Source organism: Euprymna scolopes, chromosome 33, assembly GCF_053919585.1.
Source record: "Euprymna scolopes isolate OS-2025 chromosome 33, ASM5391958v1, whole genome shotgun sequence".
NCBI classification, from domain to species: Eukaryota; Metazoa; Mollusca; class Cephalopoda; order Sepiida; family Sepiolidae; genus Euprymna; species Euprymna scolopes.
In genome coordinates this window covers 35,679,874-35,751,962 of record NC_136514.1, presented here as the reverse complement: position 1 = coordinate 35,751,962, position 72,089 = coordinate 35,679,874, and the positions used below count along the sequence as shown (strand labels likewise).

Genomic DNA, 72,089 nt, shown 5'->3' with positions numbered 1-72,089 from the left:
CGGATTTTCAGGACTATTCGGTACTTTCACCAAACAATGTAATAAAAAGATATCGTATTATTATTATTAGTAGTAATAGTAGTATTTTTATTATCATCATTATACTGCATGAAGATAACTTTAATTTGAACATCACACCATAGATGACAGTAACCACCACTGGATGACAGTATCCATCATTTGAAAACACGCAATTTACCTGCCAGTGCCCGCCTCTGTCAAGAAGTGACAGTAACCACAGTCGAGTTAATTTCAGAGCAGTCCAATGCAGCCCAAAAGACACCGCAAATCACCGACTCAATTTAATTTCGGATCCATCCAGCAGAGGCAGACACTGGTCATGGGTGGCAGAAACCAACAATAACAGTTGTAAGAGCAACCAAGATTAAACGCAAGCAATTGACTGTAATCGCAAGTAACCGCCTCAATGCAGCACTAACTGAAATTAACCATCAGTTACCACCATAGGCATTCACTGACAGTCAGTGGATGCCAGTGCCCGACAGTGCTCGACAGTTTAAGACATGATTTGAGTTAGGAGAATTCCAATGGTGGCCGACACTGAGTTTCAGTTATAAAGGCAACCAGTGCCCAACAGTAAAGGCCAGCATCCGCCAACACTCACAAGTAACCACCCGAAACCAGCGCTAATCTCCAGTAATCACCAGTGCTGACAATCATAGATATTGGTTTCTGCTAGCTGTCACTGCCAGACAATGCTTGACAGTGGAAGCCAGATGATTTCATTTTGGCCATAGCCGCCAGTGCCCAATATTTCCCAGAGCCGGCAGTGTCCCCCAGCTAACAACCGAAGTTTAATTTGATTTCAGGGGGAGGGGAGCAGGAATCCTTTACAGAATCTCTTTTGGTTTTGTGCCACACTTCCACCGGGCAACGCTGGTACACGGGTCCTGCTAGTATATATACTTATTATATATATACACATATGATAGTGTAAGGTGATATAATATATTCTGTATATATTTTCAACAGTGATAGTAGTAGTAGTAGTAGTAGTAGTAACATAAAAATATTTATAACAAGTAAGCTACACAGAAATTTCCATGTTTCATTCCCGCAGGAAATAATTTAGCTTGATTATTTCTTGTAGGAATGTAAGATGAAAGCCTCTGTGGAGCACACTTCCCGTTCACACACACACACACACACACACACACACACACACACACACACACACACACACACACACACACACACACACAATACAACACAACACAGCACAACACACACATCGTTGTTTGAGTGTGCGCGTGTCAATTAAGGGAAGTGCGTAAAAGAAATGCGATTTGATGCATCGTTATATTACGCGTTGCCCTCACAGATTTCTCACGGTAATGTAATTTATTTCCTTCTGCTCGATGCTAAATTAAATTACCAATATTAGTTTTTTGTCCTTCATCCAGCCATTCCAATGTTTGTGTCAGTTTTAAGGACTTTTCTTTTTCTTGTCACTTGCTTTTCTCCCAACGTTTAGCTTTAATATTTGAAATCCCATCTATCATTAATAGGACCAACGTTCATGTCCTTTCTCGATTAGTTAGAAAATAGGCATGTTCTCTTCTTCCCTCTATCTTCATACACACATTCACGCACGCGCACACACACTCACACACACACACACACATATATAGTTGTATACTTTTCTTTATTTGTACGAAGATTATTGGCTACATGTGTCCATACATGTTTCCGCTGTGATTGCTTTCAAAATCTAATCAGGCCACTATTTTCGACTGGTTTCATATCCGAAAACGGGGCATAAAAGGAAGGGGAAAATAATATATCTTTCTTTAGATAATCATAACACAGGATATTCACTTAGGATGAATGCAAAGGTTTATTTACAAAGGTTACAATACGAGAGTCTGTCTCGCTCGGTGTTTTCGAACTCTCTAATTCCAGAAGGAGTATTTCTACATTGCCGGTCCTGGATATGACCTTAAACTATACCCGATGGTGAGCCCCCAGCTTGCGGGCTTTGGGGAGTGTGGAGCCACCCTTTAATTGCCATTTCTCACAGGTCCACTCTGACCCAGAGTGGTAATACCTGTTAGGGTTCAACTATGGGTTAAATAGAAAACTCATGATTCACGCAGCAGCTGCCAATAGCGCAGTGGTTAGGATCCGTGACTGTCGTACAAACGGTCGGGTTTCAATCCTGATTTGAGGTAGTTGCCTATCTAACCGCACTGATGAGCTGTGAAACAGTATGTGGATGACTATATATATATATTGTCCAAAAAGTCACTAAAAGGTATAATTTTTTGTCATTTTACAAATAATGATTTTTGGACAACATCAGCCTTTGAGACTTTACACGACCGGTCGCCACAGTCGATTGAAAATTTCTTGGGGCGACTAAAAGTCGTAAATCACTCGCCCGTCAGTCGATAAAATTTCTTTAAATAAAGAAACGGGGAAAACTAATTTATTTACGACTCTCACATATGCGGTCACTTAAAATGGCATATGTCTCATCATTTGTGGATTCTTTCATCTCTAGCTATGAGACCGTTGGAATATCGTATTGAAAAAAGAGTGGTCACGCTAAAGGTCAACAAGAGGTCAAATTTACACACTCGGTGTGTAGTGAAAATGTCGCCTTCATTTAGCTCTCTTATTTTGAAATTCATTTGGAAAAAAATTCTTCGACGCTACAACTACATACACTTCATGCTTACAAAAGTAAAGACGAACATTTGAAAGAGGAATAACGCATCGTTCCGTCAAGCACGCACCGAAAATTAAATTATACAACAAGTAAGTAATCAGTTTTCGCTTCAGTTTTGTTTCTTCGTAAACAAACATTATTTATTCCAGGGACGATAGAAATGTATCAGGATATAAACAAATCTGGACATGAATTATAAAAATGTAAACACATAAAAATATCAAGACGGCTGATTATTAGTAACATGTTATACATGATATAGTATTTCGACTTGCATTGTAAAAAATAAAAATATAGAATATTTATTATTTATTTATTGTTTCATTAACAAAGCTATTTAATTACTAGGTTAATCATTAACAAAGCTATTTAATTACTAGGTTAATCTATATAAATTTCGCTGAAATGTTCAATGCTATATGATGCTAAATGCCCATTTTTATTATGATCTCGCTTCGAGTTTTGTTCAGTAATTATTGTAAGTAACTATTTCTGATTCTTTTGAGCTGCTGGGATGATTGTGTGTTTCAGAATATTTTTCAATTAGAGACTTCATATTGAAATGTTTTAATGAAAATCTGAATCTCTAATATTTGTTTTGCATTTTAAAATATATTTATTTCAAGAATGTGATTTTATATTATGTTTTCTTTGTGTATAAAGTTAGATATATTCGTTTTCTAACGGTACCAATAAACACAGTCTTGAATTATTTATATTTCAATTGTCATTTTGATACTACGTATAAGCATCCGAAGAAATGATTCTTATTTCTATGGAACAATAATATGAATGATGCTATATAAAGAAACTGGTGTTGTATTTTAACGTTTTGTTGAATATTTACTGAAATGTTTGTAGTAATAAAATAGTTGATTTACAAGAGTTAAACAAATATTTTCTTGTTATTTTATACACACGGTAATTTCTTGAATTGTTGTAAAATTATTTACTATTATTGACTGAAACAAAGACATAAAGTCGGACGAGTAAAATATTTTGGGGCGAGTAAATTTTCCCTCACACTCGACCGGTGGTTAAGTGACTTTTGTTTCAAATGTCAAAGACTGTATATATATATATATATATATATATATATATATATATATATATATATATATATATATATATATATATATATGATGAGAATAATGGAAATAGTATTCCGACAAAATAGAGAAATAAAAAGGAACATGTGTTATGTGTTCATCAACGTTCCGTCTTTATTTCGAGACTTCCTCTGGATGAATGAGATTAGGACCCCCCCCAAAAAAAACACCAGTACAAATATTTGAAAATGTTTCATGTGCAAAGTGTGACGCTGTTCTATTTCAGAAACGGAAAAGGACGTTGGAAATTCGAAAACAGAGGGCCGCTTGCGTTGTTAAAGAGAAGGAGATCTTTTAATAACGTAATATAAAAACATATTAACGAATGAAACGTTGATAAACATATGACACATTAATCTAGAGAGACTTCTCTTCACAGACAGTCGGATACATTTTCATTTTTTGTAATTTGAATAAAACTACGTTGCTGAGCAATAAGAAAACAATAATAAATAATGTTACACCCGTAAAAAGGAAAAAAAACAACATACTGGGAATATGATAATATAAGGTTAGTGAATTTATTAAAATAATTAAACTGTAAAACATATGAATCATTTATACTGATGATTCTGGATTATGTAGGTGACGTGTAGCATATAATGCTAGTGCCAGAAGCATTTACGGTAGGAAGGAGAAAGTTCCATGGAAATATCAAGTTCACAGATGGTTCCCAGTCGCATATATATCCCCGTCAAGATGGCGACGTTAGATTTTGGCAGTTCCTGTAGAGAGGTGTCGGCATTCTCTACACACAACACCTGGTATTCCCAAATGGTCACTCATCAGATACTGACTAGACTCAACGTTGCTTAACTTCGGTGATCTAACGAAAATATAATGCTAGGCTGCAAAGAAAAAAAAAATGTTCCAAAATGTGAATGCAAGAGATTGTCTGTGAGGAGGAGTATCTCTAGGTTTATGTGACCTTTTGTTATTTGAGTTTTATGCATATTAGTAGCACTGATGAGTGCCCTGCTGATATAAGAATAACAAAGATCATATATGTAGACAACTATATATATAGAAATATCAGTATGGGCCGAAACAATTGTATGCTTATATAGTAAATAAACTGAACTTCCTTGGGACGAGCATATAAATGATTATCTGTTCCCAGTGAAGCGATACAATACAAAAGCATATACACACGCGCACACACATATATAAAGATTTTTTGAAGTTCCATATCCCCCCCCCCCACCAAAAAAAAAAAAAAGGCACAGCGCCACTTTAATGGAAGGGGCTACTATCGGAGACATAAGTTGCAGGGATACTATAGAGTAGTAGGCTTTCTGACGTCTAGGGATTTCTACCGTGTAAGGGTGGGATTTTGCTGTTTGTCGGAGGTATTTACGTCGAGGGGGTACAAGGGCTTATAGTTCATCGGAGCATCCACCATTAAAATACTTGTAGAACAGGCAGAGATGCAACATTTCGTCGATAGGACAGAGGTCGAAGATTAGATGACAGTTCAGGACCTATGAGGTTGGCGACTTTCTTTTGAACCCTTTCCCGGGCGAGAGACTAGTAGCAGATGCACCAGCTCAAATAGGACAACAATACTCAGTACATGGACAAATAGTGGCCTTGTAGAGGTACAGGATCTTTACAAGCATAAGTAACTTTCTTGCATATATATATATATATATATATATATATATATATATATATATATATATATATATATATATATACTAGCAGGCCGCCCTGCATTGCCCAGGCGTAAACTACGCTTAAATATGTTGATTAATGCAAATTTCGTATTTATCATCATACTAGCCTGAGTGCCCGGCGTTGCCCGCGTATTTATAGGTATGTGTTGAGCAAAAAATAAAAAGTTGTAGTAGGCAGACAGGCTCGAACCCGTGACGCGAAGGCGGAAAATAAAAAAAAGAGGTGTGTGTAAGAGTGTTGGTTGAGCAAAAACAAAAAAAACAAAAAACAAAACAAAACAAAAAAAAAATGATAGTAGTAAGCAGGCTCCAAACCGTAACGCGCCAGAGGAAAAGCGGTGAAAAAAAAAAAAAAATTAAAAAAAACGGTCTTATTGATGCGGCTACCGCGGTTTTGACGCCACGAGCGATCAAAATAACGTGTTTTATGCGACGTCGTTGACTCGAGGTTTGAATGACTTGCAAAACTGTTGGCGAAAAAAACCGACCCCCCCCCCCAGTTGAGGGTGAAGAAATTAATGTTTTGGGCCAATTTTTTGATATTTGTGGTCCGAAGGGTCGCACTTCAAACAGATTCCGATGTCGTCTCAGTCGAAAGTTTTAGGCATGCATACATACATACATGATGATGATTGCAACATCTTGTCAGACGAGTGCCACTCCCTCAGACATTTAAAATCCATGAGCCCAAATGCCTGAGGGAGTATCTATACAAAGATGATGTTACAGAGTCTCAGCTTTGTACGACAGCTAAGTCTCTCTCTCGGTTCAAAATGCTGAGATCCAGCAACAAGCAAGAGCAAGATAGCCAGCAACAAATTAAACTGCAGACCAGCTTAATGCGGGTACTGGTCTCCCGCTTTATGGTTTTTAAAATCAGAGATTCGCTTCTCTTAGAAAGGTTGCCTTCACCACGGCTTACGGGAGCCCTCTCTACCCCAATACACATATACACACACACAAATATACACACATAAATACATACATACATTTAAACACATTTAAATATACAGTTGAGATTTATATAATGAACTAGCCTGGGTGCCCGGCGTTGCTCGAGTGTTTGGAGGTGTGTTTTGAGCAAAAAAAAAAAAGTGGTAGTAGGCAGGCAGGTTTGAACCTGTGACGCGAAGTGATAGAAAATCTGACGTTTTACCTCTACTCCATGACGCGACCGGAAGTTCGGAACGATAAAATTAGGTAAAGTCAATCTAACCGCTACGATGACTTGCAAAAATGGCTCGCAAAAATCGACCCCTCCTTGTAGAAAACTGCCCCGTTGAGGGTAAAGAAATTAATGTTTTTAGCCAATTTTTCGATATTTGTCGTCCGAAGAGTCGAGCTTTAAAAAAGATATCGATCCTGTGAAAATCCGTCGCTTCTGTCGAAAGCTTAAGGCAGTCATACAAACATACATATATACATTTCAACAAACAGGTGAGATTTATATTATCGATTATATTGAACCCAATATATAGTAATAATTTAAAAAGTAAAAAAAAAACCTTTGCGCCACCTTCGAGAATCGAAACCAAAATGTTTAGCTTACTATGTACTTTTTCCTTTGACATTAATGCCTGAGCTATGAAGACAGTTTGCTGCAAAACTAAAAATTTAAACATGAACTAATAGCTATTACGCATGCATATCCATAATGCCATCGTTCGAGCATCACGTGGCAAATTCCATTTTTTTAAATTTTCATACTTTTGCACCGATTTTCTTCTGCTAAAACCCAAATATAAAGTTTCGCACGGGTTCGAAATCCCTATATATTAAGTTTCATGTCTGTAGACAGAAGAGTTTTGATAGGCAAATGTGTTTAAACAAATATATACACGCATACATAAATATTAAAAGAGGTTTGTGCATACTATAACGTTTTTGCGCAAATATTACACAAGTATAGATCATCTGCAAGAATATAATTACATGTAGTAGTTAATTAAAAATTATCATCCCATAAGAAAACCGAAAATAAAAAAACTAATAGGGAATTAATTAAAATGAATGTTTAAAAGAATATGCAAATTAGCTAGATTTTTGAAGAGGAATGCAGTTTCACGACCCATATATAACACAGTTGTATTTTCTTTTTGAATAAATAGATAAAAGACCTTTTAATATTAATATCAATACACACACAAAAAAAAATCGCAAATTTATTGAAGTATAGAAGTTATATACACATTTCGAGGTGTGTATGTGGATATGCAGGATGTCATTTCCGCGTTGCTGTCTAATATTTTATATTATCGACAGGAAAAACAGATTAGTTTTTCCGTACACAGAATTTGCAATTCCTCGATTTACACGGATAGAAATGCGATTTCAGCAATGTACACTTTTTTAATGGAAGAACATCTTTGTGCCGAGAAAATATATTGAATTTTCTTTAAAGTCGGATTCATTTGTACACAGATCAATATTACTGTCAAATAAATCGATTAATCTTGATTTGTTCTTATGAAAGAGGATTTTAGAGGTAAATATATTTCCAGCTTGGCACTTTATTACGTCCGATCTATCTATCTATCTATCTATCTATCTATCTATTCATCTATCTATCTATCTATTTATCTATCTATTCATCTATTTATCTATCTATTTATCTATTTATCAATATATCTATCTATCTATCTATCTATCTATTCATCTATCTATCAATCTATTCATCTATCTATTCATCTATTTATCTATCTATTTATCTATTTATCAATATATCTATCTATCTATCTATCTATCTATTTATCTATTTATCTATCTATTTATCTATCTATATATTTATCTATCTATCTATCTATCTATTTATCTATCTATCTATCTATCTATCGATATCTATCTATCTATCGATATCTATCTATTTATCTATCTATCTATCTATCTATCTATCTATCTATGTCTTTTGATATTTCCACATGTTTATTTCATATTATTATATTATACTAGCGGGAGGGGGGTGACCTTGCCCGAGCGTAAAATACGCTGCAATATGGTATTTTAATTTGTCCAGGTTTCATATATATTATTATAGTCGTGATTTCAAAAGTAAAAAAAGTATTTGGGTGTCATCAGCTAGAATCGAAACCGAAAGCAAAACTGTAGCATTTAAAGCTGGTGACGTTACCACTGTACCAACGTGACACGTATATGATCTGATATAAAATAAACTAAAATGAATGTACAAAATGTATAACGGTCTTTTCAATTTTGTACCCCTTTTTGACTCCTTGAAAACTATTTTAACCGGCTAAAGACCATTAAAAAAACGGTTCATAAAAACATCCAATCATTTGAGGCCTCTAGCGCTGCTATGCGACTTTTAGTTTCGGTAGAGATAAAGTTTGAAAATTTGAAGACAGAGAGACAAAGTGAGTTTTATATATATTATGAACTAGCGGGGTGGGGGGAACTCGGCTTTGACTGGGAGTAAAATACGCTTAAATATGATATTTTAATTTGTCCAGACTTCGTCTATATTATTATAGATTCGTGATTTCAAAAGTAAAAAAAAAAAAAAAAAAAAAAAAAAAAAATGAGTGCTATCAGTTAAAATCGAAATCGAAGTATTAAAAGCTGGTTACGTTTACACTGTACTAATGTGACACGCAACCGACTAAAAATTATTACACATTAAACATAAACTGAGATGAATGTACAAAATGTATAACGATTTTTTTTCAATTTTGACCCTTTTTGACCCCTTAAAAACTATTTTAACCGGTTAAAGACCCATAAAAGAACGGTCCGTAAAAAAAAAAATCCAATCATTTGAAGCCCCCCAACGCGCCGCTCTGCGACTTTTAGTTTGGAAGGAGATCGAGTTTAAAAATATGAAGACAGACAGACAGACAGACATAGCCTTTTATATATTAGATTAGACTAGCTTTGTCTGAGCGTAAAATATGCTTAAATAATATATTTACATTTGTCCAGTTTTCGTATATATTTTTATAGAGTCGTGATTTCAAAAGTAAAAAAAAAAAAAAAATTTAGGTGCCATCAGCTAGAATCGAAACCGAAACTAGCATTCAAAGCTGGTGATCTTACCACAGCGTGTACGATGCGGATGAGAATAGTTTTTAGAAGACATACAAACCCAAACACACAAACAGGACCCCTTTGTGTAATAGACTAGCAGGGTGTACCCGACGTTGCTTGATCGTAATAAAAAGTTGTTACCTGGTTGTAAAAAAAAATTGTGACAGCAGGGGTGGGGCTTTGTCCAGTCTTAAAATCCATTTACATATGATAAGTTGTGATATCGGATGGAGGTGATAAAATGTTAGAACGGGGGCTAACGGAGGACGCCCGTCGTTGCCGGTTGTAAAAAAAATTACGAGAGCAGGTGTGTGTGTGGGGGAGGGCAATTTGGGCGTCATCAGCCAAAAGCTAAACCGAAAGAAAAATTTTGTAAAAGAAGAAGAAAAAAAAAGAAAAAAAACAAACAAAAAATAAATTAAAAAATGATGCCTGCCAGGTGCGAAATCGCATAATGTGAGTTAGCAACTAAAAGTATTTACAGATGTTGCCACGGTTAAGAAAATGCTACACCAGGTCGGAAATTCTTGTATTCAAACTAATTCAAAGAAAACTAGTTATGCACAGTTGCTGAAATAGTTTTGAAAGAGTCTATTTTAGGTGACTCCTGCTTGAAAAAAAAAAAAAACAAAAAAACTCGAATCCCCCCAAAAAAACAAAATCGACATTTCTACACGTAATAATTGATAATTTATTTTCCAATTTTTCGATATTATTTTCCGAGAAATCGGTTATTCTAACGATACCGAGTTGTTGCGTGTACGATGCGTATGAGAAAAGTTTTTGGCAGACTAACAAATACACACAGACATACAGATATTTCTCTTTTATATAATAAACTACTATGGATACCCGGTGTTGCCCTGGTGGACATGAAGTTCGGTTTGGACATAGCTGCTATACTAAGGATATTGAGCAACCCCCAGAAAAGAATGGAAGAAGTAGGTGACAACATACCAACCAGCCCGTGCGCTGACCTTCCCCTAAGAAAAATAAACGAATCAAAATAACCGCAAAAAAAAAAAAAATTGGCTACGGTAGACAGGCTCGAACCTAAAACGCGAAAGAGGGGAAAAAGGTAAAAAAACTTTATTGGCAAACGCTGTTGCCCACTGGACCACGACGACTTATGACGTCACGATCCTTCGAATTACCGTTTTTAAACATGCTTTCAGTTTGCTATGCGTGTGTGACTTGCAAAAATGGCACCGTGAAAAGTGCCCCCCTTGCTAAAAATGGTCCAGTTGACCAACACAGAATTAATCTTTTTTTTTTCTAATTTTTAGATATTATGTGTTCGAGATATCGTCTTCTAGATGGTACCGGATTCGACCTGATCCGATGCGACTGACGAAAGTTTTTAGCGGACATGCGAATACACAAACACACGAACAAACAAACAGGCGTATAGTAGACATATTATAGACTAGCATGGATACTCGGTGTTTCCCGAGTGGAGAGACATGGTATACTAAGGATACTGAGCAACCAAATCCCAAGAAAAAAATGTTTCAATCAAAACAGTAGCGAGTACCCGTGCGACCACAAAAAAAAGTCGTAGTAGTCAGGATCGAACCTGTAACGCGAAAGAAGAAAAGGAGGTAAAAACCAAACGTGCTAGCTGTCTTGGACACTGCGACTTATGACGCCAAGGACCTTCGAAACAACGTTTTATAAACATACGTTGAGATTGGTAGGCATATGACTTGTAAAAATGTCGACGCAAAAACTGATTCTCCGTGTAAAACACGATTCCAGTTGACCAGGACAGAATTAATCTTTTTGGCCAATTTTTTTTAGATATTTTTCAGCCGAGAGATCGATTTTTCTAACGATACCGATTTTGCTACGGTCCGATGCCTCCGTCAAAAGTTTTTGGCACACACACACACACACACACACACACACACACACACACACACACACACACACACACACACACACACACACACACACACACACACACACGTTCAGCTTTATATATATATATATATATATATATATATATATATATATATGAACACCAAAAGATGGTGGAAGTGAGGAAGCATGGCTTTGGAAGTCTTTAAAACTATAATGGAAAAGCATCTGAAGAAGTTGGTGGGGACAGGATATTTTTATAGTCACGTAAATCGTAAAATTGCATTCTCACTAACGGAACAGCTGCAATAGAAAAAAATCCAGGAAATAAACGGAGGTTATAAAAGAGAAAACGTGAGTCTTTGAATTTTCAACAAAATTTTGCACTATATATATATATATATATATATATATATATATATATATTAAATTAAAATTTACAATTAAATTTATTATTCGACAGAATACTCCCCAAACAATGTTCAAAGTCCTTATTCCGCTAAGTTTTAAAGCATGCTGTTCTTCCTATTCTTCTCATCAGTGGACAGAAAGAAATGATCAAATTATAATTGTAACTAGCTGAGGCATTCGATGAAACTACACACACACACAAGACCCCTTTTTTACTTTTGATATATTAGACTATCGGGGGCGCCCGGTGTTGCCCATTCGTAAAAAAATATAACAGCGGGGTGGGGGAGGGACGTAATAGCCGCTTAAATATGATAACTTGTGACAGTGAGGGAGGCAAAAATGTGACAACGGGACTGGAGGTGAGGCCACCCGGATTTGCCCGGTCGTATATACATTATGAGAGCCGGAGAGAGGCGCAAAAAAAAAAATCGTTTGCGAGAAGAGAAACCAAAAGCAAAATTCTGTAAGGAAAAAAAGAAAAAAAAAAAAAAATTGACGCGTGCCGGGCGCGAACTTGCATAACTTAAATTAAGATAGTATGACTTCGCAAATTATTGTTATTTCAAACGAAAGATGGTATCGACGATTAGTGTATGCATGGTTAATGTTATAAACTTCGTTTTATTAAAAATCATCGAAACATTTTACTCTGCAGTTCATCAGCTTTTTTTTAAAATTTTATTAATGTTGATTTAGCGTCTCAAATTGTCGTATAAATTAAAGAAGTTTTAAACTGTCAAAAGAATGAAAATTAAAGAAATTCCTTTTGTGTTAATTAAAGAATCATAATTGTTATTGGAATTTTTTTGTTTAAATCCAAAAACAAACAAACAAAAAAACAAAAAACAACGACCACCGATGGGCGTGCGCGAACCTCAAAACTGATGGTAATGAGACAACACTCTAAACACTGAACAAGACCGCTGACCACAGAGTGGCGTAAAAAATTCTTGAATTTACACTAATTCAGAAAACAATGCTTGATGCAGGCGCAGTTGTTGAAATCGTTTAGTAAGAGGCGATTTTAGGTGACACTTGCTTGAAATAAAACGCAATTTCTACACAAAATAATTGACGATTTTTTCTAATTTTCAGATATTATTTTTCCAAGAGATCGGTCTGTCTAACGATGCCGAGTTGGCGCGTGTACTATGTATGAAAAAAGTTTTTAGCAGACATACAAACACACAAAAAAACACAGATATATCTCCTTTATCTCATAGACTAGCGTGTGGCGCCCGGTGTCGCCCGGTCGTAAAAAAGTGTGATAGCAGGGCGGGGATGGGTTAAATTGTGACAACGGGGGCGGCGTTGCCAGGTCATAAAAAAAATTGAAGGTCGGGGAGTGCATAAAAAATGGGGTGTCATCAGCCAGAAGCAAAACCGCAAGCAAAAGAATTATGTTTGCCGGGCGCGAACTCGCATAACCGAAGTTAGTAACCAAACTCTTTTACCGATGCGGCCCCGATTAAGCAGTAGCTAGCACGTTGCAAATTATAGTCATTTGAAACGAAAGAAGGTATCACTTCATTAAGAAATCACCGAAACATTTCCCTCTGCAATTCGTCAGCTTCTTTTTTGTTATTTACGTTTTTTCCGTTGGGTTTAGCGTCCTAAAATGTTGTATATTAAAAAAAAAAAAAAATGAAATGAAAGAAAGTTTGTTTTTATTTTTGTTTAAACAAAAGAATCTAAATTGGATTGGAACTTGTTTCTTTTAAATAAAAATTTAACCTTCAGTTGAGTTAAACCGCTGATAAAAAATCGAAATAAGGAAATTGTTTTTTGTTTTAATATAATTAGCCGCTGATATTACAAAACAACCCTATTTAAATGCAAAGAAACGACCACTGCGCGAACCTCAAAACTAATGGCTATGAGACAACATCCTAAAACTCTGGGTCAAAACATTCATTACGAAATCACATAGAAAACTCTTGTATCTAAAGTAATTCAGAGAACAATAGTTGACGCATGCACAGTTGTTGAAATCGTTTAGAAAGAGACGATTTTAGGTGACCTCCGCTGGATATAAAACGCAAATTCTACAAGAAACAAATGACGATTTTTACATATTATTTTTCCGAGAGGTCGATCTTTCTAACAATGCCGAGTTGGTGCGTGTACGATGCGTATGAGCAAAAATTTTAGCAAACAGACAAACATCTCTTTTTTATATCATAGACTAGCGGGTGGGTGGCCGGCGTTTCCCGTGCGCTGGAAAAACTCATCCCCTCCAAAATAAATCAAAACAACTTTTCCTTCAATCAAAATGAACCGCGGTGGCCGGGTTAGAACGTGAAACGCGAAAGGGGTGAAGAAATAAAAAAACTGACGGAGCAAACCACATGCCTACACACGGCCATGAGTGCTTATGATCTCATAACGTTGCAAAATAAGCATTTTAAACATAAATTTTAGTTTAATACGCGTACACTATTATCGAAAAATGAGACGCGAAAAAAGAACCCCGATAAAAAGGCTAAATAAATGATACAAAGTACAACACAAAAATATTTAAAAAATCTTTTAACCTTGTTTAAATTCAAAAGAAAAAGCTGTAAGAAGAAATGATCATGAAAGAAAGTTTGTTTTTGTTTTAATTAAAGAATTATTGGATTGGAATTTTTCTTTCCTTTAAATAAATTTTGACCCTCAGTTGATTAAAACCTCTGATAAAAAAAAATCGCAATATGGAAATTGTTTTTTTGTTTTAATATAATTAGCCGCCGAAATTACAAAACAACATTGTTTAAATGCAAACAAGGAACACCGGTATGTGTACGCGAACCTCAAAACTAATAGTTATGAGACAATCTTCCACGTAGTAGTAATCAGCTGGAAAGCAGGTAAACGGAACAGAGTTCCACAAGCGTGCAGTTCTAAGAAAGAATCTTTATTCATAGACACTACGTTTTAGTTTAGGCACAGAAAAAAGGGTTTATATGCCGTAAAACAACCAACCAATCATATTATTTTATTATACGTATTATGTTAATTACGTTCTTTAATTCGTTTAGTTCTTCATGGATTAAGATGCACCAAATATTCATGATATTTGTTTTCTTTTCCCTTTTCAAAACTCGCTCATGTTCTGTAAAGCCCAAAAGAAACAATCAATCAAACAAATAAACAAACAAACAAAACAAACAAACTAACAAACAAAACAACACCCACTCACACACATGCACATCTACACACAAAACACTTTTCCTCTACAGCACAACCAAACTACAAATAAATATATGAGGATATGTAATGCTACAGTTACAAAGAAAAGAAATAAATAAAAATCCGGGTCGACATTTTTTTGTTTTTTAACAACAAAAGTTTTTAGTACCATTAATCACCTGTTTCGACGCCACTTAAAAAGTATCTCGTTTCTCCGACCGCATGCCGGCCACAGCCGGCCACAGTCGGATCATTCTCGCCCTCGACTTTACACGTCCATTTTTTTTCGACGTCGCACTTTGCTTCTTCCGACCACGTGGTATATTGTCTCTCTTTTTTTCTTGTTCTTCTCGCGCACACTTCCTAACTTGCATATGCGCGTTTTTTGGCGATTGCTGCTGCTAATTTCTTTGCAAGCCAGCCATCCCGATATTTTCCCACACACTCAAATGCACTAGGTTGCAGATATAAATAATTTGAGGCGTAAAAACATTTACTAAATTTACTGGATTCGGTATTAAGTGACCTGAAAAAAGTTAATAAAGCGTTAAAACAAAACAACAAAACCAAACTCCATTAATAAATATTTGAAGATATAAAGGACTTGATCGAGAATTAAATAACTCGAAAATTGTTGATATGCCGTAAAACAAGACAACCCAAACTAAACATCATAAATATTTAAGGATATAAAAAACTTGAAGCATTAAACCCTTTTCCCAAAATGACTGGATTGGGCATTAAATAACCCTAAAAGGGTTGATATGCCGCAATACAAAATAACCAATTACCCCAACTTTTTCCCTCCATTCATGCTAACATTTATGTTTTTTTTTTAAATTTATTTTTTTCTAAGATTTTCCTTTGAATTTCGAATCATTTTAAAATGTAATTCCTGTTATTATTATATACTTTTCCTATTATACTATCTTTCTTTTTTTCTTTTCTTTGTTTCTTCTTTTTTTCTTTTTCTTCTTTTGTTTCTTTCTTTTCTTCCATAAATCTTCTACGTTCCAATCCTCCTTTATCGATTCTTAATTGACTGAGACGCCGGCGATTTCTGACATAACGTGAACAATGTAATGATTACCATTTTGCTTGGTACCTCAGAGGTATCTCCGACAAGAGCAAGTACGGACAGATTATGTAGCGCCAGTGCGTCGCCGTTTAGTAGATTGTTAAACTTATGAACCGGGAAGGAAATCAGGTAGCTATTATTAACAGTAGAGAAATATTAAATATCATTTCGGTCAGCAATCGCGTCCATACATAAATTAATATGGACAGATTGATATATAACATGCACACATTATATATATATATATATATATATATATATATATATATATATATATATATATATATATATATATATATAATGTGTGTAGTGGCGCACCATCCTACTACCTAGCTCTACCTATGTATTGAGCACTGTTGAAGCAAATACTTAAAGTTTACTCATAGAATTATACTTCCATATATTAATTTATGTATTTATGTGATTAAATGAAGTTGTCATATATATATATATATATATATATATATATATATATATATATATATATATATATATGTATTTAAAATGAAGCTATCATAAGAATATGTCTAATACAAAGCAAGCTTATCATGACAGGAAAAGCTCAACACGATTAAGATGAGCAATTAAAATTATTAACTGAAAGATCAGGAATAAAGGTTACATATAACTTTATTATTACATCAAATGAACAAGGAAACATAATGGAAAAAAATCCCTTTATTTCATGGTATTTCGAAGCTAAATGCTTCTCGTCAAAAGAGAACAGGAGGAAAACCAGCATTATAGAAAATACAGTGTATAGATAAAACTGGTTACAACATTTAGATTAAAAATGAAGGATAAACTTTAAGATATGATTGAGAAGAAAAGAAAAAAACAATAAAAAAATCTTATAGTAGTTGAAAAGAAGAGTGTCTAAAGAGTCTTTTCTTCCTTATTTTCTTTCCTTATTGATCTGATGTTATAATAAAATTTAATAAAATCTTTATTCCCCATCTTTCAATTTAATATATATATATATATATATATATATATATATATATATATATATATATATATATATATATATATACATACATACACGATGGTCGTTCTTTAAGTAAAGATAGATCACGAAATTAGAGAACTACGAAGACGGGAGTGGTTCCATCAAAACAGTCGACATTTTATGCTCTAGAATTTATTTTTCTACATAGTTACCACCATTCTCAATGCACTTTTTCCAGCGATGTACAGTGTTTGTGGCGTTTGCAGCTCGCTTTGTTGTACGGGTATCGTTTCAAAAGTAAAGCCTCACATTTTATTTAATTAAAAAAAAATAAAGAGTTACAAAGACGGGTTAGTACCATTAAAACGAGTGACCTTTTGTGCTACAGAATGTATCTTTCTTTTTAGCTTTCGTCGCTAAAAATCATTTTCGACCTATATGAAGAGTCATGATCTTCATTGCATCTGACAAAGTCCAGACGGCGCTTTATGTTCTTTACAAAAATCATTTGCTTGCGTCTTGGAACATAGCTTTGCAAATTATATTTCTTTTAATCTGTTCCTAACTGTAGAAAGAGACCACTTTTTAACAAGATTACAATGTTGTTGGATTTTGGATGCCATTTCAAATCTGTTTCTTAGGCTGCAGATCTTGATAGCATTGTATCCCCTGTAAGAAGTAACTCTAGGACGACCAGATTTAGGGGCATCGCGAACACTGTCGGTGTTTTGGTGTTTTTGCACAACCATTCGTATCGTTATCTCATCACATTTCAATATGCAACCTATTTCTCGATTGGATAAACCAGAAAGGTGGAGATTAATGAACTCTTTACGATCCCTAAGAGAGACTCGAGGTATATGAGCTAAATGTTACGTTGTTTAACCGAGGAATAACAACAATTACGATTCGAGATGCTAAAAGGTGGATATTTTACGATAAGAAATACTAAACGGTGGATATTTTAAGTCAGTTTTAAACTCATTTGTTGCTGCGGAGTTTCTTTTTGCCTTCTTGATTTGAAACTATTTTTTTTAAATTGACCTGAACACTAGGATACTTCAATAAAAAATCAAATATGGACAGGTAAAAATATAGAAAAATAAAAGGCGAATCAAATGAGGTATAGCTTGTTAAAACAGTTACCCTCAATTTAGCTTAAATTTGCGGGTTTTGAAAAAAAAAAAAATGCAGATTTTGTTTTTGGCGGCATTTGGTTTTAATACATAAAGCAATTTCACAGTGTATGAGATTATATGATACTGGAGATATTCATAATCGTACCTCATTGCCAAAGAGGAGAGATATAGCATACGAGAAATATTTAGAATCAACTCTTCCTTTGCTGTTATTTCAGATCATTAGAAATCATAGCAGCAAGTTTTAGTCTACTAGGGAAGTTCCAAAAATAATTCTTCCTATTTATTCCGCGCGAATGGATCAGAGGTAATTGTAAATTGCATTGTTATGATTACTGAACTCATGCATTCATGACCTGAAAGTTTCATTCTCTGTTACAGATATGGACGGTGTGAGACTCTTAGAAACCAATCCCTTGTCATAGACGTCCGTCAGAAGCAAAGATGCGCCATTGAATTCTTCCAGGTAGACAAAATTGAACCGATCAACATTCACTGGTGCTCGTTGAACGTTTACAAAGCCGATGCAGTTGATGTCAGAATGGTTAGGAGATGGGTTCCGCAATTTCAGAGTAATGAAAGCGCGTTCCGGACGTTTGCGACCGAGGATATAAAAACAGGTTGGCAAAACTGCACTGAGAATGTCTGTAACTATCTAGAAAAACAAATTCTGGAGCAAAAAATGTCGCTTCGTAGCTCTTAAATCTTTTAGTTTTTGAATTAAAAATAGGAGGCCTTACTATTGGAGCGACTCTCTCTCTCTCTCTCTCTCTCTCTCTCTCTCTATATATATATATATATATATATATATATATATATATATATATACTCGGTTTTTTTTATTCAAAAGTAATGGACTAATGAATTCAACGAGGTTGTTAGATAGTGTTCAATAAAAAGAGCTGATAATACTTGTTTATTGTTATATAAACATGCTCACATCCCGCTGCTACAAATAGCCACTTGTTTCAATCAAACAACAGATATCATCAGGCAGCGACTTGACTATTCAAAAGTTCAATGAATAATGGATTTTTATTTTAGGTAGGAACTCTTTAAAAGTTGGAGTTAAAAAACTTAAAACACAGAACTTTAATTATAAGATGTAAAGAGGGAGGGGCAATCTAAATAAAGTTAAAAGATTATAATGGAGAGAAAGTGATTAAGAAGAGAAAAAAAGAAATAGAGAAAGAAAATAAATAGAGAAAGAAAATAGAGAGAAAAATATATATAATATGGAGAAGAAAAAGAAAAAAGATATAAAGGGTTATTATAAAGAGAATAAGGACTAGAAGGGAAAAGAAAGAATGATGAGATATAGTTAAAGAGAGAAAGAGAGAAAGTAAGAATTAATAGGAAGGGAATCTTAAAAAGTTGATAGTATATAGAAAAAGAAAAAGAAAAAGATCTGCGTGTCAACCAATTTATGAACAATTATACATTTCAGTAATGAGACACGTTATTACAAATACAAACAGAAAATACAATCTAAGCGTTAGAAGTGAACATGTCAAAAATGACAGCGAATGTATCCAACCAACATATTTATCATCTTACATACGTCCACAAGTAATATCAACGCAGTTCAAACATACGTCTACAATTAATTAAGCCCTTTATACTAAATGATATAAGTTTAAAGTTTTCGCGTTTTTATTAAATAAATATATAAATAAAAGAAAAATAATGATAAAACAATATTAAAATTATTATTATTAATAATAATAATAATAGTAATAATAAAATAATAATAATAATAATGATAATAATAAAAAACAGAATAAAATTAATATTTATTATCTTTTTAATATAGCATATTTAGCCATAAGAGGGGATTAAAGAAATTAAATAGGACTAATAATTATAAATAATAATCTACTAATATTTATGTATATAAAAAGAATACAATACATATATATATATACATATATATACATATATATATATATATATATATATATATATATACATACATGCATATAAGTAAAGGTGTAACTCGATACTATTAAGTTGAAAGTTTAAGCTAGTTAATTATAAATATAAAGTCATATTAAATCACAAATTAATACATTCAAGACAGTATTACTAAAAACATAGATACAAGTACACTTACATATAAATATATAAATATATTCAGGCAAAAGAAGTAATTAAATCAACAAAATACTCAAAAGTAGCGACACACAGGTAGATAGTAACAAAATTAAAAATAATAAAATACATATGTATATACCCACAGAGAACCAACAGACATACAAATATACATATATATATATAATTTTATGTATACACATACATACAAAAAATAAACAAATATATGCACACAGTCATATACTAATATACAACAACGCACACACACATATATATATACGCACACATAAATATGTATAATTCACATAAACCATATATATAGAAATACATACGAATACAAATTATTTGGCAAGAGTACAGATAGATGCATACATACATAAAAGCATACAGATGGATTGAATAAACATTATTTGGGGAGTACACAACAAAGGAGGGTATACCTTTCCCTTCTAGTCCTTATTCTCTTTATAATAACCCTTTATATCTTTTTTCTTTTTCTTCTCCATATTATATATATATTTTTTTCTCTCTATTTTCTTTCTCTATTTATTTTCTTTCTCTATTTCTTTTTTTCTCTTCTTAATCACTTTCTCTCCATTATAATCTTTTAACTTTATTTAGATTGCCCCTCCCTCTTTACATCTTATAATTAAAGTTCTGTGTTTTAAGTTTTTTAACTCCAACTTTTAAAGAGTTCCTACCTAAAATAAAAATCCATTATTCATTGAACTTTTGAATAGTCAAGTCGCTGCCTGATGATATCTGTTGTTTGATTGAAACAAGTGGCTATTTGTAGCAGCGGGATGTGAGCATGTTTATATAACAATAAACAAGTATATATATATAATCATCTGATTCATACGAAATGAATGATGATGCTCCCCAGCATCAATTATTTCCATCAGTTCAATAAAATGCGTTAGAGAAAATGTGAACATTTAATGGTTTCATTCGATGATTCATTGATAAAAAGACTATTATGTCGAAGGATACCAGAAAACTCGGTACACTTAAAGGGAGGTAATTTGTGTATGCGAGATATAAATTGGGGAAAAAAAACAGAGGTATATTGGCTGATTAAAAATTAAACATTCACAATTTTCCTGTTCATGTTATGCAGTATCTAGCATAAATAGAACAGATCGTAATGGAATATTAGGTTAAGGTACCTGCAGTAAGTCGTAGTAGAGGTGTTCCAACAGTAATGCCTTCTATTTTTTATTCCGCCCGAATGGACCAAAGGAGATTGCAAATTGCATTATGATGAATGAACTTATGCATTCATGACCTGAAAGTTTCATCTTGTCTTTTCAGATATTAACGGTGTTAGACTCTAAGAAAGCAACCCCTGTCATAGACTTGCATCAGAAGCAGAGATGCGTCATTGAATTCCTGGATAAAAATCCGTTGAGAATGTTGGTGACTATGTAGAAAAATAAATTCCGGAGCACAAAAGATCGCTCGCTTTAAAGGCACAACTCTCGTCTTCGTAGCTCTTCAACTTTTAGGGTTAAACAATAGGAAGCTTTACCTTTAGAACGACCCTTGTATATTCGTTGGATGGCCACCAAAATTCTTTAGCTGGATTTAAAGAATTCGGTTACAGATATAACTGGGAGAAGCGTAATAAAGACGGCATGATTCAAGAGATAATTTCCTCCATTTCAGAACAATTAACTGAGTATAATATTCAAGGTACTGATAAATTGGGAGTTGTACCGACTTCGAAAAGAATTGGGAAATGTATCACCTAAAAAAAAAAAATTGGGAGTTGTATCGACTTCGAAAACAATTGGGAAATGTATCACCTAAAAAAAAAAATTGGGAGTTGTATCGACCTAAAAAAAAACCATTGGGAGTTGTATCGACCTCGACAAAAAAATTGGAAGTTGTATCGACCTAAAAAAAAACCATTGGGAGTTGTATCGACCTAAAAAAAAAAATTGGAAGTTGTATCGACCTCGAAAAAAAATGTAAACAGATTCTTGGTAGAACTGAAAGAAAAGAATTAACTCAAGAGAAAAATAAAAAGCGGGGGAAAAATACAAGGACCTGGAGAATAGGCGACCTAGTTTAGAAGTAAATCAGTAAATCAGCAGCAAATGGTGTTGAGCCGGGTGTAGTCAACGTTATTAAACGTCGCCAAGTAAAGTCAAATGACTAAGACAGTACTATCTATGTGATACTTCAGTATTACGATAGTGAAAGACCTTTAAGAAAAAAAAATGTAATGGAAAATTGGAGTTTGTATGCAATGTTATCAGAAGTTTGAACCGCAAAATCATTTTCCAAAAACAAAGATTAGTACGATTTCTTCAAAAATATTATGCAATGATTAATTACCACGTCCGCATCTCGAAAAAGTGAAGCTAAAAACAAAACAAAAACAAAAACAAAAAACAAAAAACAAACAAAAACAAACAAAAAACCCCCCTGAAAACTGAACCGGACAAAAATATAATGGAGAGTGTTGTAGCAACACTAATTGAAATGTACATGTACACCTTCAAATTTGGCAACTATAACAGCTTAAATTTAACCGGATTATATATATATATATATATATATATATATATATATATATATATATATATATATATATATATATATATATATATATATATATATAAACAAATTCTGGAGCACAAGATCGCTTCGTAGCTCTTCAATGTTTTAGTTTTTAGTTAAAAATAGGAGGCCTTACTATTTGAGTGACTCCCGTATATACATAATTATAATTATAGATTACAAACATATATATATATATATATATATATATATATATATTTTTTTTTTTTTCAAATATTTTTTGTGGTAACTTGACAAATAATTAGTATTAATTTTTATTATGATAATAAAATCAACGTATTTTTTTTTAAAAATAGTACTTAATTAGCATTAAAAAAATAAAAACTGTGTTTTTTCAATATATTTAGAAAAATCAAACTATTTTTTTCTATAAAAATACCAAAAAAGTATTATTGTAAAACTAATTCAAATATATGAAATAAACTCTCAAAACATACATTCTATTATATTACTTCAAAAGATAAACTTATCAACAAATTGACATTATATTTATAAAATAACTGAACTTTTCAAGAAATGAAAAACGTTTTACTATTGAAAACAATACTTAAAACAATGATAATAAAGACAACACAACCTTTTTTCTTGGCATAAAATGACCACTAGAGGTTAAAATGCCGTTACACAAAACCAATGCATTCATCCAATTAATATATGGGATTAAAGTCATGAAAAATTTCCAATTTGTTTCAAATTTTTTGGTTTACATAAACTAGGTCCAGAGATGGTCATGGCGATGTACCCGTAAATTTCCGTTTTAGGATATTCTCATTTCTAACCTTTGAGTACTCTTGCCTACGTAGTTAGCTCCAACCCGATGAAGAAATTTATAATGTCGTATTTTTATTATTTGGTTTAATGCTGTTTATTGCACATAATCCTCTGAATTCTGCACCATTTAATAACGAAGAGGCGATTATCAATTTTATGGGTCGATACTCAGAGTTTGATAACTCATTATTCGATGTAAGCTGAAGTATGTAAATTATGCAATGATTTAATTTCCTGAAATAAATGTATGAATTATGTCTTTTGGTTTTGCTTCAGACTGTAATAACTGATATCATATTTTAAAATAACGTCGGTAATGTTGCTATACAGTTAGGTATATGTATAAAATTTGATATTTGTATGCATAGAATGATATATATATATATATATATATATATATATATATATATATATATATATATATATATATACTAGCAGAAGTACCCGTCGTTGACTGGGTTCAAAAACAGCCTACAGAAAATGGACTGTGATTGATGAAAGTATGATAGGTTATGAAAAGGAGGGGGCTTGTAAAGAGAAAAATTTTTTACCCTAAGCAAAATATGATGAAAGTAAAGATAATTTTCGCGAAAATATATTTTTATATCAACTTTGTTTCCATTCGTAGCCAAGAGTGACCAACAAAATGATGTTTGCTTACAAAGAGAAAATGTTATATACATAATAATATAAATATACAAGAAATACATATTACCATAGTCATATAAAAGTTACTTTTATGGTGGAAAAGTTCATTAGTTTTTATTTTTAAGTAGTTTGTAAAATTTTTTTTTTTTAATTTACGAACCGGTTTAAAAAATGAAAATGGCAGCGACTTTGAAATGGAGAGCCCCATTTTCAATTTGAAGGAGGGGCACCTGAGCATTCTGTGTTAACAATTTAAGAGAGTTCCGTAAACGTTAGGAATATTTATAAACATATTTTAATATTTACCGTTATTTTGTGCTTGAGGAATATTCGATTATGGCATTTGTAGTTTATATAAAAATTCGTTTAAGTAGTTATCGCCTCAAATTTCGTTTTAATTTCGGTTCGCTGAAATTATTTAAAGTAAAGAGCATTAAAAATTATTTCAAAAGAAAAAATAACATGAACTGAACTTTTATTGACTATGGTAACATTTACTTCTTGTATATTTATATTTTCGGGTAGTCTTTAGTTGGCTTTTCTGCTAAACACTCTTACTAAATAATATCGACAAAATATCGAAAAACAAAGAAACAAAAACAATTTTGAAAAATAATGAAGCTTTACTTACTTTAGTAAAATAATCCGAAACAGCAAAAATGGGATATTAAAAAGTAAATACGTAATTACTTTAGTTTTTTAAAGCAAAGAATCGATATAAATATGAACAAGAAGAAAATGGCGCCCTTTTCAAGCAGAACAGCTTTGTTTCAGTTTTACAATATTGAACGGTGTAGTATTGCGCCGTCGGATTCAGGGTTGTACTATTTTAATGTAAAGAACCCGCAGAAAGGGTTGTAATCAACTGAATTCCTTCTAGTACACTGACAAAAAAAGCTTAAACAAATATATAAATAAAAATAAAAAGGTTATGCAAATGTTTTTAAAAAGACACGTAATCACGTGAGCAGGATTTTTTCCTTCTTTTGACACGATAACAAGTAACGTTATTATTTTTTATTATTTATCTATTTATCTATTTTCAAAAGAGTGCCACATGCAAGTGGAGAAGGAAAAAACAGAGTTATGCAAAATTTGTGTCGAGAATTTTCTAAAGTTCCGACTTTTTTTTTTGCCTTTCACTTTAATAAAAACGTGAATTTATGAGGTGAATTTATTCGACACAATATGATTCAACTAAAAAAATTAAAGAAAGTTGACGTGAATTAAGATTAAAGTTAAGGTATTGTTGTGGATCCTCACTCCTGTTAAAAAACCTTGTTAAACTTTGTGACATATTTACATTCTATATAGGTCAGGCGCGAACGAACACCCAATAATTTTATTATACCATATTTCTTCAACTGAAACATAATTATCGAAGTATACTATACTCAAATAGATATTAAAGGTCTTTGTTAAAGTTTGTGTCATATTTCCACGGAGTACAGGCGCGAGCGCAGACCCCACAATTTTATTATACCATCCCTACTTAAGTTGAAACATACTTATCAAAATATTCTTATGTACATCTATATAAAACCCCTTGTATACGTTTTTTTTTTTCATTTTTTATTTCCATACTTTATGGACCCGGCGCGTACGAAGACCCCACAACTTTTATGAACCACCGTTTTGCCAGATCAAACATACCCATTCCTGATCCTCAATACATCTATCATTATATATAATCAGTTTTTTTTAAATAGTCAACCATATAGAAGCCTATTTGTGACCACACACACACACACACACACACACACACACACACACACACACACACACACACACACACACACACACACACACGTTCAGCTTTATATTATATATATATATGTGTGTGTGGCATCCGTCAGTCGAAACGACTATGGATCAGCGCCGTATTAAGATGTTGCCTGTTTGCATCCTTTTGTGTGACTGTAGAGACCAATTCTTGATTTGCATAGTCTGCCACAGCCTTGACATACGAAGGTTGTTATGCAATTTGCCGCTTCGTCCGGCTGTTCCGCCTGTACACTCGCTCTTCTCCTAGCTCTCTTTGCAGCATTTTCAACATGGAGGGTCCTCTCGCTGATGATAATCCCCTGGCGTATCATTTTCCTCCAGGCAGTTCTGTCAGCTGCAGAGGCTTCCCATGTATTCCTGTCCACCGAGAGAGCCTTCATGTCACGCTTGCAGACATCCCTGTAGCGAAGATGGGGTCGCCCCCTCTTTCTTGAGCCTGAGGCAAGCTCGCCATAGAGAAGGTCTTTAGGGATGCGCCCATCATCCATCCTGCGCACATGGCCCAGCCAGCGAAGACGTCGCTCACGCAGTAGGGAGTAAATGGATGGGATGCCCGCTCTCTGCAGAACATCAGTATTACTCACTCTGTCCTGCCATGTGATACCAAGTATCCTACGTATACACCTCATATGGAAGACCTGGAGTTTCCTCTCTTGTGTTGAGTATGTAGTCCAGGATTCACTCCCATACAGTAGGACACTGAGGATGCACGCTCTGTAGACGGTCATCTTGGTGGAGGTGGTAAGGTGCCTGTTTTCCCAGACTCTTTTAGTTAGTTTAGAGAGGGTTGTAGATGCCTTTCCAATCCTTTTGTTTAGCTCCTCGTCCAATGAGAGGGTGTCTGAAGTAGTGGAGCCTAGATATTGAAACTGGCGTACGACCTCTAGTGGTGTGCCTTGGATTGTGATGCTGGGTGGGGAGGCGGTTGCTTGTCCCATGACTTGAGTTTTCTTCTGGCTGATGGTGAGACCGAACAGGCTGCAAGCATTAGCAAACCTGTCCATCAGTCTTTGAAGACCATCTTCCTGATGCGATGCTATAGCTGCATCATCGGCAAACAGCATGTCTCTTATCCGAACTGTCCTGGTCTTTGTCCTGGAGCGGAGTCTGGCGATGTTGAAGAGACCACCATCTGACCTGGAGTGCAAGCAGATACCATCCGTTGTGTTCTTGAAAGCATGCTTCAGGAGTAGGGAGAAGAACATGCCGAAGAGTGTTGGGGCCAACACACAACCCTGTTTGACACCACTCCTCACCCCGAACTCAGCTGACATGCCACCGTTAAATTGCACAGTGCTCCTCATGCCATCATGAAAGGATCTTATGATGCTGAGGAGTTTTGGTGGGCATCCGATCAGTGGGAGAATTTTGAATAGTCCATCTCTGCTCACGAGATCGAATGCCTTATTCAGGTCTATGAAGGCAACATACAGAGGCTGGTTTTGCTCTCTGCACTTCTCTTGCAGTTGGCGTAGGGAGAAGATCATATCGATTGTTGATCTCTCTGAACGAAAACCACATTGAGATTCTGGGTAGATTCAGTCGGCAAGAACGTTTAGTCGCAGTAATACTATACGTGCGAATAGTTTGCCAACGAAACTCAACAGTGAGATACCGCGGTAGTTGTTGCAGTCACCGCGGTCCCCTTTGTGTTTGTAGAGAGTGATGATATTTGCGTCTCTCATACCCTGAGGCACTGAGCCTTCTCTCCAACACTGTATCAGAAGACTATGGAGGGGCTCAAGCAGGGTAGCGTTTCCACTTTTTAAGACCTCAGCTGGAATATAGTCCTTTCCTGAGGCTTTTCCTGATGGCAGTCTGTCTATTGCCCAGGATAGTTCTTCTATGGAAGGCTCCTCATCGAGCTCATGCATCAGTGGTAGACGATCAATGGCATCCAGGGCGGACTGATGTACCATGTTTTACCTGGAGTAAAGCTCGGTGTTCAACCCATCTGTCTAGCTGTTTAACTTTGTCTAGTATGGGTTCACCCGATTTAGACTTCAGTGAAGCAGTTTTGTTAATTATGGGTCCTGTAGCTCTCCTGATCCCGTTATACATATTTTTTTATATTTCCTGTATCAGCTGCATGTTGGATAGACTTGGAGAGCTCCATCCAGTAGTTGTTTGCAGCTTCTCTTACAGCCTTTTGAACTGCCCTTTTGGAAAGCCTCAGTGCAGCCAGCGATGTAGGTGATAGGTTGGCCTTGTATGAGAGCAAGGACAAACGCCTTGCCTCAATCAGAGGGTTGAGGGTAGCAGAGTTGGCATCATACCAGTCATTGCGTTTGCTACCTGTCCTCCTCCCAAAGACTTTGAGCTGTAGAGTGGATGGCATTTTTCAGTGTTTCCCACTGTTCAGATGCAGTCCGGGTGTTATCTCCTTTGAAGGTGGAGGTTAACATCTCGTTGAATTTCGCATTGCGATCTGTGTATGTGGTCTTGCTAACATCAATACGGGCAACACCCTCCCGTTTAGTGTGGTAGAAATCTTTGGGTTGAAGTTTGACTCTACTGCATATTAGGGAATGATCTGTATCACAATCAGCACTGTGGTAGGCTCTAGACATCAGAAAATGTTTGAGGTACCTTCGTCTAGTAATGATTAGATCGAGCTGGTGCCAACGCCCTGATCTGGGATGTCTCCAGGACACTCTGTGATGCGGTCTGGCAGCAAAGAATGTGTTGGTAATGCAGAGGTCATGGTAGGCACGGAGTTCTAGAAGGCGCTGACCATTACCATTGCATTTGCCCACTCCAAAGTTACCAAGGCAGCTCGGCCATGCATCGTTGTCGCCACCCACACGTGCATTAAAGTCCCCAAGTATAATCAGGTCTTCATTTTGTGGAAATGCCTTGATGGTGCTATCCAGCTGTGTGTAGAAGTGCTCCTTGATGTCGTCAGGCGCTGCGAGTGTTGGGGCGTACACACATAATAGATTAATTGTTCCATCTGTGGTGTTCAGTCGTAATGAGATTAGGCGCTCAGTAGCTGAATCAGAGAGTTGTACGTTCTGAAGCAGTGAGTTTCTGACTGCGAAACCAACACCGTGTTCCCGGATCTCCTCTTCCTGTTTTTCCTGCCAGAAGAAAGTATAGTCCGATTCCTTTAGGCATCCGGTGTCAGCTAAGCGTGTTTCTTGGAGTGCAGCGATGTCTACTTTGAGTCTCGATAGCTCGTTGTTGATGATGGCAGTTTTTCGAATATCGGAGATGTTGCGTATGTCGGTAGATAGGCCAGTCGTCATAGTACGAACATTCCAGCACCCTAGCCTGAATGTTGGGTTCTTTGTGTTTCTTTTGGTTTTGTTTGGTGCAATGGTTACTGGCCACTTGTTGGAATCATCCTATACCCTACGCACCCAGTAGGGTAGGTGGCCAGTGGCGGGATAGCACCTTACTGACTGAGGGCTGCTCAGCTTTGTGGCGGGCGGTAGCTGTCCAATGAAATTAAATAACTTCTCCCACCGTTAGGACCGACCCCTGGCGCCCAGCTGTACGCCAATTGAGCTGTAGGCTTATAACCGGTAACTGTCGCTCCCCTGTTTAGTTCTATACAGATGCATAGCTGAAGTTTTCTCTCCAGGGCGCTGGCCAGGGCAGATCTGTGGAGAGACTGGGTTGCCCAATCGTCAGAATCCCCCTCTCGGTCTTCCTGGTGTTGCCCAGAGGAATGGAAGTACCAGTACGTCCGGCACCAGGTTGACTGCAGTAGCTACCAGAGCAAGGCTGAGTACAGCACTTGTCTGCCTGTGGGGCTACACTCCAGATTTTCTGTTAGGGTTTACTCCCTTAGCCTTTATCGAACCAACGAATAACCACAAGGCAGTGGTACTATTTACCCATAGCTGGGGGCCTGTTCATGGGCATCAGGGCTTGTCCATACAACGATGGGCCTGGCATGCCGCATGTCTGGGGGCAGACCACCTCCGAGTCTCCTGTAGTTCTGCTTGAGTCCGCAAGGTACTCAATTTACACGTGTCGTCGCGGGGAGGCACTACATGGAGCTTTCCTATGGAGAGGCTATGTACTGACAGGGAAGACTTACGCACTCTGCTTCCTTTTTGCCTAGGCTAGCCGGCGGTAGGGACTGGAAGAGGAAGGTGACAAGCACACAGTACCCCACACTTGACGCATCAATAGCCCATTTGACACACACACACACACACACACACACACACACACACACACACACACACACACACACACACACACACATATATATATATATATATATATATATATATGAACACTAAAATATGATGGAAGTGAGGAAGAATGGCTTTGGAAGTCTTTAAAACTATAATGGAAAAACATCTGAAGAAGTTGGTGGGGACAGGATATTTTTATAGTCACGTAAATCGTAAAATTGCATTCTCACTAAGGGAACAGCTGTAATAGAAAAAAATCCAAGAAATAAACGGAGGTTATAAAAAAGAAAACGTGAGTCTTTGAATTTTCAACAAAATTTTTGCACTATATATATATATATATATATATATATATATATATATATATATATATATATATATATATATAAAATTAAAATTTACAATTAAATTTATTATTCGACAGAATACTCCCCAAACAATGTTCAAGGTCCTTATTCCGCGAAGTTTCAAAGAATGCTGTTCTTGCTATTCTTCTCATCAGTGGACAGAAAGAAATGATCAAATTATAATTGTAACTAGCTGAGGCATTCGATGAAATTACAATTTATGATAGTCATAAATTACAAAATGTTCATGTCCGTCAAGAATCGTGTAAAGAGATGTGAAAAAAATGTGGGAAACGTGGAAAAGAACAAAAACAAACCGGAATAACATCTCTGCTTATTTGAAGACGCTTTCAATAGTGATCCGAAAAGCGAAAAGGAATATTTTAAAAGGAATCCAGTTTAAAATCCTGCGGTAATATAATTCGGTAGGAAAAATTGATAAAATCAACTCAATATATAAATACTGGTATTTATATTAGATTGAAGTGTACCTTTGCTTGTATCATGTCAACACCGTATTCAATTTGTCTTTTTCATAGATATATTATATATATATATATATAAATATATATATATGTGTGTGTGTGTGTGTGTGTGTGTGTTATATTCCTTAGTAATCGAGCCAAATTGATCTCCCTAAATAAAAAATATTCTACAGCGAATAAAAAATATCAAACATGTCCTTATTAATAACCAATTCCCCAATTTCTTAGTCAATATACACATTAATATAACAGTTAGAAACCTTGACCAAACTAATAATAACCAAGTTAACAATTCCCATCCTACCAATATATTCAATCGCAACCAGCGACACCACAACTTTAAATCAGATGAAAAGGTACCAACGAATATAATACATCGATATATATCCCCAGTCAATAATAATAAGATCAGATTTATCATCTGAAAACAACTGCTAAACTTATAATTAAAAACAACACTTCCCGGACAACAAAATCAGTCGACGAACCAATGTAGTCTACCAATTCAAATGCCCCCGTGGGAGAATGCATCTCCAACAATAGAAACACTAATAGCTATATTGGACACACGACCAACACATTGTCCAGATGATTTACCCTACACCTTTCAGATACAAGCTCGATTTGTCAACAACTAAAAAGACAGTTGGAAACATGAAAATCATTCATATGGATCCAAACGTAAAAATAGTAAAAATACTGAAAATACTGTATATAAGAGCTAAACAGCCAAAAAATGTAAACACACACACACACACACACACACACACACACACACACACACACACACACACACACACACACACACACACACATATATACTAGCAAAAGTACCCGACGTTGACTGGGTTCAAAAACAGCCTACAGAAAATGGACTCTGATTTATGAAAGTATGATAGGTTATGAAAAGGAAGGTTTGTAAATTTGGGTTGAATTTCGGGTATCAAAACCAAAGCAAAATATGATGAAAGTAAAAATAAAATAGATAAACCCCATAATTTATTATACCATACCTGTTCACACTGAAACACTTATCACAATATTCTGTGGATCTATATTAAAAAACCTTGTTAAACTTTGTGACATATTTCCATTCTATGGAGGTCAGGTGCGAACTAACACCCCATAATTTTATTATACCATATTTCTTCAAACTGAAACATAATTATCAAAGTATACTTACGCAGATAGATATGAAATATGTTTATTAAAGTTTGTGCCTATTTCCATACTATGGAGGCCAGGCGCGAAAGCAGACCCCATAATTTTATTATACCACCCCTATTGAAGTTAAAACATACTTATTAAAGTAATCTTATGTACATTGTTTTTAAATTTTTAAATTTTTTATTTCCATACTTTGTGGACCAGGCGCGAACGCAGACCCCACAATTTTAATGAACCACCGTTCTGCCAGATCAAACACACCCATTCCTGTATCTCGGTACATCTTCTATCATTATATGTAATCAGTTTTTTAAAACAGTCAACAATATAGCAATATAGGAGCCTATTCGTTACCACACACACACACACACACACACACACACACACACACACACACACACACACACATATATTTATATATGTATATATATGCGTTGTAATTTAAATTTATAAATTAATGAATTAAATAAAACCTTGCAAATTCCATGCCATTTTGTAAAACACACTTTTAAACTATTGCACATTTATTTTAGCCACGTTCTTTTTTTACACACGAACTGCTTCACTATTTGAAGTAATTAAACTGTAATTTGAACTGAAGCATATAAAAGCATCAATATTTTAAACGACTGAAGTTATCAAAAACTGCTTAAAACGACTGAAGTAATCAAAAACTGCTTATGCTTAAAACGACTGAAGTAATCAAAAACTGCTTAAAACGACTGAAGAAATCAGTTGAAAGAAAAGTTGTAATTTATTTTATGCATATTATTTAATTTATAACTTTAAAAAAAAATTTAGATTATAAAAGCATCATTCATATTTTGTGCAATATTCCTACTCGAATTTTCGACTCGAAAACAACCTTCTTTAGTCAATAAAAAAGAAGCCATTACTGATCAAAGACCTAGGATAATTTGGTTTGGGAAATTTTGCCCTATCCTGCATATTCTCTTTGCCTATCTTCCTCGAATTATCACTCATTTCGAAGATTTCAAAACCATTTAGATGGCCTTAGGTTAGCATCACAAGAGAAGATTGCACATGAATTAGATTCATATTTTACAACAATGCATAAAGAATTTTGCAAATGAGTTCACTGACAAATGAAATCAAGTTATAGAAAGCTAAGGTCGCTATTCTTAGAAATAGTTTTTATTTTAAAGGTTAAATTTTAAATCATCAAAAACTTTTGCATCGAAATGTATGCAATGCATGAAGCAATACTATTCATGGAAAAATATATGCAGAGTATAAAGTAATACGATTTATTGAAAAATATATGCAATGTTTGAGGTAATACGATTTATGGAATAAATATATGCAATGTATGAGGCAATACGATTTCTTGAAAAATATATGCCTGTATGAGGTAATACTATTTATGGAATAAATATATGCAATATATAAAGTAATAGGATTTATAGAAAATATATGCAATGCATGAGGTAATACTATTTATGGAATAAATATATGCAATATATAAAGTAATAGGATTTATAGAAAATATATGCAATTTATGAGGTAATACTATTTATGGAATAAATATATGCAATATATAAGGTAATAGGATTTATAGAAAATATATGCAATTTATGAGGTAATACTATTTATAGAATAAATATATGCAATATATAAGGTAATAGGATATATAGAAAATATATGCAATTTATGAAGTAATACTATTTATGGAATAAATATATGCAATATATAAAGTAATAGAATTTATAGAAAATATATGAAATGCATGAGGTAATACTATTAATGGAATAAATATATGCAATATATAAGGTAATAGGATTTATAGAAAATATATGCAATTTATGAGGTAATACTATTTATGGAATAAATATATGCAATATATAAAGTAATAGGATTTATAGAAAATATATGCAATTTATGAGGTAATACTATTTATGGAATAAATATATGCAATATATAAGGTAATAGGATATATAGAAAATATATGCAATTTATGAGGTAATACTATTCATGGAATAAATATATGCAATATATAAGGTAATAGGATATATAGAAAATATATGCAATGCATGAGGTAATACTATTTATGGAATAAATATATGCAATATATAAGGTAATAGGATTTATAGAAAATATATGCAATGCATGAGGTAATACTATTTATGGAATAAATATATGAAATATATAAGGTAATAGGATTTATAGAAAATATATGCATGGAATAAATATATGAAATATATAAGGTAATAGGATATATAGAAAATACATGCAATTTATGAGGTAATACTATTTATGGAATAAATATATGCAATATATAAGGTAATAGGATTTATAGAAAATATATGCAATGCATGAGGTAATACTATTTATGGAATAAATATATGAAATATATAAGGTAATAGGATTTATAGAAAATACATGCAATTTATGAGGTAATACTATTTATGGAATAAATATATGCAATATATAAGGTAATAGGATTTATAGAAAATATATGCAATGCATGAGGTAATACTATTTATGGAATAAATATATGAAATATATAAGTGTTGTGAAGGAACATAACTGGCTATACACCGGTTACAAACTGTATATATATATTGGACTGTTTGGCAGACAGCGGCAGACAAGCAGTCGCAGTAAGACGGATAGTCTTACGTGTTGATTATCAGACTTTCTTCCCCGTACTTGTTACTATGTACTTCTATTTACCTTAGGCGAGCAGCCTTACGTTTCTGTATTATAAATAAACCCCATTACACATACCACTCGGTGTAACTCACGTTTGTCTTTATTTCCTAAGTATTTAGGAATATAACAATGGCGACGAAAGGATGTTCTTTCTCTTAACAGAGATAAATTACCGTACCAAGGACTGTGTACAATGCAAGGATTTTTTGTTTTACGAAAAAAACAAACTACACAAGGATTTTTGACCACGTGCGTCAATGAATTTAAAAATTTTTCCTACCTAAAGTAGCGAAAAGTACGGATTTTTCTTCGTAAAGAACTCACAAGAAATTATAGAAACATGTTCAAGGTAAAGTGGAATTTATATTTATTTTGACAAGTAAAAAAAAAAAAAAAAAAAAAAAAAATGGTCGCAAGTTGAATTCGAAACTACACTAAAGGATTACGAGTTTCGAAAGAAAAAATATAAATACAACGACTATTGTACCATTTTATGCCACGTGGGAACGGCAGCCATATATTTTTTTTTTTTTGGAAAATTAATTGTTTGTTATTGCCTTTATATAAATAATTGGAACTATTTGTCGTGGGAAGTAAGAAATATTTTGTGTATGAACTTACGTTGTTGAAAAAAAAAAAAAAGAAAAAAAAAAAAAAAAAAAAAAAAAAGAATTATTTTACAAAGCCTGTTGAATTACTATGGATGAACTTTGTTGAAACGTGTTGTGTCTGCATATTGCTACTAATTTACGATATACGTAAATTTACGATTTTTCTTTGGAATTATTGTGTAGAATTCGAAAAGACATTTTTGTACTAGAAGCTAACATGGAACAATTAGCAGAGTTAACTAAGGCTCTAGCCCTTAGCATCCAGGAACAGACAAAAATGACTCAACAATTTTTAGCGCAACAACAACAACAACAACAAATTCAACAACAACAGCTACAGCAACAGCTGCAACAACAACAAGAAAGAACACAAAAAACTTTAGAGGCACAACAAGAACAAACAAACATACTACAACGACAAATGTCGACACAGCAAAAGAATTTAGAAAAGCTAATTCTAACGTCGACCGGGAAGAAGACTAATTTTTCTGCCGAGGGTATTTCAAATTCACTAACGGAATTTCGTTACTCCCCGGATACTGGTGTTACTTTCCCTGCATACTACAGAAGATACGAAACAATTTTTACGAAAAGATGTTTAGACTGGACCGATGAGGAAAAAGTTACCCTGCTACTACAAAAACTGGGTACTGATGAAAACACCAAGTATGCAAATCTAATTCTACCAAAAAAACCGGAGGAGGTTTCGTTCGAGGAAACAATTAGTACCTTGTCGAAAATATTTGATAAAAGGGATAGCCTATTTCACTCTAGATACAAATGTTTGAACATTCAGAAGGCAGAAGCTGAAGACTATCTAGAATATGCTTGCACTGTGAACTGTTTATGCGAATCATTTAAATTGAATGAAATTTCCGCAGACCAATTTAAATGTTTAATCTTTGTACAAGGTCTCACAGCACCAAGGGACAAAGATATACGTTCACGGATCCTAACAATTATGGAGGCGGATCCTAACATAACATTGCAAAAAGTCACTGAAGAGTGTCAACGTCTGATTAACATAAAGAAAGACAACACTCGCATTGAAGAGAAAAATATTTTTAAGGTGCAGCAAGTAAAAAGGCAAGGGACCACAAGAAAGTCCAGGTTCCAAGAACACAGGATCCTTAAAGGATACAAAGACCCAAAGCTAAAGTGTAAATGTTGTGGTAGTTTAAGACACAACAATAAGACCTGCTGGTTTAGGAACAAAATATGTTATGAATGTGGTCTCAGAGGTCACAAGGGAACATACTGTGCCCAGAAGAAAAGACAAGGGACCGATAATGTAAATACGCTTCGCATGAATAAAGAAAAAAGCTGCGAAAGACGGAAATATGTTGATGTTCGGATAAATGGACATCTGGTTACATTGCTTCTGGATAGCGGTGCAGATATTAGTATTATAAATGAAGATATATGGAAAAGGATAGGTCGACCTGAATTAACGAAAACCAGAAAGACGGCGAGAAGTGTGTGCGGCAAAAGATTAGAGTTCAAGGGAGAATTAAAATGCAAAGTGACATTCGCTAACCAGACTCATAAATCCAAAGTGTACGTCGTACCAGGAAAGAATACATGCCTGTTTGGGGTAGATTGGATTGTCCTGTTTAATTTATGGGAGAAACCCATAAATTCGTTTTGTAACGTTTTAACTGCAGAAAAAGCAAACCAAAGGGAAGACTTCCTGAAGGATTTGAAAACTGAATTTCCCAATGTTTTTGCCGAAGGACTAGGACTCTGTATTAAGACAGAGGCAAAATTTGAATTAAAGAAAAATGCCACTCCAGTATTCAAACCTAAAAGGAATGTGCCTTTTTCAGCGATGGACGCAATCGAAAAAGAGTTGGATAGACTTCAACAACTGGAAGTCATTGAAAAAGTTAACCACACAGATTGGGCAAGTCCAACCGTGTATGTAAAGAAAAAAAATAACAGAATAAGGGTCTGTGGAGATTTTTCAACGGGTTTAAATGACTGTCTATTGGACCATAATTATCCCCTTCCGTCCGCAGAAGATCTGTTCTCTAAGCTTAACGGAGGAAAAATTTTTTCTAAGATAGACCTCTCAGATGCTTACTTGCAAATTAAGATCAGCGATGAATGCTCCAAATATTTAGGCATAAATACTCATAAGGGCATTTTTAAGCTAAAGAGGCTTCCTTTTGGATTAAAGGTTGCTCCTGCTATTTTCCAGCAAATTATGGACACGATGCTGGCAGGGTTGGAATTTTCAATGGCCTACCTTGACGATATCCTAATTAAAAGTGAAAATTTGCAAGATCATAAGAAGCATGTAAAAGAAGTATTCAAAAGAATACAGGAATTTGGTTTTAAATTGAGCCCAGAAAAATGCGATTTTTTTATGAAAAAAATTAAATATCTAGGTCAAATAATCGACAAAGAGGGTCGAAGACCGGATCCACAAAGGACTGAAGCAATTGAAAAGATGCCTGCTCCAGATTCAGTGACAAAATTAAAATCGTTTTTGGGATTAGTTCAATACTATGCAATTTACATCCCTAACATACATAATTTAAGAGCTCCTCTTAACGAGTTACTGAAAAAGGGTGTTAAATGGAACTGGAATAAGGAATGTGAATCTGCTTTCCAAAATATCAAAAGATGTCTACTGTCAGACTTAGCATTGGCACATTTCAATCCAGAAAAGGAACTAATACTAGCAACGGACGCCAGTGATTACGGTGTTGGCGCTGTATTACTTCACAAGTATGAGGATGGTAGGACAAAAGCTATCGCCCATGCTTCAAGAACGTTGGTTGCAGCGGAGAAAAATTACAGCCAAATTGAAAAAGAGGCGCTGTCGATAATATTTGGAATTACAAAGTACAATCGATTTCTCCATGGACGATCTTTTATTTTGCAAACCGACCATAAACCCCTACTTACCATATTTGGATCAAAGAAAGGCATTCCCACACATACTGCGAATCGATTACAGCGATGGGCTGTAACCCTCTTAAACTATCAGTTTAAGATGGAACATGTATCCTCAAAAAAGTTAGGACACGCAGATGCATTATCACGGTTGATCCCTAAAAGAAGCGAAAGTTTCGAAGAAACGGTAATTGCTGCGCTTAAAGACGAAAGTGAATGTACAAGTTCAATGTGTAATATGATACGTGAACTTCCGGTAACTTTCGAAAAAATAAAAAAAGAGGCAGTAAATGACATTTTCATTAAGAAAATGAAAAATCAATTGGGATGGATAAAAAAAAATAAAAAGGTAGATCAAACAACGCCTTTTTCCATCTGTGAAGATGTGCTCATGTATGGTGAGAGGATCGTAATTCCACTAACGTTACAGAGGAAAATTCTGAAGGAATTTCATACAGGTCATCCGGGCATTTCGAGAATGAAATCCCTTATGAGAGGATATGTGTACTGGCCTGGTATGGACAAGGAAGTTGAAAAATGTGTCAAGACATGCAGAGGATGTCAATTAGCAGCTCGAGATCCTCCAGTAAAAACGACGCCATGGCCAAAGACGGACCTACCCTGGTCACGTCTGCATATTGATTATGCGGGACCTATAAATGGTTATTTTTACTTGATTATTGTAGATTCTTTTTCAAAATGGCCAGAAATATTTAAGTTTAGACATCCAACAGCAAAAAACACTGTGAGTGCGCTTAATGAAATTTTTAGCCGTTTTGGAGTGCCAAAAACCTTAGTGAGCGATAATGGAACAGCATTTACTGCTCATGAATTCAAAGAATTCTGTGACTCACTAAATATTCTACATATGACAACACCTGTGTACCATCCACGATCGAATGGGTTGGCCGAAAAATTTGTAGATACGTTTAAAAGGGCACTTAAGAAAAATCTTACTACGGACACAGACGAACAATGTATTCAAACATTTTTAGCAATTTACAGGGTGACACCAAATCCTAATAATAATGTCAATTCTTCCCCGGCTGAGCTAATGTTTGCAAGAAAGATAAGATCTGTCTTCGATAGGCTGCTACCAGAGAAAAAGAAAGTTTTAAAAAAAGAAAACCTTAATACCAAGTGCTTCTCCCCAGGTGAAAATGTATATTTCAAAAATTTTCAAAATGGACGAAATCAGTGGGTTGAAGGTATTATCAAAAAAAGGATTGGGAGCATGGTCTATACCATCCAAGGATTAAGTTTTGTCTGCAAAAGACACAGAAATCAAATACGTCCCAGACTGTCTCCAAATGTGGAAGAGACACCAATGGAAACATTGTGCGATATTTTTGATATACCAAAACCAGCGTGTGTACCGCAAACAATGAATATTTCGCCTGAACCGACCATACGGGCTGGACAGAAACCTTTACCCCGGGTAACGCTGACCAGAAGGAAAAGCGCAAGAAAGAGAAAAGTTACCAGGAGATTAAGCCCTGACCCTAAAAGGAAGAGGTATTTAAGCTAAAATAAGGAAGATTTCAGCTTCAGGGGGAGGTGTTGTGAAGGAACATAACTGGCTATACACCGGTTACAAACTGTATATATATATTGGACTGTTTGGCAGACAGCGGCAGACAAGCAGTCGCAGTAAGACGGATAGTCTTACGTGTTGATTATCAGACTTTCTTCCCCATACTTGTTACTATGTACTTCTATTTACCTTAGGCGAGCAGCCTTACGTTTCTGTATTATAAATAAACCCCATTACACATACCACTCGGTGTAACTCACGTTTGTCTTTATTTCCTAAGTATTTAGGAATATAACAATAAGGTAATAGGATTTATAGAAAATACATGCAATTTATGAGGTAATACTATTTATGGAATAAATATATGCAATATATAAGGTAATAGGATTTATAGAAAATATATGCAATGCATGAGGTAATACTATTTATGGAATAAATATATGCAATATATAAGGTAATAGGATATATAGAAAATATATGCAATTTTAGAGGTAATACTATTTATGGAATAAATATATGCAATATATAAGGTAATAGGATTTATAGAAAATACATGCAATTTATGAGGTAATACTATTTATGGAATAAATATATGCAATATATTAGGTAATAGGATATATAGAAAATATATGCATGGAATAAATATATGAAATATATAAGGTAATAGGATTTATAGAAAATATATGCAATGCATGAGGTAATACTATTTATGGAATAAATATATGCAATATATAAGGTAATAGGATTTATAGAAAATATATGCATGGAATAAATATATGAAATATATAAGGTAATAGGATATATAGAAAATATATGCAATTTATGAGGTAATACTATTTATGGAATAAATATATGAAATATATAAAGTAATAGGATATATAGAAAATATATGCAATGCATGAGGCAATACGATTTATGGAATAAATATAATCAATGTATAAGGTAATATTATTCATGAAAAATATATGCAATATACGAGGTAATACTATTTATGGAAATATATGCGTACGATTTATGGAGAAGTAATTTACGTAAGCTCTATATCTAGTTTAATTTAGTTCTATGCAAAGGAATACAGCGAGTGAAAGCTCTTCATGGATATTCGATTATCTCAAATATAGCGCACATTACCTACATTTGCGCGTAGCAGCTGTGTTACAAAATTCATAATAATCCGTTAATTAGATTAGGAAGAAATACTATACATAGAAATATATAAACATATACACCTACCCATATTTTCTATCTATTTATTTATCTATCTATTCCAATATGTTTAAATCTATCTATCTGTCTCTCTGCCTATCTATCTATCTATCTATCTATCTATCTATCTATCTACATTTAAGTATGCATATATGTTTATATATTTGTATGTATAGTATTTATGCGATTTTTTCATCCATTTTAAAAGCAACACTTTTTCACAAGCGATAAACAGAACTTTTTTAAATGGATGAAATTCATTTTATTTAAAATTCCTAACTTATATTATTTATTTGTTCATTTGTGAAATGTTCTGCTTATTTAAAACTGTTAACATATGTTTACATTCACTGACATAACGGTGATTACTGAATTTAGTTTCTCATGCTCGATATAGGGTTTGAGAAGGGTTCGAGAGTATTTGCATAATCAAACGGCAAACGACCTGCCACATTTTCTTACTTTTAAAATTTCTTTCTGGGTGGGCTTCCACGATAAAACACTTAACCTTCGCATAAAAAAATTGCCGAGTTCAAATATTCACTTTCTACGGTAATTTCCGACACTAAAACCAACGCTACTTAACAGTTTATAACGTTGTTAGCAAAAAATAATTTTGTTAACTATTCACGTTTGCTTTCACGGCCAAATGTAAACTTCTTATTGTGCAATTACGCATACAAGAAACATGCACTTTTTTGTTTGTTTGTTTTATTTTGCGTTTCACCACACAGTACAGCCAATAGTACATAAAATGACGATTTACTATGAAGCTGTGATCATGTAGATATCTCAACGTGTGAATGCCCTCGGCAGAACGTTTTTATCTTCATCTTGACATAAGGCCAGCCTCCAAAGACATCTTCTTGATCGATATTCATTGTTGAAGTCATATAAATGGTCGCCATTGACCAGTGGAAAACGTTAAGATGCTACCGTTTCAGGCTTTGTACAGCAAGGTTGCGAAGATTCGCGCCACTTTGGCGCGTGGAGGTGGGATTCGCAATTTTCTAAAGCAAAAAAAAAAAAAAAAAAAAAAAAAAAAGGATGGATAATCATAAGATGCATCCATTAAATATGCGCATTTATCAATGAACATGCTTTTTCAAAGAAGAGCGTGACAGACCGACTGATGGATGAAGAGATAGAGTTTTTTTAAAAATTATATTTAATCAAATACGGAGCAAGATGCATTCATTTAATCTGCACATTTAACAATGAGAACATTTAAAACCTAAGAGTAACAGACAGAATTACAAGAGCTGTAACTTTGTATACACGTTTACACACACGTTAACCCGTAGGGACCCGACACGTTGTAGATTCCGGCGCAAATGAGACCAAGACAAAGAATAACTCGACGTAATCGTGTCCCTCTCTCTAACGAGATTGTGTTCGTCGGTCTGCATTTTTGATAACCTTTTTCTTTCTTCCTTGCCGTCATTTCGCACACGGCTCGGTCATTTGCATACAGTTGCCATACGTGCGTCTGCGCTCTGTTACAGAGCATGTGTTTCTGGATTTTTTTAGATTCGTATTGATGATTATTAGTATTTTTGATTATCTGAACTACTATTCTCATATGTTCTGATATGACACTTCATTTCCCTAGACCAGTGAAGGAGAAATCTTTCCATACCGAGGCAATTTTATTTTTGTTCCAACTTAGCGTCCTTGTTTGGAGGGAGTTGGACATTTTTCCACGTTAAAAAAAACAAAACAAAAACAAAAACAAATCAAAACGACTTCATATAAAACTCTGCACTCGTAGAGAGGCAATTAAATAAGGACTTAAGCATGACAGACCAAGTGAAAAGGTATATTACACTTAAGAGTTACAGACAAAATAAAAAGATATTTTAGAATGAAACTTGAGCAGACCAAGTTTTTTTTTTACACAACTCGACTTATCAAGGCCCGGAGACCACCCGAGGATAAGGGTTAATGGATATACATTAGTCAATGTGATTATAGCATAGTAAAAATATATTTCTGATTTCATCATGACAGACCAAGTAAATGATATTATAGACTAGAGCCTAACGGATCATTCATATTTAAGCTTGACAGACCAAGTAGACAGTTTTTTTTAATGTTTTTTTTAAAGATTTAAGTGAATATGATTTTCCTCTTTCTCCCAGAAGAGACGTTGTGAGTCTATCTCTGTTCCGTTGTTTCTTTTATGGCAGATGCTCGACTGAGCTTCAATTTATGGTATTACCACTCTAAAACATTCGCGATAAATACTCGTCTAGGTATAACAACTGTTAATAATTTCCCTCGCTAAACGAAAATTCAACGAGCAAAGTTTATTTCTTAGAACTGTTCGTTTGTGGAACACAATACTACTGGGATGATTCCCAACTGGCTATAACATAGTCGTTTTCAAGTCTAATGTAAATAAGCTCTCGTTAAACCGCCTCTTTAATAACGAAACCCCTTCACTTATCAAGGCCCAAAAGCCACTCGAGAATAAAGGGTGATGAGTGTGCAGTAGTCGTTGAGACAACAGGGTGTTAATAGTTAGTGGTGGAAATGGAGTAGGAATAGATTATTTAGGGGGCGGCTCAACAAAAATTTATTTACATTGGACTTGAAGACGACCGTATTGTAGTCAGCTGGAAAGCAGGCCAGCGAAACAGAGTTCCAGATACAGAATGGGGGTAAACTGTTGATGGTCGTTGACGCTAGATGAGTATTTTTTGTGACAGTTTGGCAAGGGGGGGGGGCATAGATTGAAACTCAAACGAGCACTTGTCATTAAAAGAAAACGATAAAGCAGAGGCAGGCTAACAGCGTCTCTTCTGTAGAAAAGAGGTTTGCGGGGGGTGGGGTGGGGTGGGGTGGAAGGCATCACCTACTAGGTTTCGAAGTCGGTTTTATATTTTATCAAGGCAGTATAGACCCTACTCAAGTTCCATCAATAATGATCATTACGGTGTTTCACTTTTATCTAACTTTACGTAGTATGGTTTCATGCCTTGATAAACAGTAACCTTAAAGCAAAAAACAACAAAAAAAAAACAAAAAAAAAAAACAATAAAAAAAACAAAACAAACCTGACAGAGGAACCGACGGACGGACTTGGCCGCATCAGAAATATGAAATCATTTCACTTCAGTTAGCATGATTCCATCCGCCGTCCTAGCGCCCGTTCATGTATCCAGACACCTGGAGTTCGATTTCCACTCCCATCTAATTTCCTTCGCCCACTTCTTCACTCTCAACTCGTTATTCGATATTATCTCTCCTTTTTATCCGCCCGCCCCCCACACATCTTACAGATTGGTCCGCTTTTCAATATCTGATTACTTACCGAAGCTGTACAAGTTAGGCGAAACTTCGCGAAAGACAAAATCTTCGGAAAAATAAAACTGACTCGATTAGCGAGTGTGTTGCTGCTTTTATATATTATTATTATTATTATTATTATTATTATTATTATTATTATTATTGTTATTATTGTTATTATTATTATTATTATTATTATTATTAGTCGATAATTCAATATCGCCTCAGCCAGTTTAATCTACCTTCATACGTATCTATCTATCTATCTATCTATCTATCTATCTATCTATCTATCTATCTACATACGTATCTATCTATCTATGTATATATCTATCTACATACATACATATCTATCTATCTATCTATCTATCTACATACGTATGTATGTATGTATGTATGTATCTATCTATCTATCTATCTATCTATTCTTTCTACTTACATACGTATCTATCTATCTATCTATCTATCTATTCTCTCTACTTACATACGTATCTATCTATCTATCTATCTATCTATCTATCTATCTATCTATCTATCTATCTACATACGTATGTATCTATCTGTCTATCTATCTATTTATTCTCTCTACTTACATACGTATCTATCTATCTATCTATCTATCTATCTATCTATCTATTCTCTCTACTTACATACGTATCTATCTATCTATCTATCTATCTATCTATCTATCTATCTGTCTATCTATCTATCTATCTATCTATCTATCTATCTATTCTCTCTACTTACATACGTATCTATCTATCTATCTATCTATCTATCTATCTATCTATCTATCTATCTATCTACATAATACTCCTCTAACTATGTGTGTATGCTCATCGTGTTTATTATTTCTCAAACGTATTACAAAATTAGATAATCCAATAGTTAATGTAAAATATCAGAGTTTATCATTTTAAGCTGTTCCAAAATCAAATTATGCCCCCCCCCTGTCGTTTAAAACAGTCCAACTTCAAAAGTATTCATTTTAAAGAGTGACAATCGCTTTTGTACTTGAGGAATATTTAGCAGATAATTATATTTACACACAATATTTATTAAAAGAAATTAAATTTCTACAATTTTTAATAAAGAAGAAACGCATTAACTTTATTTATTTAAGGTATATTTACTTGCTAACGACAGTTATTTTTATGTAGACGAAAGAGTTAGTGTTCAGGTCATTTTTTTCTTAATAGTAATGACCCTGATGGAGATTTATTATTTCAAAAGAAATATTATTATTAATAGTACATTATATAGATTCACGTAGAAAGCACCATGGAATTTCCTACAGTGCTCTTCTAGTAGATAGCCACTAATAATAATACACTGAGACAATTTTATGTTCATGTCGACGTTATCACCTTGCATATCCTCTTTTTTAATATCGTTTCAATATTGCCTCAAGATGAAATGCAAACAAAATATTTAAAAAAAAAATTTCATCTGTATATGTCACTAAATTTAAAGTTTCAACAATTTAGGATATAATAAGTAGACTGCCCTTCCATTAGAGTAAATGTGGTATTTAGGCTACTGCAATGATTGTAGTAAAGAGCCGGATAGACAGAGAATAGTCAAAGACCTCCACTATTTACGCTCGTGTCTATTGTTTCAAATATATTTTAAAATATTTTGCACAATAATAATTCAAAGTGTAATATCTGTTCTGTCCAAAGGTAGTATAATAATATCGTGGGGCCTGCGTCTGCGCCGGGCGTCCATAAAATGGGAATATATTACAAATACCTGCAAAGATTTTGGAGATAGATCTCCCGTAACCATATTTTATTTATTCGCTTGGGATGGCACCATTTATCAAAGCTTGGGGGCCACTCAAGGATAAGGGTTAAGTGTTTGACAACATGATCAATTATGGTGGAAATTGGGTAATGCTAAATTATCTAAGAGGACAGCTCAATAGGAATTTATTCACATTAGATTTGAAGACGGCTATGTTATAGTCATCCGAGAAGCAACCCTACGGTATTGTGCATAAGGCAAATAGTTCTAGGAAAGAAACTCTGTTCATGGGATTTTCGTTTATTTTTAGGCACAGATGGAGAGTGAGGGATTTTGTTGGCGGTTGTTGCAACTAGGCTAGTATTTGTTGTGAACATTTTTTGGGCGAGGGACCATACACTGGAGCCCAATCGAGCACCTACCATAAAAATAACCATAGAGCAAAAATAGACGCGCAACATCTCTTCTGTAAGATATATTCTTAAACTGCATTGTACATTAACCAGAGTATTTTATAAGTATGTTTCATTTTGACGAAGGCTGTTCAAGAATCTCACTGAATTAAAAATTGTGTCGGGCGTCCATAGAATGGAAATATATCACAAACTCATACAAAGATACAGATGTGAAATTTCCACAGGTCCTGCTAGTATATATATATATATATATATATATATATATATATATATATATATATATATATATATATATATATATATATATATATATATATATAATGTTATTTGTTTTTTTGTTTTTGCGATACTTTTTTTAATGAATTATACGAAAGTGCATTTTTACCTAAATGCGAGTTGGGAATAATTTGGTACCCCCAAATGGGGAGCGGCATAAGTATTATTTTTAAAATATAATTATCCACTGACACGTGTTTCGTCGTCTAATACTCATCTCGCTAGATTCAGCCACTCGGGTGAGTCGTAGACTACAAAGCACGTGTCAGTGGATATATATATTATATTACTAGCATTTCAGCCCGGGGTTGCCCGGGTGTTTGGATGTGTATGTTGAGCAAAAAAGAAAAAAAGTGGTAGTAGGAAGGCAGGCTCGAACCCGTACCACGAAGGAGGAAAAGAACGGGGGAAAACATCTTTGTGGTTACGACCACCCTCAAACCTGTAGTGACTTATGTTTCAATTAAGGCTAGACAATCGAAAGGAGAGGATATCTTTCAAAAATATTGGCAAAAAAGAGCCCCCCCCCCTCTGTAGAAAAGTGCCTAGTTGAAGATGAAGATATTAATTTTTTTAGCCAATTTTTCGATATTTTTTTTTATTTATTTTTTTGTTGTTTTTATTACATTTTCACGCCAAACAAGGCACATTGCCAATTTGGTCTAGGGGGCTACTATCAGGGGGAACAACTACTAGGGTACTATGTTAGGATTTGAGCAGCAAGATGTCGGTTCACGTTACACTTGAACTTCTGCATGTCAGTACAGTTGGGGAAGCAGGGACCTGGAATGGAATTCCAGAGTCTAGCGGTTCTGGGGAAGAAACTAGTGGAGTAGAAAGATCTTTTACATCTAGGGATCTCTACTGGGGTGGGATTTAGCTGCCTGTCAGGTTTGTCGAGGGTGTCTACATCGTGGGGGCACAAGTGCTTGCAGTTCGTCAGAGCATTCACCATTAAAATACTTCTAGAATAAGTAGAGGGATGCCAGATTTCGTCGATAGAACAGAGGCTGAAGCTTAGATAACAGTTCAGGGCCTATCAGCTTGGCGACTCTCTTTTGAACCTTGTCTAGGAGCGAGAGACTAGTAGCAGATGCACAAGCCCAAATGTGACAGCAATACTCCATACATGGTCGAATGGTGGCCTTATAGAAGTACAGGATACTTTCAGGTGTCTCGATACATCTTCTATCATTATATGTAATCAGTTTTTAAAAATAGTCAACCATATAGGAGCCTATTCATGACCCCCCACACAGACATTCAGCTTTATATTATAGATATATCTATAACATAAAGCTGAACGTCTGTGTGTGTGTCTGGTCACGAATAGGCTCCTATATGGTTGACTATTATCGAAAACTAATCACATATAATGAAAGAAGATGTATCGAGACACAGGAATGGGAATGTTTGATCTGGCATAATGATGATTCATTAAAATTGTGGGGTCTGCGTACGCGCCTGATCCACAAAGTATGGAAATAAAAAACTTAAAAATGAAAAAAAAATAAACGTTTACAAGTGTTTTTGATATAGATGTACATAATAATACTTTGATAACTATGTTTTATCTCAGATAGGGATAGTATAATAAAATTGTGGGGTCTGCGTTCGCGCCTGGCCTCCATAGAATGGAAATAGGCACAAACTTTAATAAAGACTTTTCATATCTATCTGCGTAAGTATACTTTGATAATTATCTTTAAGTTTGCAGAAATATGGTATAATAAAATTATGGGGTGTTCGTTCGCACCTGACCTCCATAGAATGGAAATATGTCACAAAGTTTAACAAGGTTTTTTAATATAGATCCACAGAATATTGTGATAAGTGTTTCAGTGTGAACATGTATGGTATAATTAATTATGGCGTTTATCTATTTTATTTTTATTTTCATCATATTTTGCTTTGGTTTTGATACCCCCAAATTCGAAACTATCTCTTTACAACCCTTCCTTTTCATAACCTATCATACTTTCATAAATCAGAGTCCATTTTCTGTAGGCTGTTTTTGAACCCAGTCAACGACGGGTACTTTTGCTAGTATATATATATATATATATATATATATATATATATATATATATATATATGTATATATATATATATATATACGAGTTGTACAGAAAGATATTTAAATAAGTGGTATGGTTGAAAATGAACAAGCAATAATCCGAAGTTAATATAGATATATTCGTTTACAGAAAATGGAAACGGAATAATTCCTTTTCTAATATCAATCATTCTCCCCCTTTCTGCCGCAATCGATTTGATAATTTATCGATCTTTATTTGGCTTCTGTCAATGCGTCCGCGCTGCGTTCACAATTGACATAGATCAGAAACAAAATGGCCGCCTTTTGGCCAAGATTCTCTGACATGACCTTTTTTTTTTTTTTTTTTGATCTTCTTCATTTATTTATTGACACCCATTGAAAAAAAGACACACTTTTTACTTATTCATTGTACAAATTTGCTTTTGCGTCTAGACACGTCACTTTTTCCAATATGGCTCTCTTTATTAACAACCAACATTACAGTATTAGTAAATCCGGTCGTATGAATATAATTGTATGTCTTTGTCTGAGCCTAAATATCAATATCCAGGCTGCATCTTCAGTCAGAATGGTGGTAATAATACGAATGTCGTTTTAAAAGTAAACCGTACTCCTTTTTAGTTAAAAATAAATAAATAAATAAATGAAAAGCTACGAAAACGGGATTAGTATCATTGAAACGAGCAACCTATTTTCACCCTAGAATCTATTTTTCTACATAGTTACCACCATTCTCAATGCACTTTTGCTAGCGATGAACGATGGCTGTGCATGGGCATCCGGAGCGCTTTGACATACGATAGCCGTTCAAAAAGTAAAGCTTCCTTTTTTTTTTTGTTTTTAAACTCAACGCACCTTTTCAAGGAATTCAATCACGCATTTCTGCCCTAACGTAGGTCCATGACAGGGATTGCTATCTTAAAGTCTCACACAGTCAATATCTACAACAGAGACATAAAACTTTCAGGTCGTCACAAAATAAAAATAGGAAGCATTACATTTCGAACGCCCTTCGTACGGATACGAATCATAAGTTAATATAAGAGTTTGGATTTAAAATAAACCAGAAAAAATGCGATTCGTTGGCTTACCTATTGAACTCGAGTTATAATATATAGACTTGTGTGTGTGTGTGTGTATGTGTATCGTTAGTTATCATTCGAAGACTAGAAAATATGCTTAATTCACACTCATAATATTTTATTAATATGTTTATATGAAGTACGTCTTACAAGTATTTATTACATGTATTCATAAAGATATTTGTTAAAAAACAGAATTTTAAGTCAAGGGAGATAACTTCTATATATTTTCTTAAACAATTGGAATTAAGGAACTTAATCTGTTGTTTTAATTGATAAGTAATTCAGCATGGGCAAAACATGAAAATTGGATTTTAATTAATTATAATTCTTTTTTGTCTTATGCTAGTAACTAATTTAATAAATATACAATATCGTATTACTATGATTGAAATTAGAAATATCATCTGCTTAGTGGGAGTTTATGGATATTTATCATGTTGTATAAGTTCTTGCTGTTTTTTTTGTTTTTTTTATCATGTTGTTGTATAAGTTCTTGCTGTTTTTTTTGTTCTAAAACATGTTTTGATATTTTTCAAAGTGTTATATATCATTAGAAAGCACTTATTCTGTTCTACATAATAATGGTCATCGTTTTTGCTCATATAATTTTTTTTCGTTTTCCAGAACCGTCAAATGGATTGTCAAATAGATAAAAAAAAATCACATTTTCGGCACCTCCTTCTTTTCGCCTTTAATCAAGGTCAAAAAAGTAAGAGAAATGCCCAGGGATATTTGTGGCGTATATGGAGAAAACGCTATAGCTGAGAGAACTGTTAAAGATTGGGTTACCAGATTCAAACACGGTAATTTTGACCTCAATGACGCTCCTCGTTCCGGAAGACCAATCAAGATAGACGAAGACCAACTCAGGGTTCTTTTGAAGGAAGATGGCCATCAGACATGTAGAGAATTGGGCGAAAAGATGAAGTGAGATTTCACGCCATCTTTAGTCGATGGGATTCACGCAAAAACTTGGAGCTTTGGTCCCACACGAACTTTTTGCTGTTAAAATTCTTTGAAATTTCTTACATCCCCTCCCCCCAAAAAACGGCGGGAACTTATGCAACGATCTAATATTTAGGCGGATGAAAACGTGTTTTAATAACAATTAATTGTATTTTAGTTTCGTAAATTATGTTTTAAAGAATTTCGTTTGGTTTATGAGTCTAATAAAATTTAAAGCTGATTTTTTATTATAAATATTTTATAAATAGTATCTCCTTGGGTATTGCTTGAGTTCTTATTTTTAATTAAAACATAAGTACGAAATCTGGGAAATATGGCCATATCCTTTTTACAAAATCAAATATGGCGACATAAGATGGCTTCTCCACGCGTGCTTTGAATTATTTTTTTTATCGCTAGTGGATGCCTATAAACACTACAATAAGTGAATGCTTTTTTTATTCATGTTTTTGCAGACTTTAAATATTTTTATTTCTTTTTATCTACGTTTTCCTTCCATATAAACTCTCCAATTGTATTTTTAATGAACATATATTTGTATCCGAGGAGTTGTTCAGTGGGCTTCAGCTATTCAACGAAACACGGGTAAGATGTACTTAATAAAAATGAATAAAAGATTATCAATGCGAATTTAAATAGTCTGGCGTTGGATTGATAACTTACGATATACATGCTCTGAAAATGAAAGTTTACTTTTATTTAGCTTAATTGTGAAAACTTGAAAAAACTATTTATAGAATATATACCTAAATATATAGTTTCTCATACTCGTTGACGCTTTGACATGTTAAAAGAAATAAATAGTAAAATGAATAACATCTTAGAATTTCGATATCTGATTGTATATGCATTTATGTAGTTAAATCTAACATGCATCGAGCTCCATAAATATAAAGGATTGGATGTATGAATTGTTTCAATATCAAATTTAGCATAGACTTAACATGTAACATAACATTAGCTACTTTTATTTTCTCTACCACTCTGCCTCGACCCAGGACTGTACCCTAATAAACAAAGTCTCTGACAGCATAGATACAGCACTTTCCCTCGACACTAACGCACAAGTGCATGCATTTGATGACTTAAATGTCCACCACAGCAACTGGCTTGGATTTTCTACTTACACAGACGCAGCTGGTACCACAATACATAACTTCTCTATATCTAATTCCCTATCACAGATGGTTACGTTTCCAACCCGTTTCCAACCCGTTTCCCAGACCAGCAAGAACAACACGCATCACTTCTAGATCTGTTTCTGACTAAAGTTCCCAGTGATTGTGTAACGAATGCCCATAGCCCACTTGGGAACTCCGATCATGCAGTTAGGAACCCGTGACTTCCGGAAAATCTACAACAGTGTAGTAAATAATGGGCAATCAACAATTCCCCAATCATCCAACAATCATGAGGTTGTTTGCTCAGCTAACATGCTTGCTAGTCGGTTTACCTCCAACTCCACACTGGACTATGCTAACCACCCCTCCCTGGCTTTCCCTTGCGGACAGATGTCACATTAGACGATCTGAAAATCACCCATGCTCAGGTGCATGCTATCCTAAGAAATCTAGACACTGAAAAAGCGTGTGGACCTGCTCTCATCCCGGCTGTGCTATTAAAAAAGTGCTCCGCCGAAGTAGCTCCAGTTCTCTCCAAACTTTACAACAAATGCTTTAATAAATCTTGCTTTCCTGTCTGCTGGAAAACTGCTTCTGTGGTACCAGTTTTCAAGAATTCTGGCGAAAGAACTGACCCAGTAAATTATCGACCCATTAGCCTCCTCCCATTCTTCGCCAAAATATTTGAGACCATAATTAACAACGCTCTAGTCCATCACCTTACAGATGCTAAACTTGTGACTAATCAACAATATGGATTTAGGCAAGCCCGCTCCACAGCAGACATTCTAACTGTAATCTCTGAACGTATAAACCATTCACTGGACAAAGCGGGGGAGGATAGTGCGGTAGCTCTAGATATTTCTAAGACTTTTGACAGGGTATGGCATGAAGGTCTTCTCAGGAAAATCAGATCATACGGTATCACTGAAAGAATACTTAACATAATTAAATCCTTCCTGAGAAAGAGAAAAATCCAGGTTGTCCTCGACGGTCGTACATCTAAACAATATGATATAAATGCGGGAGTGCCTCAAGGGTCTATCCTTGGACCTCTATTATTCCTAATATTCATAAATGACCTCCCTGAAAAAAATGTCTGTGAGATGCGTATAAAGGCTGATTACGCCACGCTCTATAACAGACACGAGAGGAAAACAAATGAACACAAATCTAAAGAAATGGCAGAAACTCTAGAGGATGACCAATCTGTAGTGGAATAGGGACAAAAATGGATGGTCACATTCAATGCTGCCAAGACTAAACTTGTATCCTTCAATAATTAGAAGAAACGTTCTCTGCCGCCAATAGCAATGGCCAATGACTCTTTATCTGAGAGTACATCTTTTAAACTCCTCGGCCTGACGTTCACAAGGAACCTGAGTTATAACAATTACATTGAAAGTATTGCCAGGACTGCTGCGAAGAAGGTAGGTTCTCTCTACCGTGCTAGAAAGCTTCTAATGCCCGAAAGTATCGTGTACATCTATAAGGCCACCATTCGCCCATGTATGGAGTATTGTGGTCATATTTGGGCTGGTGCATCTGCTACTAGTCTCTCGCTCCTAGACAGTTTAAAAGAGAGTCGCCAATCTGATAGATCCTGAACTATCATCTAAGCTTCAGCCTCTGTCCCATTGATTAAATGTAGCACCCCTCTGCCTGTTCTACAAGTACTTTAACGGTGAATGCTCTGAAGAACTGCAAGCACTTGTACCCCCTCGACGTAAGTACTCCTGACAAACCCGACAGGCAGCTAAATCTCACCCCTACACAGTAGTGATCTCTAGATGTAAGAGAGCTTTCTACTTCAGTAGTTTCTTCCCCAGAACCGCTAGATTTGGAATTCCCTTCTGGGCCCCTGCTTCCCCAACTGCACTGACATGCAGAAGTTCAAGTGTAACGTGAAACGACATCTTGCTGTCCAACTCCCTACATAGTACCCCTGTAACTTATGTCCCTGATAGTAGTCCCTATATCAAAGTGGCAACGTGCCTTGTTTGGGGGGGGGGGGAAGTGTAAAAAAAAAAAAACTAGAAAAAAATTGATTTGTGGTGCAAAATAAAAAAAGAATCGTTTATGAAATGTTATATAAAAAAGAAAATGTCATTACATTTGAAAGTCAAGGGTTGTTTATTTTAACAAGCTATGAATGATGAAATCTGGTAAATAACACACGAGGTAAGATGATTTTGTTGTGTATAAAAAAGAGACAAAAATGGGATAAGAAAAGATATCTGATGTTTGTTTATAAACACTTTTGTACTCATGATTTTGAACGCTAGTAAGATAAAATTTATATATTATGTATATGTGCGGTTTTTCTGTTTTTCTTTTAATTTAATCGGGCCTCTTAGTCAATTCTTTTTAATAATGAGGAACAGAAAAACACTTTTCCATATGGTTTATCGTGTCGATATATATGCTCAGCCAGCGCTAAAAGTTGGCGATTAACAACTGCATATATCCATAGAAAGTACAGTAGAACCCCAGGATGCGGTGTCCCGAAAATACGGGTTTCTCCAGGTTACGATGTGGAATACGATGTTTTCCGTCCCCTGGTTACAGTATTTGCCCCGCCTTACAGTGTTATTTATAATGTTATTTGATTATATACATGTGTATTATATACTCTACTGTATTTAGTTACTAATTTTTAATGCCGCACCTCGGGGTTTTAATGTACCTATAGAGCTGTTTGCTTGTTACATCGTCTCAATCAGAGATGCAATTGAAACGAAAGACAAAATAATTTATGAGCAATGCAGTAGGGTTCCCACTTACCTTCGACAGATGTTCAGTTTTGTTTGCTTATCAACATGTTTGTTATGAAGCAGTATGGTAGTATTTTAAATTTTGTTGTTTTGACTTTTGCAAAAATATTATATATATATATATATATATATATAATATTTTTGCAAAAGTCAAAACAACAAAATATAAAATACTAACATCATACGGTGTATTTCCTTACATGTTAGAACTGCTTCATAACAAACATGTATACATATATATACACGAGCAAACAGTTAATAAAATATGTTAAAAACACTTTGAAAAAGAGTTAAAAACATATTTAATCTGAAAAGGAAACACTTGATAAGTGGATAGTCCTTAATACGCGGAGTTTTGAAGGAATACTTTCCTTCTCATCAGAGGGTAGGTATTAGCAAAATGCGGGATCGGATTTTGCATGCAAAAGTATTTGATGAAACAACAAGTAAGTCAAAGATCTTAATTGATAACAAAAAAGTGAAGCAGAGGGAATATGGTGAAGAAAAAGGTGATTACACGTGAATAGATAGTCTGGTGGAAGATAAATAATCCAGTGACGATAAACTCCAAATATATAACTTCAAGGAAATTAAACGGGGTGGCCCATAAGTCACTTTACATTTTAAAAATTCAAATAACTTTTTTTCTATTAATATATTTTAATTTCTCTTTTCAGAATAATAAAATAGAATCTTTTGCAATTGTTTGTATAGATAAGTTTACAACAGAACAACAAGTGAGGATAATTAAATTTCACTTTGAAAATGGACAGTCAGTTGTTGCAATGCAAAGATCTTATATGCGCCATTTCAATGTTCAATATTTTTTTTTTTTTTTACAAAGGCATCACCACATTATCAAGGCCCAGAGGCCACTCAAGGATAAGGGTTAAAGAGTGTACAGTAGAAATTGGTCAATATAGTAATCATTAGTAATGAAAATTTGGTAAATTTAATAACTTATATGGAACGGCTCATCAAGAACTTATTTACTTTAGACTTGAACACAACCATATTGTAGTCAGCCGGAAAGCAGGAAAACGGAAGACAATTCCACAGGCGTGCAGTTCTAAGAAAGAAGCTTTGTTCATGGAATCTACGTTTAGGTTTAGGCACAGATAAAGAGTGGGGGAAATTATTGATAGTGTTTACAGCTAGACGAGTGTTTCTTGTGAAAGTTTGGCGAGGGGGGACCATAGATTGAAGTTCAGTTGAACACTTTCCATGAAAATAACGATACATCAGAGACAAACTCGCAACATCTCTTCTGTGAGATAGAGGTTGCAAGGAGGAGAAAAGGACATCTCCTACGAGGCTACGAAGTCTATTTTGAACTCTATCAAGGCAGGACAAGTCCTTTCTAGCAGCTCCTGCCCAGATGTGGCAACAGTATTCCATCCTTGGACGTACCTGGCTCTTATATATCCTTTTAAAAGATATTCTATTGAATTTGTTCAACCTCAGTTAGTAAACATGCCAGGGTATTGGTGGCAAACAAAATGGAGCAACTGCACATACAGTTAGAACAACAATGTGATGTTTCAGGATCGAAAAATCTCTTGAAATTTCGATTTTGAATGGCCTCCACGTTCATCTAATTTGACAGAACTAAACTTTTGGCTTTGGAGATAGCTTAAAGACAAAGTGTATGCAAATAAGTCTCGAAGCATCCAAGAACTTAAGGCAAACATACGCAGAAAATTCTTTCTCTACAACTTTCGATGTTAAGAACTGTCATAAAGAATAATTTAGAAAGAGCTCGACTTTGCAAAGACTTAAGAGACATTATCTTTCGTAATTAAGTCAGCACAAATTTCCACACTATAAACTGTATAATAAAAAAAGAATTAATTAAATACAGTCATTTAAAAAAAAGTTATTTGATTTTCAAACTGTAAAGTGACTTATGGGTCACCCTGTATATATATATTATATATATATATATATATATATATATATATATATATACTATATTTATATACTATATTTAGAATTGTTTTATAACCATTTGGAAACAAATTAAACATTATTTCATTTAAATATATTCCAAAACGGCTACTCATAAGACACTAAAATACATTTGTCATGTATATATCTATCTATATATAGATATAAAAGTGAACGTGTCTGTGTATCTGTGTGTCTGTGTACATTTCCCTACGCAATAACTCTGTCAATTTTAAGTCTACAGACTCGAAATTAGATGTGATCGGTTTTCGACCAGAAATTTTGTTGTTAAAGGGTCAAAGTTAAACGATTTGACCTTTGAGAACTCTACCAAACTCCTCCGACAATTTTGGGTCTAGAGACTTGAAATTTTAGATATAGGTTACTTGGACATGGATCAAACTTAATAACTTGATTTGAGCCCAAAATAATAAAATTTAAGGGGTCATAATAGGGGTCAAAGTTAAAAAAAATGGCCGCTTTTTTTGCTCAACATACACCTCCAAATACCCGGGCAACGCAGTGCACTCATGCTAGTATATATATATATATATATATATATATATATATTACATATATATTACATATATATATATATATATATATATATATATATATATATATATATATATATATATATATATATATATATTACAGAATAACATTACAAAATTTCCACCAGATCTGTAGATAGAGCCGTCTACTGATCATCGTGACATCAAAATTCAAACTTCCACCTTTTCTTGTTCATATTTTCCCATTATACATAATTAGGTTTCTAATAGTTGGTTTCACAATATTTATTTCAAGTTAGTAACATCAGCAATCTCTTTAACCATCATATATTTGTAGTGTATAGTATGAATCTATAATCTGTTCATTATTTATCATCCTAAACCATTATATAACATCATTTTAGAAGACAACATGCCAAATTTATTTCTATCTTTAAGTTTCGGCAATCCACTGCATTGGGAATCACTGCCTGAAAGTTTAGAGTTGATGTCTGTCTGCATTAGCGTCAGAAAATTGTAATGTTTGGCGTGCGATTAGCATTAAATTAAATTGTAAACTACATAACCCAAAACTACACTAATACGTAAAATAAATATATATTGATGTTGATTTGACAATTTAATATTACACAATTATACTTATAATTCATACATTGGACAATGTTAATTTTATAGATGATAGCTTCGTTTTTCTTTACGGTCTCGTTACCAGAACGTAAGTTAAAGGATTAGAATTCTATGAAATAAAGTTACTCGTGGCTAGTAAAGAAATGAGTTGAGACAACGAATTATAAAAACAGATGTTACTTCAGAATGAAAATGAAAATAAATTAATGTTAGTGAATACGTTTAAAATATGCTTGCTTCTAAACGAATAGAGTATTTAAGTCGATGAGACGTGATAAGACAGCGTGTATAGATATTATTAAAATTAAACTATTATAGTAATATGAGATATTTAAAAAAATATCTGATTTAATAATTAGAATAAGTATTCCATTAACGCAATTCTGAGTCAAACTAATGTAATATATAAATGAGGCGTCCAATATATCTATCTGAAACTAGTGCTTTCACTGCCACACTAGCTTGCACAAAAAAACACTACAGTCAGCCGAAAATAAAGAAATATATTAACAACTACTAATAATATTAAAAATGACTGCACATGTACATTAAAATTAACATAAGAGACAATATTTAAATAAATCATATATTAACTATGTAAATATATTTAACGCATGTCACAATTAAAATAAATAAATAAATATACAAAATAAATAAATAAATAAATAACATTACAAAATTAATTCATAAATACAAAATTAAACTGTTTTTTTTATTATTCCCTGGCTATATCATTTGGGAAAAAGTACATACATACATACATACATACATACATACATACATACATACATACATACACACATACATACATACATACATACATACATACATACATACATATTATATATATATATATTAAATACATATATAGTATAAAAAATTATATATATATATTTGTGTTAAAATATACTTTATTTCCTTATAAAACATACTAATCTCTATTTAAGAAGCTCAATGTAATTACAGAGCAATATAATAAAATTCAAAATTGCGTAATGTAAACATATTTAAGGTATTTACAGCTTCTATTTTGGATCTTTAATCATGCAATAAAGGCACTTGATTGCTTCTGATGAGTTAAGGACCAACTAGATTTACAGATTGATATAATAAAATTATTTATTTTGTGCTACGAAACAGATACTGCCAGGAATAGTAAATGTCAACTGAATTAAAGGAATAAAATTGTAAGATGGTCAACATCATAAACTTTGGAATATAGACTTTTTTCATTCATTCATTATATATATATATATATATATATATATATATATACATTCATAAAAATGCTGTTAAAGTGGAAAACCAATAAAATGAAAGATGACCATAATCTTCGAAACAAGAGTATGTCGGTTACGTGAGCCATGTAAGTTGTCCAAAATGGTCTTTTATAAGTTTTTAAAGTAACTATTTGAAATGTACATGACTAAATATGCAGCAATAATATAATTTCATGAGAAAGATTCTTTAAATACACTATGATCGGTATATACAATATATATATATATATATATATATATATATATATATATAGCAAAATAGACATATATATGTGTGTGTGTCTAAGAATATATTTATATTTATATATATATATATATATATATATATATATATATATATATATATATATATATAACAACTTCATTTACTCACATAAATTTATATACGAAAGTATAGATTTATGCGTAAACTTTAAGTATTTACTTCAAAAGTGCTCAATACGCAGGTAGAGCTAGTTAGTAATTTATAAAATATATATGGCGATTAAGCTACACTGAATATTCCGCGTTTCATCCACTCTAGGATTGAATAATGGAATACAGGCAAAATTTGGGGGATAGAAGGAACTCTTTATGCCAGGGCATTTCGAAGACTAATGCTTCTCACCAGAAAAGTAGAGAAGATTCTAGGTAGCATGGGATGATGGGAAGCATTAGGCTTCGAAATGCCCTGGCATAAAGAGTCCCTTCTATCCCCCAAATTTTGCCTGTATTCCATTATTCAATAAATGATCCATTCTATATCTACCAATATATAGTTTGTGTCTTCATTTCATACTCTTGTTGTCCTATATATATATATATATATATATATATATATATATATATATATATATATAGGAGCAGGATATAGGAGCAGGAAGACCCGCCGTTGCCCGGGATTGAAATCGGTGGAATCACCCATTTTTTAAAAATCAAATTAAGTGATTGCCTTCTTTAGTTGAGGATCCATCTCTGTGTACCGGGAGAAAGTTTCAAATGCATTGACTTAGTCCACAATACATCATAGTCTACATTGCAATATAGACTATAATGTATTATTGACTAAGTCAATAATACAGTTAATACAGTTAAAGTTTAAAATGTAAAAGTCAAGTATCATGCTTCAATCGTGTTTAACAAAAATATTCATTTCGGACGCACCTTTGTTATTTCAAAGAACCTATAGTTGATTTTATATGCCTGACCTAACATTTTTGTGGTAATAAAACTTCTCTAATACACATGTTATATTAGGCCGTGTAAGGTGTAAACTCTGGTCGAAATCGCCCGTTCCTTCTGATTATTTCGATGATTGATTATAAGTACTTATCGAAGGCATTCCGATAAAAAGCCGATCCAAGAAGACTCCCAGACACATAACGTACCTTCGTATAAAATTTCATAAAAATCGGCCCAGCCGCTTTCTAGTCTATAGGGGACGAGCTCACAGACACGCAAGCACTCAAACGCACTATATATATATATATATATATATATATATATATATATATATATATATATATATATATATATATATATATATATATACAAAGTTAGAGGAAATCAAATAGAAAGACGAAAGCATTTGGAAAATAACGTATGTTAAAAGGGGAGGAAAGGAGAACAGTGGGTTGATTACTGTAGGTAATTTCTAGACTTTGAAATGTAATCATCAAAGAAGTACATGCCAGGTGTGATGGATTCTTTAATTATCCCTTATCTTTGGTCATACATAATAATTGCGCTCAAAACTCCCAAGTTCAGTCTCCATCTCCTCCTTCACCCCAGCCCGCCTGAACGGCACTCTCGCCGCCACCCCTAAAAGCGAAATATCTCTGGAGTATCTGAGCTTTGTAAAAGTTAATTGACGAATGGAAATCGTTGCGACTCAATTTCCCTCCGATTCCTATCCGCGCCAGCAGATGGCGTATGGATGGCGCAGTCGACAGAGAGGTTCAGGAAAGTAAAACCAGCGAACAGAGATCGAATCTCGGTAACGCGTATACATATATGCATGAACAGTGTGCGAAAAGGGAAGATTGAAAGATAAAAGACTGGGGAGATGGTTTTAGAAACGAAACACAGTTCTGAATCAAAATGGCAGCAACTGCATCTGGATTTTCAGCAAGTGGATTTACAACATATTATTTTTACATTAGATTCAGCACTTATCAAGTCTTGAAGGGCACTCGAGGACAAATGTTATTGAGTGTAAGATGATCACCGAGACATCATAATGACAGGTAGTGGTGTAAAATTGGGTGAAATTTGATAATTAAAAAAGACAGCTCAACAAGCACTTGCTTACATTGGCATTGAAAAAACAAGCTGTAGTCAGCTGGAGTACAGCCCTGCGGTATAGAGTTCCACAGGCGGGTAGTTAAAAAAGTAACTTCGTTATGGACTTTACGTTTATTTTTAGGTACAAATAGAGAGTAGCGGAAAAGTTGACAATAGTTAAAGCTAGACGAGTACTTGTTCTGAAGGTTTTTCAAGGGTGGGGGCATATATTGAAGTTCAATTGAATACTTGCCATGAAAATAACACCATAGAAGAGACAGATTTTTGGCGTATCTTCTGTGGGAAAGAGATTGCCGGGAGGAGAAAATGGACATTAGCGATTACGTTTCGAAGCCGATCTTGAATCCTGTCATGCCAAGAAAGGATGTTCTGAGCAGCTTCTCCTGAGATATGGAAACAGTACTCAATTTTAGGATGTATTTGGCTTTCATACAAATAGAGAATTGTGTCGGGAGTGAGATACGTTCTGGATCAGTAGAATGATTCAACCATATTTACAGCGACCATGGCAACAGATTTGATGCAAGTCTTCCATTTCAGGTCAGGACCAAAAATCATTCCCAGAAGCTTGTCAAAGCAGGTTTTTTCTCAAGACGGCAGCCATTTATTTCAATTGAGACTAGGTAGGGATTATGTGATACTATGTTCGATTGAGGTCGTTGAGTGCTGTGTTACAAGAACTCTTTATTTTCGTTACAATATTATTTAGATTGCTATCGATTTACTCCTGACGAGATGATAGCCGAAAGAGCTCTCGAGAAACTTCCGCCTAGTACTTTATTTAAAACTATATATATATATATATATATATATATATATATATATATATATATATATATATATATATATATATCAGAACATTAAATATATATATATATATATATATATATAAAAGTGAACGTGTGTGTGTGTGTGTGTATGTGTGTGTGTGTGTACATTTCCCTACGTAATAACTCTGTCAATTTTTAGTCTATGGACTCGAAATTTGATATACAGGGTACTGAGATTTGGAAAAATCGATGTGATCGGGTTTCGGTCAGAAATCTCGCTCTAAAGTGGTCAAAGTTCAACAATTTGACCTTTGAGAACTCTACTAAACTCCTCCGACAATTTTCGGTCTAAACACTTGAAATTTTAGATATTGGTTCCTTGGGCATGGATCTAACTTAATAACTTGATTGGAGTCCAAAATCTATAAATATTAAGGAGTCAAAGTTTAAAAAGTTTACCGTTTTTTTTTGTTTTTTTTTTGTTGCTTAGCATACACTTCCAAACAACCCGGCGCTCATTGCTAGTATATATATATATATATATATATATATATATATATATATATATATATATATATATATATATATATATATATCAGAACATTATATATATATATGTATATATATACATATGTATATATATATATATATATATATATATATATATATATATATATATATATATATATATATATATCAGACCATTAAATATATATACAGGGTGACACCCCAAAATCGGGCCCCAACTCAAATTAGGCCCCGTTTCTAAGTGTTTTTTCGAATGAAATTAATCTTTGGTCATAACTAGTTTATTATATTCAAAACATCACATAAAAACATTAGGGTCTTTGGCCTTTTTTCTCCGTTGACTGTAAAATGCTCAGAAAAAACAATTGAATGTCCTCTGTTTTTTTTTTGGGGGGGGGGTCAGGGGGTCATCCTATATATATATATATGTGTATATTTAATGTTCTGATATATATATATATATATATATATATATATATATATATATATATATATACAGGGTTATTCAAAAATAAGACTTTATTAAAAAATATAAAGACTTTATTCTAAAATATAAAGACTTTATTCAAAAACCAAGAGACTTTATAATTTCATTTATTTAACACCTGTTCTTACTTGGTAGATTAGGTCCCACATATTTCTTATGAGATTTTCAAAAATTTGCACATCCTCCCCATTTAAGTTTTCCAAAACATTACCAACATTAATTTTTAATTCTTCCCTAGTAACAGCACGAGGTCTTATGGCCGAGTATCTAGACTTAACCATACTAAAAAGATTTTCTATAGGATTAAGGTCGGGGCTGTAGGGGGGAAGATATACAACTTCAATCTGGTGAGATTCTAAAAACTCTTTAACAACAATTGTCTTGTGGATTGTGGCGTTATCCATTACTAAGACTACATTTCTCCTTAAAACACCCTCATTAACAACCCCGACGAGAAACTCAAGAAACCTCTCCCCATTAAACGATCCATCAATCAGTTTGTAATAGGATAAGCTGAACTGTGAAATAATACAGCAGGCTGATAGGTTTTGTCCTTTAGAAGGGGGCACATAAGTAACTGGGCTTGCACCAATTTGCGAATATCCATAATTTTTGGATGTGTGCAAATTAAAGCCTGTTTCATCCAGAAACAAAACTTCGCGGTTTCGATATCCCACAAAAGCCCTGGCGTATTCTCTCATTTTTTCACGGTGATTATTCGTGTTAACGACAGCTGCCTTCCTCTTCAGCCTTTTTCTTGTTAGCCCCGCTTCCTTCAAAAGTCTGCAAACGGAGGTTTGATTCGGGGTAAATCCAAATTTTTCTTCAAACCTTGTTTGAATCCCTTTTTGAGTTAACGACTGGTCTTCATTAATAATATTTTTAACCTTGTTTACCAAGTCAGGATGCTGTGTTGTAGGTCGCCCTGATTTTCCATAATTCTCAGAATAAGAGGAATCTGGATTTTCTCTTATCTTTGAAACTGCTTTATACACAGTAGACTTGCTCTGTCCTGTCATCTGCATAATTTCCGTTGCAGGTACATTTTGCCCAACAAGCCTTTTTATCAATTTAAAAAGAGATTCATTCATCATTACTCTGGGTTTCTTGTTAGCAGAACCATCCGAGTTCATATTGTTCTCCATACCTTGATTTGATTCTACCATTAAGGGTAAAATTTAAAAATAATTTTTTTTTATATCTGAAAAAGTCTTTATATTTTTGAATAAAGTCTTTTGATTTTTGAATAAAGTCTTTATATTTTTGAATAAAGTCTCTTGATTTTTGAATAAAGTCTCTTGATTTTTGAATAACCCTGTATATATATATTTAATGTTATGAGAGATATATATTTTTTATATTCTGATATATATATTTGATGTTCTAATATATATATATATATATAAATATATATATATATATATATATATATATGTATATCAGAACTTAAATATATATATCAGAATATAAAATATATATATATCATAACATTAAATATATATATATATCATAACATTAAATATATATATATATATATATATATATATTCTATTATATCCATAAAAGTGAAAGTGTCTGTCTGTCTGTGTATCTGTGTATCTGTGTGTGTACATTTCCCTACTCAATAACTCTGTCAATTTTTAGTCTACAGACTCGAAATTTTATATAGAGGGTACTGAGATTTGGGAAAATCGATGTGATCTGTTTTTGATTTGGGAAAATCGATGTGATCGGTTTTTCAGAAATTTGGCGATTAAGGGGTAAAAGTTCAACGATTTGACCTTTGAGAATTCTACCAAACTCCTCCGACAATTTTCGGTCTAAACACTTGAAATTTTAGATATAGGTTCATTGGATATGGACCTAACTTAATAACTTAATTTGAGCCCAAAACAATAAATTTTAAGGGTTCATAATAGAGGTAAATTTTAAAAAATTGACCACTTTTTTTTCGCTCAACATACATCTCCAAATACACGGGCAACGCCGGGCACCCATGCTAGTCTCTCTATAAAAGTGAACGTGTCTGTGTCTGTCAGTCTGTCTGTGTGTCTGTGTACATTTTCCTTCGCAATAACTCTGTAAATTTTCAATCTACAGACTCGAAATTTAATATACAGGGTACTGAAATTTGGAAAAATCTTTGTGATCGGGTTTCGGCCAGGAACTTGGCTGCTAAGTGGTCAAAGTTTAACGATTTGACCTTTGAGAACTCTACCAAACTTCTCCGACAATTTTGCGTGTAAACGCTTGAAATTTTAGATATATGGTCCTTGGACATGGATCTAACTTAATAACTTAATTTGAGCCCAGAACAATAAATTTTAAGGGGTCATAATAGGGGTCAAAATTTAAAAAAATTGACCTTTATTTTTGCTCAGCATACATCTCCAAACCCCCGGGCAACGCCGGCACCCGTGCTAGTATATATATATATATATATATATATATATATATATATATATATATATTAGCAAAAGTACTCGTCGTTGACTGGGTTCAAAAACAGCTTACAGAAAATGGACTCTGATTTATGAAAGTATGATAGGTTATGAAAAGGAAGGGTTGTAAAGAGATAGCTTCGAATTTGGGGGTATCAAAACCAAAGCAAAATATGATGAAAGTAAAAATAAAATAGATAAACCCCATAATTTATTATACCATACCTGTTCACACTGAAACACTTATCACAATATTCTGTGAATCTATATTAAAAAACCTTGTTAAACTTTGTGACATATTTCCATTCTATGGAGGTCAGGTGCGAACGAACACCCCATAATTTTATTATACCATATTTCTTCAAACTGAAACATAATTATCAAAGTATACTTACGCAGATAGATAGGAAAAGTCTTTATTAAAGTTTGTGCCTATTTCAATTCTATGGAGGCCAGGCGCCTACGCAGACCTCACAATTTAATTATACCATCCCTATTTAAGTTAAAACATACTTATCAAAATATTATTATGTACATCTATATCAAAAACACTTGTGAACGTTGTTTTTAATTTTTCAATTTTTTATTTTCATACTTTGTGGACCAGGCGCGAACGCAGACCCTACAATTTTAATGAACTACTGTTATGCCAGAGCAAACTTACCCATTCCTGTGTCTCGATACATCTTCTATCATTATATGTAATCAGTTTTTTTAAATAGTCAACCATATAGGAGCCTATTCATGACCAGACACACACACACACACACACACACACACACACACACACACACACACACACACATTCAGCTTTATATATATATATATATATATATATATATATATTGTTCTTCAATATATTTTTCATGCAATAAATTTATTATAATGCTTCTTTAACAATTCAAAGCTATTTTGGATAATACGATTTGACATTGAGACTCAAAAATTCCTTAGCATGTATCCATATTGTTTTACTTTCAGTCTGTTTGTCTATCTATTTGTTCAACTTTATTTTTCAGAAACCACTGAACCGATCTGGCTGAAATTTTGTAGACACATTGTTTCGATAAGGGGCATAAGTATTATGGCAGCTGTATGATACCCAGTTAGGGATTAACAGATTAACAGGACAATACTATTTAATGTAAAAATGCGTTTAAATTAAACTCACGTGTCGTTCCTCTTGTTCCCTATCTATCAGTCAATCAGTCACCCGGCCACTCATTACACCCTTCATTAAACCCTCACCTTGTTTCTCTTTGTATGCGCTAAGAACAAATTCCTATCCATTGTCTATTGATAATTCCTTTTATTACTCGCTAAACCTACTTCTTTTCTTTTGTCATATATCCTTTGTTCTTTTCCGACTTTTCCAACTGTTGCATGGGAGTCATATTTAAGAGACATATATCGGTCACATTTAAAGAGTGACAGGGACATTTTAAAGAGACATATAATACAATTGGATGAGGAAGGAATCTAAGAGATACATTTATACAGTTCTGTGTTTGTTTCTATAACATATATTTTAGAGATAAGGATTGTCAGTTCTTTCATCACAGGATGAGACAGTCATTATTTCTTGATAGAGAAGGAGACATTTCTTAAGATGATGGAGAAACACATTACTTAAGATGGGTTTATGCACAAAGTTCATTATACAAATACAATTTCACTTTACCTTTGTCTTGGTAGAATGACACAACATGAGACGGCAGTTACAAAATGATGACGTCCTTTATTTCTTCGACCGGTCAATGATTTCACATCAAGGAATTCAAAATCCTACATGATTTCAACTTCTAACCTTTCACTTCCAAAGGGAGATTCCTTCTGTCCGACCCTCTCTCGACTCTGCCTCGACTCTGTCCTTTTCTCATTAAAACTACCAACTATATTGAGAACTCCTCTCTTAGCTATGACGTCATTGCATGGCCAACAACGTGTCCTGAATTCACGTACCTGTTCACACATGTCTTCTTCTAACCTATTTTTTTTCGATTAACCTATTTTTCAATATGTTTAACATTTTCTATTTTCGTTTTGTATTTTCCTTTTTGAATAACATTTTTAAACAACGAATTCCTTTTCAACAAACATATCTGCTATTTATGTTAAAACTAATAATTGAATCTTAATTCCAAACCTAGCTTTCCAGGTTCGAATACTCGGACTATCCTATTTCATTTTTACTTACATTCTCTTTATTTTCGTTACAATATTATTTAGATTGCTATCGATTTACTCCTGACGAGATGATAGCCGAAAGAGCTCTCGAGAAACTTCCGCCTAGTACTTTATTTATAACTATATACAAATTCTGTACCTCTAAACATTTATATATATATATATATATATATATATATATATATTTAATGTTCTGATATGTACATACACACACAGACACACGCACACACACACACACACACATATATATATATATATATATATATATGTATCAGAAATATAGGAGCCGTAGTTGAACTTAACGGGACAATAGATAAGTTTGGATTTACAATATTAGTGCTCAAGTCACTGATTAAATCGGAGACATACGATGGACAAATTTGTGAGTTATTGTGGAAGGCATAGCAGGTAACCTATACCTGGCAGGCAATGTTTAACCTTTCGTAAACAGCTAATTGTAAAATGTACTTTGTGAAAACACTCGCGGTTTGCGTACAGTTACGTAATATACCATGTTCTCATTGTTTTTCAAGTGGCAACTTTCATTACATATGACTGTAGCTTGAATTGTCAGTTTTAAATAGTACGCTTTTCATATAATGGTTAACCTTTATTGGAAAAAGTTTATAGTTTTGTATAAAAATGATTTGATAGTATTTTATTTGTTCTTCGTGTTGAGAATTGAAAAAAATATGCCAATAACTACGGAAATATATGAAAATACAAAATAACCAAATATTAGGTTCAGAAGTTAACTGCATCTATTGTACTACAAGGTGGTCGCTAGAAAAGTAGGGAATTTGAAGGTCAGCTTAGATCATGAATAAAATGGGTGATTGCTATATTTTGATTGGTGTCGTGTGAGTGTTGTAAAAATAAATCGCTGTTTGACGCTGCAGTGAAGTGCACGGACGACGTTTTTGAGTATTTATGAGGATAATATAACATTTGTTTTAATAAAAAAAACTCTGTAAAAATTATTCTTTGTAAAAATAAATCGTTGTTTGACAAATTTCCCGCTTTTCTATTGCCCGGCGTTGCCCGGGTGTTTGGAGGTTTGTGTTGAGCAAGAAAAAAAATGTGGTAGTACGCAGGCAGGCTCGAACCCGTGACGCGAAGGCGGAGAAGAAAGTGAAAGAAAATCCGACGTCTTGCCGCTACTCCATGACGCAACCGGAAGTTCGGAACCTTAAAATTAAGCAAAGTCAACCCAACTGATAGGAGGACTTACAAAACTCCCTCGCAAAAACTCCACCCCTCCTTGTAGAAAACTGCCCAGTTGAGGATGAAGGAATTAATGTTTTTGGCCAATTGTTCGATATTTGTCATCCGAGACGTCAAGCTTCAAAATGGTACTGATCTCGTGAAAATCCGTCGCCTTTGTCGAAAGTTTTAGACATACATACATACATACATACATACATACATACATACATACAAACATTTAAATAGACAGGTGAGATTTATATTATAGAAGATAGATGAAGGCAGCTATCTGCTTTTTCTGTGGATCTAAACAATGAGCTGGAAGGACACATTTCCACACTTTATAATGTAGGGTAATTTATCGCATTTGCCAGCTAATAGAGAAGTCCATAGAGTTCAGCAATGCTGTCTTCATTGATTTTACTAAAACGTTTGTTTGCGTCAAGCTTCTATCTATTTGGAAACTTTCGAAAAAACAAAAGAAAAAAGCAAAGCAAAATAAAACAAAAAACAAACAAACAAACAAAAAACAAAAAAACAAATCTGAATAAACAGTATACGCACGTCTTGAACATAGCTAATTCAACTGCTGTAATTAATTAGAATTAGCAAGGACGTAAAACAATGCTATTTGCTTTCACTGATTCTATTCTACGTCTTTATGATATCAATCATTTGGAAAACAGGACAATATTGTAGCTTTGTTTTTTTTAATTGATGGCCATCTTTTGTCCAATATACGGATGACACAACTGCAACCAATAACCCCGGCTCTAATTTGCAGTTTTATTTCTGGATAGTCTTGTGAAACACGCGAAAAAGTATTTCTATTAACACCCTCGAGATTAAATGCATAGTTACTTATAACAAAATAGTAATTAATATTAATTAATATAAATTAATATAAATTAATATTAATTAACATAAATTAATATTAACACCAACGGACAACAAATCGAACAAGTTACAGAGCTTGTTTCCATTTGGGCACAACCTGTCTTTATTCAATGACGGGCAAACAGCTGTAAAGAAATGAATCGGCTTAGGTTGGATTGCTTTCACAAGAAACCAACCCCACATAATTTCTAAACGTATACATAAATAAGGAAGCACACCAAAAGGTAGATAAAATCGTTATTTCCACACAAAAAACACACGACTAGCTACAACCACTATAAGCAATTTCCCTACCCGCCATCTTTGCCTAAATCTAAACGCAGATTCCATGAACAAAGCTGTTTGCCCTGGAACTTTCCGCCCGTGGAACGCTGTCCACTGACCTGCTTCCTGGCTGATTACTATAGGGTAGCCTTCAAGTCCAATGTAAACAATTTCTTGTTGAGCCGTCCCCTTAAACAATCCAACTTCTACCCAATCTACACCATTAACGATTACTACACTACCACATTAAATTCATTAATCCTTATCCTCGAATGGACTTCAGGCCTTGATAGGTTGTGACTCACTTGTAAAAAAAAAAGATGGATAGAAAACCTTTGTGAATGAATGAACGAATACCAACATAAACCAAGCGAACACCTTAGCCCAATATCGTAGGCCTTGGGGGGGGGTAACTAGCTAAGACAACGTTAACTAATAAAAAAAAAAAAACACAAGAAATATAAAATCCTGCATTTACGAACATAAGCAAGACCTCAAACATGACAGTCTTACTAATGCACTAGTCATGTACAGGAACACTTTTACATACAATTTTGACTTTATAAAATGCGCCTTCCTGAAGACTAAACTCTCCCTCCCGTGCCGCAAGTGCATCGAAAGTGCTGTAAATCCTTCTCTCGTTAATTTTTTTTTTCTGAAGACATTCATGGATCTGAACGAAATGTGTAATTTTTTTTTTACACGGTGGTCACCACTTATCAAGGCCCGGAAGACACTCAGGGATAAGGGTTATTGCAAGTACAGTACGTTAGTGTGGAGATTTAATGAAGTGTGTACTTAAGGGGCGGTTCATTAGGAATTTGTTTACGTTGGACTTGAAAACATCCAGGTTGTAGTCAGGTGGGAAGCAGGCAGACGGAACAGAGTTCCACAGGCGTGCAGTTCTAAGAAAGAAGCTTTGTTCATGGAATCTACACTTTGATTTAGGCACAGATAAAGAGTAGGGGAAAATTTTGACAGTGGATTCAGCTAGACGGGTGTTTTTCGTGAAAACTTGGCGAGGGAGGACCAGAGATTGGAGTTCAGACGAGCACCTGCCATGGAAATAACGATAAAACAAGCATAGGCTCGCAACGTCTCTTCTGTGGGAGAGAGGTTGCAGGGAAGAGAAAAGGGCATCCCCTACTAAGCCACGAAGTCTATTTTGTACTCTGTAAAGGCAGGATAGGCTGTTTTTAGCAGCTCCTGCCCAGATATTGCAGCCGTATTCCATCCTTCGACGTACTTAAATCTCGCGTGCTGACGGTTTTTTTCTGTGTTCAATTGTTTTCATTTTGTCGTTTTCATACAGATTATACATATATATACTAGCAGTGGAGGGCGACCTTTCTGGTCATAAAATACGCTTAAATATGATATTTTAATTCATGCAGATTTCGTATTTATTATTACAGAACCAGTTCTCTATTGAATATTATATTGTACCTTATATATAGTACTGATTTCAAAAGTAAAAAAAAAAAATGACTTTGGTGCCAGTTGTGTTCCTTACCGTTGGAGCTTACCCGACAGATCGATAAGAAAGATTTTAAAAATTAAACCAATTTTATCTATGATTGAATTTTCGCATGTGTAAAACTAATAAAAATATGTCGGCAAGTTGAAATGAACATTTTGCATTTCTGTGCGCGTTATAAATTTTTACTCGTTATAAACGATTCTTGGTGTATGATTACAATTTTCTGGTTATTTCAGTGTTATGTGACCAGTAGTTTAAGAGTTTATCGGTTAAACACACGCAAATATACATTTACTATTTTGTTCATATAGAAGACAAATAGATATACAGACATTTAATTATTTGGTTCCCTTCT

The 72,089-nt window shown here is 34.0% G+C and overlaps 1 protein-coding gene across 1 annotated transcript; it reads right to left on the bottom strand.

Moving 5' to 3' along the window:
* Positions 1-13,330: 13,330 nt before the first annotated feature.
* LOC145258029 (protein CFDP2-like) lies at positions 13,331-29,261 on the bottom strand. Its single transcript, XM_080115752.1, has 3 exons — positions 28,748-29,261; positions 22,564-22,589; positions 13,331-13,405 (listed from the first exon to the last, which is right to left on the bottom strand). The coding sequence occupies exons 1-3, from the start codon at positions 29,259-29,261 to the stop codon at positions 13,331-13,333; spliced, it is 615 nt and encodes a 204-aa protein (XP_079971878.1).
* Positions 29,262-72,089: the final 42,828 nt, after the last annotated feature.

Excerpts from the sequence above, each read along its gene's own strand:
- LOC145258029 (XM_080115752.1), bottom strand. The coding sequence starts at position 29,261 with ATGACGACTGGCCTATCTACCGACATACGCAACATCTCCGATATTCGA. Across the intron at positions 22,590-28,747 it reads GGGCAAATGCAATGGTAATG|CTTCACTTTTTCGAGATGCG; the intron begins GTCAGCGCCTTC and ends TTTTGTTTTTAG. Across the intron at positions 13,406-22,563 it reads TTTTTCGAGATGCGGACGTG|GACGCTAAACCCAACGGAAA; the intron begins GTAATTAATCAT and ends ACAACATTTTAG.